The sequence below is a fragment of the Magallana gigas genome, chromosome 2, assembly GCF_963853765.1.
Source record: "Magallana gigas chromosome 2, xbMagGiga1.1, whole genome shotgun sequence".
Taxonomy (NCBI): domain Eukaryota; kingdom Metazoa; phylum Mollusca; class Bivalvia; order Ostreida; family Ostreidae; genus Magallana; species Magallana gigas.
Genome location: NC_088854.1, coordinates 53,985,682 through 54,057,770, shown reverse-complemented (window position 1 = coordinate 54,057,770; position 72,089 = coordinate 53,985,682). Strand labels below are relative to the sequence as shown.

Below are 72,089 nucleotides of genomic sequence, written 5' to 3'. Positions count from 1 at the left end.
GAGATAACCTTAATAACTGGATCAGCGACTTTCTGGGAGAACGAAAACAAGAAGTAGTCTTAGAAGGAAAGCATTCAACGTCATCGACCGTAACATCAGGCGTCCCTCAAGGAACTGTACTGGGACCGCTACTATTTCTTCTGTTCATAAACGACATGCCAGAGAACATATCATCAACAGCCAGACTATTTGCTGACGATTGTCTCTTATACCGAACTATCAACAGTATAGAGGATGCTAAAGAACTCCAAAAAGACCTGGACACTCTTCAAAGATGGGAACAAACCTGGCTTATGGAATTCAACCCAGACAAGTGTGAGGTGATCAACATAACCAACAAGAGATCACATGTGTACCATGACTATAACATCCATGGAAAGATATTAGCTCATGTAACCCATGCTAAATACCTGGGCCTAACCTTCAGCACCAACATGACATGGAACAAACATATCGAATTATAACCAAGAAGGCAAACTCCACCTGTGCCTTCCTGCGACGCAACATCAGCAGCTGTAGCAAGAAAGTAAAAGCCCAGTGTTATACTACCCTTGTCAGACCTAACGTCGAATACGCTGCCACAATATGGGACCCATATACCAAACAAAACATTGACAAATTGGAACAGGTCCAACGCAGAGCGGCACGTTTTGTCAATGGGGACTTCTCAACATACAGCAGCGTATCAAAGATGATAAAAGACCTAAACTGGCCGTTACTGCAACAACGACGCCAAAACATGAAATTGATCATGATGTACAGGATAGTATATAACCTGATTGCAATTCCATCTCAAGTCTACCTGACCCCAGTTATTACCACCACAACCAGAGGACATTCCATGAGATTCATCGTGCCACATGCAGTCCCGGATCAAGACTCACCAGTATTCCTTCTTCCCCTCAGCCATCCGCCTATGGAATACCTTGACAGACACACTAGTAATCTTACCAACGCTGGAGGGGGTCCAGTTGGCGGAATAAGTCGAACACCGTTTTTAACCCTGTTTTAACCTGTAAAAAGAACTCTTTTAAGTGTACAGTCCTTCGCCGCTGCGCGCATGTACAGAGTTCGACAATACTCGGCCAACCGAGGGATGAACTGTATTGAAAGAAGAAGAAATCGAGTAATATGATAGAAAAATAAGAAAACCATTCTATTCTATTTCAATTCGTCAGAGACAAAGGAAAATTGTAAGATTAATTTTAAGATTTTTTTTAAAAGAATATGTTTGAATTTTGTTATAGATCAAATCTATGCATATTTTCTTTCTTCAGAAAAAAAAATATTTTTTCAATCTTTGAAGTTGATAAACGCAAGTTCTATTAACTGCGCTGCATCCGATACTGTTTTCCGGAAACAACATATTTTATCCGATCTAATTCTAATTTTAGGGTTCAGTTGGAATGGTTGATGTTGATGTGAAACCAAAGTCAAGCTACTCAGCAATAAGCTACTCAGCAATAACGAAGTTTGTTTACATTTATCGACTATATAGACGGAATTTTCCGATCCCGATCAAAAAAAAAATTCTAAACAGAGCGCCTAGCGCCCAAACTAGGACTTGTGACACCCTAGTGACACCGGATTCTTGGGGGCACGGGTGTCCCCCCGGGATCCCCGGTCCCAAAACGGGCAATATTAACACCGATTTCTGGCGCCAGGGCGCTGAGTAGACCCTATCATACTGCTAAATAGGGAGTCTAAACTGAGCGCCTAGCGCCCAAACTAGGACTTGTGACACCCTAGTGACACCGGATTCTTTGGGGCACGGGTTTCCCCCCGGGATCCCCGGTCCCAAAACGGGCAATATTAACACCGATTTCTGGCGCCAGGGCGCTGAGTAGACCCTATCATACTGCTAAATAGGGAGTCTAAACTGAGCGCCTAGCGCCCAAACTAGGACTTGTGACACCCTAGTGACACCGGATTCTTTGGGGCACGGGTTTCCCCCCGGGATCCCCGGTCCCAAAACGGGCAATATTAACACCGATTTCTGGCGCCAGGGCGCTGAGTAGACCCTATCATACTGCTAAATAGGGAGTCTAAACTGAGCGCCTAGCGCCCAAACTAGGACTTGTGACACCCTAGTGACACCGGATTCTTGGGGGCACGGGTGTCCCCCCGGGATCCCCGGTCCCAAAACGGGCAATATTAACACCGATTTCTGGCGCCAGGGCGCTGAGTAGACCCTATCATACTGCTAAATAGGGAGTCTAAACTGAGCGCCTAGCGCCCAAACTAGGACTTGTGACACCCTAGTGACACCGGATTCTTTGGGGCACGGGTTTCCCCCCGGGATCCCCGGTCCCAAAACGGGTAATATTAACACCGATTTCTGGCGCCAGGGCGCTGAGTAGACCCTATCATACTGCTAAATAGGGAGTCTAAACTGAGCGCCTAGCGCCCAAACTAGGACTTGTGACACCCTAGTGACACCGGATTCTTTGGGGCACGGGTTTCCCCCCGGGATCCCCGGTCCCAAAACGGGCAATATTAACACCGATTTCTGGCGCCAGGGCGCTGAGTAGACCCTATCATACTGCTAAATAGGGAGTCTAAACTGAGCGCCTAGCGCCCAAACTAGGACTTGTGACACCCTAGTGACACCGGATTCTTTGGGGCACGGGTTTCCCCCCGAGATCCCCGGTCCCAAAACGGGTAATATTAACACCGATTTCTGGCGCCAGGGCGCTGAGTAGACCCTATCATACTGCTAAATAGGGAGTCTAAACTGAGCGCCTAGCGCCCAAACTAGGACTTGTGACACCCTAGTGACACCGGATTCTTTGGGGCACGGGTTTCCCCCCGGGATCCCCGGTCCCAAAACGGGCAATATTAACACCGATTTCTGGCGCCAGGGCGCTGAGTAGACCCTATCATACTGCTAAATAGGGAGTCTAAACTGAGCGCCTAGCGCCCAAACTAGGACTTGTGACACCCTAGTGACACCGGATTCTTTGGGGCACGGGTTTCCCCCCGGGATCCCCGGTCCCAAAACGGGCAATATTAACACCGATTTCTGGCGCCAGGGCGCTGAGTAGACCCTATCATACTGCTAAATAGGGAGTCTAAACTGAGCGCCTAGCGCCCAAACTAGGACTTGTGACACCCTAGTGACACCGGATTCTTTGGGGCACGGGTTTCCCCCCGGGATCCCCGGTCCCAAAACGGGAAATATTAACACCGATTTCTGGCACCAGGGCGCTGAGTAGACCCTATCATACTGCTAAATAGGGAGTCTAAACTGAGCGCCTAGCGCCCAAACTAGGACTTGTGACACCCTAGTGACACCGGATTCTTTGGGGCACGGGTTTCCCCCCGGGATCCCCGGTCCCAAAACGGGCAATATTAACACCGATTTCTGGCGCCAGGGCGCTGAGTAGACCCTATCATACTGCTAAATAGGGAGTCTAAACTGAGCGCCTAGCGCCCAAACTAGGACTTGTGACACCCTAGTGACACCGGATTCTTTGGGGCACGGGTTTCCCCCCGGGATCCCCGGTCCCAAAACGGGAAATATTAACACCGATTTCTGGCACCAGGGCGCTGAGTAGACCCTATCATACTGCTAAATAGGGAGTCTAAACTGAGCGCCTAGCGCCCAAACTAGGACTTGTGACACCCTAGTGACACCGGATTCTTTGGGGCACGGGTTTCCCCCCGGGATCCCCGGTCCCAAAACGGGCAATATTAACACCGATTTCTGGCGCCAGGGCGCTGAGTAGACCCTATCATACTGCTAAATAGGGAGTCTAAACTGAGCGCCTAGCGCCCAAACTAGGACTTGTGACACCCTAGTGACACCGGATTCTTTGGGGCACGGGTTTCCCCCCGAGATCCCCGGTCCCAAAACGGGTAATATTAACACCGATTTCTGGCGCCAGGGCGCTGAGTAGACCCTATCATACTGCTAAATAGGGAGTCTAAACTGAGCGCCTAGCGCCCAAACTAGGACTTGTGACACCCTAGTGACACCGGATTCTTTGGGGCACGGGTTTCCCCCCGGGATCCCCGGTCCCAAAACGGGCAATATTAACACCGATTTCTGGCGCCAGGGCGCTGAGTAGACCCTATCATACTGCTAAATAGGGAGTCTAAACTGAGCGCCTAGCGCCCAAACTAGGACTTGTGACACCCTAGTGACACCGGATTCTTTGGGGCACGGGTTTCCCCCCGGGATCCCCGGTCCCAAAACGGGCAATATTAACACCGATTTCTGGCGCCAGGGCGCTGAGTAGACCCTATCATACTGCTAAATAGGGAGTCTAAACTGAGCGCCTAGCGCCCAAACTAGGACTTGTGACACCCTAGTGACACCGGATTCTTTGGGGCACGGGTTTCCCCCCGGGATCCCCGGTCCCAAAACGGGAAATATTAACACCGATTTCTGGCACCAGGGCGCTGAGTAGACCCTATCATACTGCTAAATAGGGAGTCTAAACTGAGCGCCTAGCGCCCAAACTAGGACTTGTGACACCCTAGTGACACCGGATTCTTTGGGGCACGGGTTTCCCCCCGGGATCCCCGGTCCCAAAACGGGCAATATTAACACCGATTTCTGGCGCCAGGGCGCTGAGTAGACCCTATCATACTGCTAAATAGGGAGTCTAAACTGAGCGCCTAGCGCCCAAACTAGGACTTGTGACACCCTAGTGACACCGGATTCTTTGGGGCACGGGTTTCCCCCCGGGATCCCCGGTCCCAAAACGGGAAATATTAACACCGATTTCTGGCACCAGGGCGCTGAGTAGACCCTATCATACTGCTAAATAGGGAGTCTAAACTGAGCGCCTAGCGCCCAAACTAGGACTTGTGACACCCTAGTGACACCGGATTCTTTGGGGCACGGGTTTCCCCCCGGGATCCCCGGTCCCAAAACGGGCAATATTAACACCGATTTCTGGCGCCAGGGCGCTGAGTAGACCCTATCATACTGCTAAATAGGGAGTCTAAACTGAGCGCCTAGCGCCCAAACTAGGACTTGTGACACCCTAGTGACACCGGATTCTTTGGGGCACGGGTTTCCCCCCGAGATCCCCGGTCCCAAAACGGGTAATATTAACACCGATTTCTGGCGCCAGGGCGCTGAGTAGACCCTATCATACTGCTAAATAGGGAGTCTAAACTGAGCGCCTAGCGCCCAAACTAGGACTTGTGACACCCTAGTGACACCGGATTCTTTGGGGCACGGGTTTCCCCCCGGGATCCCCGGTCCCAAAACGGGCAATATTAACACCGATTTCTGGCGCCAGGGCGCTGAGTAGACCCTATCATACTGCTAAATAGGGAGTCTAAACTGAGCGCCTAGCGCCCAAACTAGGACTTGTGACACCCTAGTGACACCGGATTCTTTGGGGCACGGGTTTCCCCCCGGGATCCCCGGTCCCAAAACGGGCAATATTAACACCGATTTCTGGCGCCAGGGCGCTGAGTAGACCCTATCATACTGCTAAATAGGGAGTCTAAACTGAGCGCCTAGCGCCCAAACTAGGACTTGTGACACCCTAGTGACACCGGATTCTTTGGGGCACGGGTTTCCCCCCGGGATCCCCGGTCCCAAAACGGGAAATATTAACACCGATTTCTGGCGCCAGGGCGCTGAGTAGACCCTATCATACTGCTAAATAGGGAGTCTAAACTGAGCGCCTAGCGCCCAAACTAGGACTTGTGACACCCTAGTGACACCGGATTCTTTGGGGCACGGGTTTCCCCCCGGGATCCCCGGTCCCAAAACGGGCAATATTAACACCGATTTCTGGCGCCAGGGCGCTGAGTAGACCCTATCATACTGCTAAATAGGGAGTCTAAACTGAGCGCCTAGCGCCCAAACTAGGACTTGTGACACCCTAGTGACACCGGATTCTTTGGGGCACGGGTTTCCCCCCGGGATCCCCGGTCCCAAAACGGGAAATATTAACACCGATTTCTGGCACCAGGGCGCTGAGTAGACCCTATCATACTGCTAAATAGGGAGTCTAAACTGAGCGCCTAGCGCCCAAACTAGGACTTGTGACACCCTAGTGACACCGGATTCTTTGGGGCACGGGTTTCCCCCCGGGATCCCCGGTCCCAAAACGGGCAATATTAACACCGATTTCTGGCGCCAGGGCGCTGAGTAGACCCTATCATACTGCTAAATAGGGAGTCTAAACTGAGCGCCTAGCGCCCAAACTAGGACTTGTGACACCCTAGTGACACCGGATTCTTTGGGGCACGGGTTTCCCCCCGGGATCCCCGGTCCCAAAACGGGAAATATTAACACCGATTTCTGGCACCAGGGCGCTGAGTAGACCCTATCATACTGCTAAATAGGGAGTCTAAACTGAGCGCCTAGCGCCCAAACTAGGACTTGTGACACCCTAGTGACACCGGATTCTTTGGGGCACGGGTTTCCCCCCGGGATCCCCGGTCCCAAAACGGGCAATATTAACACCGATTTCTGGCGCCAGGGCGCTGAGTAGACCCTATCATACTGCTAAATAGGGAGTCTAAACTGAGCGCCTAGCGCCCAAACTAGGACTTGTGACACCCTAGTGACACCGGATTCTTTGGGGCACGGGTTTCCCCCCGAGATCCCCGGTCCCAAAACGGGTAATATTAACACCGATTTCTGGCGCCAGGGCGCTGAGTAGACCCTATCATACTGCTAAATAGGGAGTCTAAACTGAGCGCCTAGCGCCCAAACTAGGACTTGTGACACCCTAGTGACACCGGATTCTTTGGGGCACGGGTTTCCCCCCGGGATCCCCGGTCCCAAAACGGGCAATATTAACACCGATTTCTGGCGCCAGGGCGCTGAGTAGACCCTATCATACTGCTAAATAGGGAGTCTAAACTGAGCGCCTAGCGCCCAAACTAGGACTTGTGACACCCTAGTGACACCGGATTCTTTGGGGCACGGGTTTCCCCCCGGGATCCCCGGTCCCAAAACGGGCAATATTAACACCGATTTCTGGCGCCAGGGCGCTGAGTAGACCCTATCATACTGCTAAATAGGGAGTCTAAACTGAGCGCCTAGCGCCCAAACTAGGACTTGTGACACCCTAGTGACACCGGATTCTTTGGGGCACGGGTTTCCCCCCGGGATCCCCGGTCCCAAAACGGGAAATATTAACACCGATTTCTGGCACCAGGGCGCTGAGTAGACCCTATCATACTGCTAAATAGGGAGTCTAAACTGAGCGCCTAGCGCCCAAACTAGGACTTGTGACACCCTAGTGACACCGGATTCTTTGGGGCACGGGTTTCCCCCCGGGATCCCCGGTCCCAAAACGGGCAATATTAACACCGATTTCTGGCGCCAGGGCGCTGAGTAGACCCTATCATACTGCTAAATAGGGAGTCTAAACTGAGCGCCTAGCGCCCAAACTAGGACTTGTGACACCCTAGTGACACCGGATTCTTTGGGGCACGGGTTTCCCCCCGGGATCCCCGGTCCCAAAACGGGAAATATTAACACCGATTTCTGGCACCAGGGCGCTGAGTAGACCCTATCATACTGCTAAATAGGGAGTCTAAACTGAGCGCCTAGCGCCCAAACTAGGACTTGTGACACCCTAGTGACACCGGATTCTTTGGGGCACGGGTTTCCCCCCGGGATCCCCGGTCCCAAAACGGGCAATATTAACACTGATTTCTGGCGCCAGGGCGCTGAGTAGACCCTATCATACTGCTAAATAGGGAGTCTAAACTGAGCGCCTAGCGCCCAAACTAGGACTTGTGACACCCTAGTGACACCGGATTCTTTGGGGCACGGGTTTCCCCCCGGGATCCCCGGTCCCAAAACGGGAAATATTAACACCGATTTCTGGCACCAGGGCGCTGAGTAGACCCTATCATACTGCTAAATAGGGAGTCTAAACTGAGCGCCTAGCGCCCAAACTAGGACTTGTGACACCCTAGTGACACCGGATTCTTTGGGGCACGGGTTTCCCCCCGGGATCCCCGGTCCCAAAACGGGCAATATTAACACCGATTTCTGGCGCCAGGGCGCTGAGTAGACCCTATCATACTGCTAAATAGGGAGTCTAAACTGAGCGCCTAGCGCCCAAACTAGGACTTGTGACACCCTAGTGACACCGGATTCTTTGGGGCACGGGTTTCCCCCCGAGATCCCCGGTCCCAAAACGGGTAATATTAACACCGATTTCTGGCGCCAGGGCGCTGAGTAGACCCTATCATACTGCTAAATAGGGAGTCTAAACTGAGCGCCTAGCGCCCAAACTAGGACTTGTGACACCCTAGTGACACCGGATTCTTTGGGGCACGGGTTTCCCCCCGGGATCCCCGGTCCCAAAACGGGCAATATTAACACCGATTTCTGGCACCAGGGCGCTGAGTAGACCCTATCATACTGCTAAATAGGGAGTCTAAACTGAGCGCCTAGCGCCCAAACTAGGACTTGTGACACCCTAGTGACACCGGATTCTTTGGGGCACGGGTTTCCCCCCGGGATCCCCGGTCCCAAAACGGGCAATATTAACACCGATTTCTGGCGCCAGGGCGCTGAGTAGACCCTATCATACTGCTAAATAGGGAGTCTAAACTGAGCGCCTAGCGCCCAAACTAGGACTTGTGACACCCTAGTGACACCGGATTCTTTGGGGCACGGGTTTCCCCCCGAGATCCCCGGTCCCAAAACGGGTAATATTAACACCGATTTCTGGCGCCAGGGCGCTGAGTAGACCCTATCATACTGCTAAATAGGGAGTCTAAACTGAGCGCCTAGCGCCCAAACTAGGACTTGTGACACCCTAGTGACACCGGATTCTTTGGGGCACGGGTTTCCCCCCGGGATCCCCGGTCCCAAAACGGGCAATATTAACACCGATTTCTGGCGCCAGGGCGCTGAGTAGACCCTATCATACTGCTAAATAGGGAGTCTAAACTGAGCGCCTAGCGCCCAAACTAGGACTTGTGACACCCTAGTGACACCGGATTCTTTGGGGCACGGGTTTCCCCCCGGGATCCCCGGTCCCAAAACGGGCAATATTAACACCGATTTCTGGCGCCAGGGCGCTGAGTAGACCCTATCATACTGCTAAATAGGGAGTCTAAACTGAGCGCCTAGCGCCCAAACTAGGACTTGTGACACCCTAGTGACACCGGATTCTTTGGGGCACGGGTTTCCCCCCGGGATCCCCGGTCCCAAAACGGGAAATATTAACACCGATTTCTGGCACCAGGGCGCTGAGTAGACCCTATCATACTGCTAAATAGGGAGTCTAAACTGAGCGCCTAGCGCCCAAACTAGGACTTGTGACACCCTAGTGACACCGGATTCTTTGGGGCACGGGTTTCCCCCCGGGATCCCCGGTCCCAAAACGGGCAATATTAACACCGATTTCTGGCGCCAGGGCGCTGAGTAGACCCTATCATACTGCTAAATAGGGAGTCTAAACTGAGCGCCTAGCGCCCAAACTAGGACTTGTGACACCCTAGTGACACCGGATTCTTTGGGGCACGGGTTTCCCCCCGGGATCCCCGGTCCCAAAACGGGAAATATTAACACCGATTTCTGGCACCAGGGCGCTGAGTAGACCCTATCATACTGCTAAATAGGGAGTCTAAACTGAGCGCCTAGCGCCCAAACTAGGACTTGTGACACCCTAGTGACACCGGATTCTTTGGGGCACGGGTTTCCCCCCGGGATCCCCGGTCCCAAAACGGGCAATATTAACACCGATTTCTGGCGCCAGGGCGCTGAGTAGACCCTATCATACTGCTAAATAGGGAGTCTAAACTGAGCGCCTAGCGCCCAAACTAGGACTTGTGACACCCTAGTGACACCGGATTCTTTGGGGCACGGGTTTCCCCCCGGGATCCCCGGTCCCAAAACGGGAAATATTAACACCGATTTCTGGCACCAGGGCGCTGAGTAGACCCTATCATACTGCTAAATAGGGAGTCTAAACTGAGCGCCTAGCGCCCAAACTAGGACTTGTGACACCCTAGTGACACCGGATTCTTTGGGGCACGGGTTTCCCCCCGGGATCCCCGGTCCCAAAACGGGCAATATTAACACCGATTTCTGGCGCCAGGGCGCTGAGTAGACCCTATCATACTGCTAAATAGGGAGTCTAAACTGAGCGCCTAGCGCCCAAACTAGGACTTGTGACACCCTAGTGACACCGGATTCTTTGGGGCACGGGTTTCCCCCCGGGATCCCCGGTCCCAAAACGGGAAATATTAACACCGATTTCTGGCACCAGGGCGCTGAGTAGACCCTATCATACTGCTAAATAGGGAGTCTAAACTGAGCGCCTAGCGCCCAAACTAGGACTTGTGACACCCTAGTGACACCGGATTCTTTGGGGCACGGGTTTCCCCCCGGGATCCCCGGTCCCAAAACGGGCAATATTAACACCGATTTCTGGCGCCAGGGCGCTGAGTAGACCCTATCATACTGCTAAATAGGGAGTCTAAACTGAGCGCCTAGCGCCCAAACTAGGACTTGTGACACCCTAGTGACACCGGATTCTTTGGGGCACGGGTTTCCCCCCGGGATCCCCGGTCCCAAAACGGGAAATATTAACACCGATTTCTGGCACCAGGGCGCTGAGTAGACCCTATCATACTGCTAAATAGGGAGTCTAAACTGAGCGCCTAGCGCCCAAACTAGGACTTGTGACACCCTAGTGACACCGGATTCTTTGGGGCACGGGTTCCCCCCGGGATCCCCGGTCCCAAAACGGGCAATATTAACACCGATTTCTGGCGCCAGGGCGCTGAGTAGACCCTATCATACTGCTAAATAGGGAGTCTAAACTGAGCGCCTAGCGCCCAAACTAGGACTTGTGACACCCTAGTGACACCGGATTCTTTGGGGCACGGGTTTCCCCCCGGGATCCCCGGTCCCAAAACGGGAAATATTAACACCGATTTCTGGCACCAGGGCGCTGAGTAGACCCTATCATACTGCTAAATAGGGAGTCTAAACTGAGCGCCTAGCGCCCAAACTAGGACTTGTGACACCCTAGTGACACCGGATTCTTTGGGGCACGGGTTTCCCCCCGGGATCCCCGGTCCCAAAACGGGCAATATTAACACCGATTTCTGGCGCCAGGGCGCTGAGTAGACCCTATCATACTGCTAAATAGGGAGTCTAAACTGAGCGCCTAGCGCCCAAACTAGGACTTGTGACACCCTAGTGACACCGGATTCTTTGGGGCACGGGTTTCCCCCCGGGATCCCCGGTCCCAAAACGGGAAATATTAACACCGATTTCTGGCACCAGGGCGCTGAGTAGACCCTATCATACTGCTAAATAGGGAGTCTAAACTGAGCGCCTAGCGCCCAAACTAGGACTTGTGACACCCTAGTGACACCGGATTCTTTGGGGCACGGGTTTCCCCCCGGGATCCCCGGTCCCAAAACGGGCAATATTAACACCGATTTCTGGCGCCAGGGCGCTGAGTAGACCCTATCATACTGCTAAATAGGGAGTCTAAACTGAGCGCCTAGCGCCCAAACTAGGACTTGTGACACCCTAGTGACACCGGATTCTTTGGGGCACGGGTTTCCCCCCGGGATCCCCGGTCCCAAAACGGGCAATATTAACACCGATTTCTGGCGCCAGGGCGCTGAGTAGACCCTATCATACTGCTAAATAGGGAGTCTAAACTGAGCGCCTAGCGCCCAAACTAGGACTTGTGACACCCTAGTGACACCGGATTCTTTGGGGCACGGGTTTCCCCCCGGGATCCCCGGTCCCAAAACGGGAAATATTAACACCGATTTCTGGCACCAGGGCGCTGAGTAGACCCTATCATACTGCTAAATAGGGAGTCTAAACTGAGCGCCTAGCGCCCAAACTAGGACTTGTGACACCCTAGTGACACCGGATTCTTTGGGGCACGGGTTTCCCCCCGGGATCCCCGGTCCCAAAACGGGCAATATTAACACCGATTTCTGGCGCCAGGGCGCTGAGTAGACCCTATCATACTGCTAAATAGGGAGTCTAAACTGAGCGCCTAGCGCCCAAACTAGGACTTGTGACACCCTAGTGACACCGGATTCTTTGGGGCACGGGTTTCCCCCCGGGATCCCCGGTCCCAAAACGGGAAATATTAACACCGATTTCTGGCACCAGGGCGCTGAGTAGACCCTATCATACTGCTAAATAGGGAGTCTAAACTGAGCGCCTAGCGCCCAAACTAGGACTTGTGACACCCTAGTGACACCGGATTCTTTGGGGCACGGGTTTCCCCCCGGGATCCCCGGTCCCAAAACGGGCAATATTAACACCGATTTCTGGCGCCAGGGCGCTGAGTAGACCCTATCATACTGCTAAATAGGGAGTCTAAACTGAGCGCCTAGCGCCCAAACTAGGACTTGTGACACCCTAGTGACACCGGATTCTTTGGGGCACGGGTTTCCCCCCGGGATCCCCGGTCCCAAAACGGGAAATATTAACACCGATTTCTGGCACCAGGGCGCTGAGTAGACCCTATCATACTGCTAAATAGGGAGTCTAAACTGAGCGCCTAGCGCCCAAACTAGGACTTGTGACACCCTAGTGACACCGGATTCTTTGGGGCACGGGTTTCCCCCCGGGATCCCCGGTCCCAAAACGGGCAATATTAACACCGATTTCTGGCGCCAGGGCGCTGAGTAGACCCTATCATACTGCTAAATAGGGAGTCTAAACTGAGCGCCTAGCGCCCAAACTAGGACTTGTGACACCCTAGTGACACCGGATTCTTTGGGGCACGGGTTTCCCCCCGAGATCCCCGGTCCCAAAACGGGTAATATTAACACCGATTTCTGGCGCCAGGGCGCTGAGTAGACCCTATCATACTGCTAAATAGGGAGTCTAAACTGAGCGCCTAGCGCCCAAACTAGGACTTGTGACACCCTAGTGACACCGGATTCTTTGGGGCACGGGTTTCCCCCCGGGATCCCCGGTCCCAAAACGGGCAATATTAACACCGATTTCTGGCGCCAGGGCGCTGAGTAGACCCTATCATACTGCTAAATAGGGAGTCTAAACTGAGCGCCTAGCGCCCAAACTAGGACTTGTGACACCCTAGTGACACCGGATTCTTTGGGGCACGGGTTTCCCCCCGGGATCCCCGGTCCCAAAACGGGCAATATTAACACCGATTTCTGGCGCCAGGGCGCTGAGTAGACCCTATCATACTGCTAAATAGGGAGTCTAAACTGAGCGCCTAGCGCCCAAACTAGGACTTGTGACACCCTAGTGACACCGGATTCTTTGGGGCACGGGTTTCCCCCCGGGATCCCCGGTCCCAAAACGGGAAATATTAACACCGATTTCTGGCACCAGGGCGCTGAGTAGACCCTATCATACTGCTAAATAGGGAGTCTAAACTGAGCGCCTAGCGCCCAAACTAGGACTTGTGACACCCTAGTGACACCGGATTCTTTGGGGCACGGGTTTCCCCCCGGGATCCCCGGTCCCAAAACGGGCAATATTAACACCGATTTCTGGCGCCAGGGCGCTGAGTAGACCCTATCATACTGCTAAATAGGGAGTCTAAACTGAGCGCCTAGCGCCCAAACTAGGACTTGTGACACCCTAGTGACACCGGATTCTTTGGGGCACGGGTTTCCCCCCGGGATCCCCGGTCCCAAAACGGGAAATATTAACACCGATTTCTGGCACCAGGGCGCTGAGTAGACCCTATCATACTGCTAAATAGGGAGTCTAAACTGAGCGCCTAGCGCCCAAACTAGGACTTGTGACACCCTAGTGACACCGGATTCTTTGGGGCACGGGTTTCCCCCCGGGATCCCCGGTCCCAAAACGGGCAATATTAACACCGATTTCTGGCGCCAGGGCGCTGAGTAGACCCTATCATACTGCTAAATAGGGAGTCTAAACTGAGCGCCTAGCGCCCAAACTAGGACTTGTGACACCCTAGTGACACCGGATTCTTTGGGGCACGGGTTTCCCCCCGGGATCCCCGGTCCCAAAACGGGAAATATTAACACCGATTTCTGGCACCAGGGCGCTGAGTAGACCCTATCATACTGCTAAATAGGGAGTCTAAACTGAGCGCCTAGCGCCCAAACTAGGACTTGTGACACCCTAGTGACACCGGATTCTTTGGGGCACGGGTTTCCCCCCGGGATCCCCGGTCCCAAAACGGGCAATATTAACACCGATTTCTGGCGCCAGGGCGCTGAGTAGACCCTATCATACTGCTAAATAGGGAGTCTAAACTGAGCGCCTAGCGCCCAAACTAGGACTTGTGACACCCTAGTGACACCGGATTCTTTGGGGCACGGGTTTCCCCCCGGGATCCCCGGTCCCAAAACGGGAAATATTAACACCGATTTCTGGCACCAGGGCGCTGAGTAGACCCTATCATACTGCTAAATAGGGAGTCTAAACTGAGCGCCTAGCGCCCAAACTAGGACTTGTGACACCCTAGTGACACCGGATTCTTTGGGGCACGGGTTTCCCCCCGGGATCCCCGGTCCCAAAACGGGCAATATTAACACCGATTTCTGGCGCCAGGGCGCTGAGTAGACCCTATCATACTGCTAAATAGGGAGTCTAAACTGAGCGCCTAGCGCCCAAACTAGGACTTGTGACACCCTAGTGACACCGGATTCTTTGGGGCACGGGTTTCCCCCCGGGATCCCCGGTCCCAAAACGGGAAATATTAACACCGATTTCTGGCACCAGGGCGCTGAGTAGACCCTATCATACTGCTAAATAGGGAGTCTAAACTGAGCGCCTAGCGCCCAAACTAGGACTTGTGACACCCTAGTGACACCGGATTCTTTGGGGCACGGGTTTCCCCCCGGGATCCCCGGTCCCAAAACGGGCAATATTAACACCGATTTCTGGCGCCAGGGCGCTGAGTAGACCCTATCATACTGCTAAATAGGGAGTCTAAACTGAGCGCCTAGCGCCCAAACTAGGACTTGTGACACCCTAGTGACACCGGATTCTTTGGGGCACGGGTTTCCCCCCGGGATCCCCGGTCCCAAAACGGGAAATATTAACACCGATTTCTGGCACCAGGGCGCTGAGTAGACCCTATCATACTGCTAAATAGGGAGTCTAAACTGAGCGCCTAGCGCCCAAACTAGGACTTGTGACACCCTAGTGACACCGGATTCTTTGGGGCACGGGTTTCCCCCCGGGATCCCCGGTCCCAAAACGGGCAATATTAACACCGATTTCTGGCGCCAGGGCGCTGAGTAGACCCTATCATACTGCTAAATAGGGAGTCTAAACTGAGCGCCTAGCGCCCAAACTAGGACTTGTGACACCCTAGTGACACCGGATTCTTTGGGGCACGGGTTTCCCCCCGGGATCCCCGGTCCCAAAACGGGAAATATTAACACCGATTTCTGGCACCAGGGCGCTGAGTAGACCCTATCATACTGCTAAATAGGGAGTCTAAACTGAGCGCCTAGCGCCCAAACTAGGACTTGTGACACCCTAGTGACACCGGATTCTTTGGGGCACGGGTTTCCCCCCGGGATCCCCGGTCCCAAAACGGGCAATATTAACACCGATTTCTGGCGCCAGGGCGCTGAGTAGACCCTATCATACTGCTAAATAGGGAGTCTAAACTGAGCGCCTAGCGCCCAAACTAGGACTTGTGACACCCTAGTGACACCGGATTCTTTGGGGCACGGGTTTCCCCCCGGGATCCCCGGTCCCAAAACGGGCAATATTAACACCGATTTCTGGCGCCAGGGCGCTGAGTAGACCCTATCATACTGCTAAATAGGGAGTCTAAACTGAGCGCCTAGCGCCCAAACTAGGACTTGTGACACCCTAGTGACACCGGATTCTTTGGGGCACGGGTTTCCCCCCGGGATCCCCGGTCCCAAAACGGGAAATATTAACACCGATTTCTGGCACCAGGGCGCTGAGTAGACCCTATCATACTGCTAAATAGGGAGTCTAAACTGAGCGCCTAGCGCCCAAACTAGGACTTGTGACACCCTAGTGACACCGGATTCTTTGGGGCACGGGTTTCCCCCCGGGATCCCCGGTCCCAAAACGGGCAATATTAACACCGATTTCTGGCGCCAGGGCGCTGAGTAGACCCTATCATACTGCTAAATAGGGAGTCTAAACTGAGCGCCTAGCGCCCAAACTAGGACTTGTGACACCCTAGTGACACCGGATTCTTTGGGGCACGGGTTTCCCCCCGGGATCCCCGGTCCCAAAACGGGAAATATTAACACCGATTTCTGGCACCAGGGCGCTGAGTAGACCCTATCATACTGCTAAATAGGGAGTCTAAACTGAGCGCCTAGCGCCCAAACTAGGACTTGTGACACCCTAGTGACACCGGATTCTTTGGGGCACGGGTTTCCCCCCGGGATCCCCGGTCCCAAAACGGGCAATATTAACACCGATTTCTGGCGCCAGGGCGCTGAGTAGACCCTATCATACTGCTAAATAGGGAGTCTAAACTGAGCGCCTAGCGCCCAAACTAGGACTTGTGACACCCTAGTGACACCGGATTCTTTGGGGCACGGGTTTCCCCCCGGGATCCCCGGTCCCAAAACGGGAAATATTAACACCGATTTCTGGCACCAGGGCGCTGAGTAGACCCTATCATACTGCTAAATAGGGAGTCTAAACTGAGCGCCTAGCGCCCAAACTAGGACTTGTGACACCCTAGTGACACCGGATTCTTTGGGGCACGGGTTTCCCCCCGGGATCCCCGGTCCCAAAACGGGCAATATTAACACCGATTTCTGGCGCCAGGGCGCTGAGTAGACCCTATCATACTGCTAAATAGGGAGTCTAAACTGAGCGCCTAGCGCCCAAACTAGGACTTGTGACACCCTAGTGACACCGGATTCTTTGGGGCACGGGTTTCCCCCCGGGATCCCCGGTCCCAAAACGGGAAATATTAACACCGATTTCTGGCACCAGGGCGCTGAGTAGACCCTATCATACTGCTAAATAGGGAGTCTAAACTGAGCGCCTAGCGCCCAAACTAGGACTTGTGACACCCTAGTGACACCGGATTCTTTGGGGCACGGGTTTCCCCCCGGGATCCCCGGTCCCAAAACGGGCAATATTAACACCGATTTCTGGCGCCAGGGCGCTGAGTAGACCCTATCATACTGCTAAATAGGGAGTCTAAACTGAGCGCCTAGCGCCCAAACTAGGACTTGTGACACCCTAGTGACACCGGATTCTTTGGGGCACGGGTTTCCCCCCGGGATCCCCGGTCCCAAAACGGGAAATATTAACACCGATTTCTGGCACCAGGGCGCTGAGTAGACCCTATCATACTGCTAAATAGGGAGTCTAAACTGAGCGCCTAGCGCCCAAACTAGGACTTGTGACACCCTAGTGACACCGGATTCTTTGGGGCACGGGTTTCCCCCCGGGATCCCCGGTCCCAAAACGGGCAATATTAACACCGATTTCTGGCGCCAGGGCGCTGAGTAGACCCTATCATACTGCTAAATAGGGAGTCTAAACTGAGCGCCTAGCGCCCAAACTAGGACTTGTGACACCCTAGTGACACCGGATTCTTTGGGGCACGGGTTTCCCCCCGGGATCCCCGGTCCCAAAACGGGAAATATTAACACCGATTTCTGGCACCAGGGCGCTGAGTAGACCCTATCATACTGCTAAATAGGGAGTCTAAACTGAGCGCCTAGCGCCCAAACTAGGACTTGTGACACCCTAGTGACACCGGATTCTTTGGGGCACGGGTTTCCCCCCGGGATCCCCGGTCCCAAAACGGGCAATATTAACACCGATTTCTGGCGCCAGGGCGCTGAGTAGACCCTATCATACTGCTAAATAGGGAGTCTAAACTGAGCGCCTAGCGCCCAAACTAGGACTTGTGACACCCTAGTGACACCGGATTCTTTGGGGCACGGGTTTCCCCCCGGGATCCCCGGTCCCAAAACGGGAAATATTAACACCGATTTCTGGCACCAGGGCGCTGAGTAGACCCTATCATACTGCTAAATAGGGAGTCTAAACTGAGCGCCTAGCGCCCAAACTAGGACTTGTGACACCCTAGTGACACCGGATTCTTTGGGGCACGGGTTTCCCCCCGGGATCCCCGGTCCCAAAACGGGCAATATTAACACCGATTTCTGGCGCCAGGGCGCTGAGTAGACCCTATCATACTGCTAAATAGGGAGTCTAAACTAGGCGTGAGATTAATATAGTCCTTCTGATTTGTTACGAAAGGTTCATAATTGTTTTGTTTTATATTTAATGAAAGATATTTTGATATATAGAATAAATGATATTTTGTGAATTATGTTAATTGATTGCATAAATTTGTGTTTTTCATTTTAACGGACTATTTTGTTGTCCTACCGATTCTATTTTTAGATCGGGGTTTTCCTGCTTCTGACGGTGATGCATTGAATTTTTTATTGAATGTTTCGTGATCATTTTGGAGACCTTTAATATATATATTGTTATTTTTTAGATGGTTTAATTTTAATGCACTTATTCATTTTCAAGACAAATATTAATGAATCAAAATAACAAATTAATCGAAAGGTTTTAATTTAATTAAATTAATTTTTCCCAAATAAATAAGTAAAATGGTTTAATTCTAATGTTAATACTGTAAATTGATTTAAATGATACGATTTATTTTAGCGTGTAAGTAGTGTAATTTTTTTTAGAATTTACTTGCACAGTGGATATCAAAATTTTTCAATGTTGAATATTGATACCAAAAGGCAAGAATATTATACCCGGGATTTAATTTTTCAAAGGTTTGAACTGTCTTTGAACTGGAACTTGTTTTACGTAATTAAAATAAATAAACATATAATTAAAACTCTCAGACACTTTTTCGTGGTTATGTCAAAGGGATGTCTGACATTCTGAAGCACTTAATATAACAATTTCATTGACGAAATTTTTCAAACTCTGAAAAATCTACAGGAAGGGACTGCACCTAATACCTACCCTTACGCATGTAATCATCTATTTGCTTGAGAAAAACTTATTTAATAAATTAAATTGAAGAAAAATTGCATGATCGTCAAACTGTACTCTTTAACGCATAATTTTTATTTATAGAAAAAACCGGGTATTTTTTCAATCTTGTTCATCATACATGTTTATAGTATATACATGTAACATGTAAACGTTTTATATAGTACTTTAAACTACCAAAAAAATACCGATTTATAAGATGAATATTGATAGTTACATGTACTATACATGTAGCATTGTAAAGGAATGAGTATGCATGGAAGTGTACAAGCAGCATGTTTCAAAACTAATGTATACGAAATCCGTTTATTTTGCTGTAAATTTACTCAGATGAATATCATAATGACAATTTTTAAATATACAGTTTATTGGGTGTAAGAACACAATATCAAATACAACAGTTAATTTTGTATTTACACACATCAGAAAAATGTACAATAATTCTGAGAGTTTCCATTCACTGGGTACGTGTTAATATAAAATAAAAATAAAAATAATGAAGTATTGTAAATTTTGTATTTACACACTTGGTCAATTATAAGATAGGGGATATTCCTTGACAGAATCGTACATTTAGTTCATGTAACCATATAAACCAATAGAAGAATTGTTCTTATTAAGAGGGTTCGATGGTCGTGGCCATTTTTAGACTGTTTTGATCTCCTTTGGAGTTTTGGAGGAAGAACTCTATATGAAATATAGGGAAATACTCAAATTTAAAAGGATGCATGCATGAATTTTTCTAAATTATTAATTATAGCTAGTAGATAAATCATATTTTAGAATCTTAGGAAGATCTGAGGGTTATTTTGTTGACCATGTAAAGATATATGTTTAAAAAAAATTAAAAATCACTAAACATAGCGAAAAAGAAAGCACTCAACCGTAACAATACCTCAGTTTAAGCACGCTTTGTTTAAATACAAGAATCATTAACTCTGTGTTATCTGAAACAAGTGCCATGTAAAAACATAGGTAATCACAGATTACAAAGCTCACCGAGTTGAGACATCACCCTTCTGAGATAACACCTTTATGAGACTTCACCTTTATGAGACCACCTTTATCATATTAAATGAAAATCATACTTTATGATCTTGGATATTCATGGATTCTGTTTTGACACAATATCATATATCATCTGTTAAAAAATTGTATGATAATCAAACGTTCATAAGTTAATCAATACAATAATATAAAATTAAATACTGCATCCTATCATATTTACAATATATATCATATAATACAATAAAATACCGAAATAAACAATGATAAGATATGATATTGTAACGTATGATATGACATTGTATTGTGTTATACATTATTGTATTTGATCACATAATACAATATCATAATATATAATACAATATAGTATTATATTACAATATCATATTACATAATACATAATAACATTGAACCATATGATATTTTATTGTATAATATAGTATGATATTGTATGATAATGTACCATTTTTGATACATAATACAATATTGTATCATATGATGCAATATAATTTGATACACCATTGTATCATATCAAATGATACAATATTATGTGATAAGTAAAATATTATACAATACAATATTATATTATACCTGTTGTATCATATGATACAATAATATATATTACAATATCATATAATACAATTTCATGTGATATGATAATATATCCTATTTATAAACCGATATCATATTAAACAATTTCGTATGATACGATATAATATAATATTACAAAATCATACAATACAATTTCATGTGATATAATTCTTTATTACAGAAACCAATATCATATTATACAATATCGTATGTTACAATATTATAGAATATACAATATTGTATCATAGGATACAATATTATATTTTGTAATATCTTATGTAATAGTATCATGTGATAAAATAACAAATTAATAATACAATATAATATTATACAATATTGCATCATAATATACAATACTAGACATAACAATATCATGATACAATATCATTTAATAAAATATCAAAAAATATTGATACAATATCACATCGTATCATATAACTTTTTATAATATAACATATGATAATTTATTGTATAATATTAAAAATATTGTTTCATATCATACAATACTATATTATAGGAATCATGTTATATCATTTATCAACAAACAAATCTATCTATTTAGCAGGTTTGAGTGAGGTAGGAGATTTCTTTAGCATCTTTGATAATTGAGATCAGGCTTTGCATCTGAAGCAATCTCTGCGTTTCATTTATTATATAGTTAAATCAACTATGCAAGCTATCATCTATAAAACATGTGACCTGTTCAAAAGAACTAAACCTCATCCAGCATCCGAAACCTATGGCTCAGATTCAGCATTCAAGCCTGTCAGGTGCATCAGTATCATAAGACGCATCATCCATGCAAGTTTGGTGATGTTCTGACCAGTTATAATTAAGAGATCATCATCAGAGGGCACTAGCAATTATAACCTTAACCTCCTCCAGCATCCGCAACCTATGGCTCAGATTCAGCATCCATGCCTGTCAGGTGTATCTGTATCATAAGACACACCATCCATCCAAGTTTGGTGAATTTAGGACCTGTAATAACTAAGATATATTTTTTAGCATCCTTGATAATCGAGATCAAGCTCTGCATCTGAAACTACCTCTGCAATTCATTCATATTACAGTTTAATCAACTATGCAAGTTTGAAATAGTACTGTTATCTATTAAACATGTGACCTGTTCCAAAAAAACTTAACCTTATCCAGCATCCGAAACCTATGGCTCAGACTCAGCATTCAAGCCTGTCGGGTGCATCAGTATCATAAGACGCACCATTCATGGAAGTCTGGTGAAGTTAGGACAAGTAATAACTAAGATATAATCATCAGAGGGCACCTGTTTCAAAAACTTTAACCAGCTCTTAAAACCTTACCCTCCTCCAGCATCCGAAACCTATAGCTCAGATTGAGCATTCAAGCCTGTCAGGAGTATCAGTATCATAAGACGAACGATCCACGCCAGTTTGATGAAGTTAGGACCAGGAGTAGCTAAGATATAATCATTAGAGGGCACCTGCTAAAAAAACTTTAACCAGCTCTTAAAACCTTAACCTCCTCCAGCATCCGAAACCTATGGCTCGGATTCAGCATTCAAGCTTGTCAGGTGCATCAGTATCATAAAACGCACCATCCATCCAAGTTTGGTAAAGTTAGGACCAGTAGTAACTAAGATATAATCATCAGAGGGCACTTGCAACAAAAACTTTAACCAGCTCTAAAAACCTACACCTCCTCAAGCATCTGAAACCTATAGCTCAGATTCAGCACTCAAGCCTGCCTGGTGCATCAGTATTATAAGACACACCATCCATGCAAGTTTAGTGAAGTTAGGACCTGTAATAACTTAGATTTTGCTATCAAGGGGCACCTGCAACAAAAACTTTAACCTGCTCCAAAAACCTTAACCTCCTCCAGCATCCGAAACCTATAGCTCAGATTCAGCACTCAAGCCTGTCTGGTGCATCAGTTTTATAAGACACACCATCCTTGCAAGTTTGGTGAAGTACGGACCAGCAGTAACTTAGATATTGCTATCAAAGGGCACCTGCAACAAAAACGTTAACCTGGTCCAACAACCTTAACCTCCTCCAGCATCTGAAATTTAGAACTCAGATTCAGCATCCAAGTCTTTCAAGTCCATAAGTAGGTCCAGATGCATCATCTGTGCAAGTTTGGTGAAGATAGGACAAGTAATAGCTTAGATACAGGACCTGCAACAAAAACTTTAACCAGGTCCGGACGCCGACACCGACGCCGAGGGTATAGCATAAGCTCCCCTTGACTTCGTCTCGGTAAGCTAAAAAATCATGCCCTGCAAAAATTTTGCGTTTGCCTTTCCAGAAAGGGCATCTATAGGAAATGGTACAATTGTGGGAGAAGTGCTGCAAAGTAGATGCAATTAATTCTTTGCAAAGAACGTGTGCATTGGTGACATTTTATGCAAAAAATGCAGTAGGTAGGTTTATATATTAGAGAACAATGTAGATGGGTCAGTTAGACAATTGACAACAATTGCTAGTTCTATAAATGAATAACTGACAATATTCTATCATTCGATCCTGTTCAAGCTGTAGGGCTTTATTTCAGTATCGTCACAATGACATAATTACCTAAATTAAGTTATATGTGTTCCATGATGAGTTGTTCAAGTTTCAGCATTGCCTATAAAAAAAACCCAATAAATCGACAAAACGAAAATCATTATGTACTGATGAATACAGGTATATATGCATCCTGGGGGTGTTATACATTGATTTTAATCTTTACTGAGTTTCCATTAAGTTTTTTTATAAAAATTGAACCAAAAAGTGGAGGCGAAACCCTCCTATGGGGAAAACTACTTTATAGTACCCCCCCCCCCCCCCCCCCAGGAGAAAAGGCTACTACGGTATATAGCAGGTTTTCCATGATATAGCAGGTTTTCCAGGGGGGGGGGGGCTACTATGGGGAGACAACACCGGTTTCAAGAATCAAAATTCCACGCTGCAGGTCAGTTTTCAACGGACTAGGGTCTTTATTCAACACCTTTTGTTTCAATATTTAACGTTGAAAAATAATTATCGGGTCAATTTTGAACTCGTGTCAAAGCTTTTCTTATGCCCCCTTTTAACAAATCCTGGATCGTCCCTGACATATTATGTGTTCTTAGTACAAAGTTGAAAAATGCTGGATAATTTAAAAACAAGAAACAAAGAAGATGGGGGGAACAAGATAGCGCAAATGCCTATTTGGTTTTGTCGTTAAAAAAAATTCAAATTATTTTTTTTTCCAACCAAATATAGTAGATGATGTTATATTACAAGTTTACAAAGGCATAATCTCTAACTATATTCAGTTTTGAATATTTTAACAAACGATAAAAAAAATTCTAAAGTTTTGTTGGTACATGTATCGAACCCACAACCTAAAAACCTTAGCTATATAATGTTACCTAATGTCTGGTGCTCTAACCACTGAGCCATTTCAATCACAACAAACTTCATTGTTAAATGCTAAATGAAATTTCAACCACGAATTTACGGACTTGTGGTATGTCTTTAAAACGTTCAATTGTCGGGATATAAAATGACATTTTTAAAGTAAAGTGGGTCATCTCTCCACGTTTTTGTTGATTGATTGAAATCGGTTTGATTTCCTTTAAACCTTATATCGACTATATGACAAAAATATGTAGCCTAGATCCACTCTATAAAAGAAAAGACATTGAAGTTCTAAAAATGACACTTTTTGGAGGTTTTGACACGCATACGCCAGTTTAAATCAACCTATTCTAAATATTTAACACATTTAAAGGTAATAAATCGATGTTGTGGTAAACACATATTGTTTTCAATAATTTAGAAAAAAATTATGATATTTTATCATATTTTAATTCAAAGTTATATGCGGCGTATTTGGAGTAAAATTTTTGACATGAGTTTTAGTAAAAATATACATCATGCTTCTTATAATTAGACGTTTCACAAACTCTAGGCCCGTAAAACATGTTCTTTCTTTAGTTATTTGTCTCTTAACTTTGCTACACGTCTGGTGAATATTAATGTGATCGGCCATTTGTAACGCCACTGCGCATGAGTGCGGGAAAACCTAGTATTGAAAACACGATGGAAGAACAGTTTGTTTACAAATTAGAATCACGTTTTTCATGTCTTAAATTAGATAATTCTTATATCAGATGATACCCGAAGCGTTATTATTCCGTTATTCATTAATGTAGAACGATATAAATTGCTAATTGTGTGTAATAAAGATGAAACACTATTTTAGCATCAACGACACGGTAAAATGAGTGAATACCCCCTCTCCTGAGGGATGCATGTACTGAGAGTGTTTATTTATTCTTTATTCAAAAATTTCTCTAAACGAAAATCCACTTGTGGACTGGTTCATAACTTATAAAGTAAAGACATGGAACAGATGGAGCACGTACGAACCTGACTAGCAAAACCCCTACAACTTCATGATAAAAACTTATGTTAATTCGGATTTCATTCCTATTCCATCAATCTACATGGTCTCCGATGACAATCTTCCCTTTGTTCATATCCTTGTTAGTCTGTCTCTTTTTTTTTCTTGGCCAAATCTGTCAAACTTAACGGTATTACGGGTATACCTATATTTCTCGTCGTCGCCATTGTTGTTGTGATAGACTGAGCGTGGTATCACGTGGTTTATTCAAATGCTGTATTTACATGTATTGTGGACGCAAAAATAGTAAAAAAAATTCTTTTGTTAATTTCTATATCTTTTTAACCTGATTGATATAAACTGCGTAATTTATTGTGAAGATGTATCTTTATATAACATATTGAAATAAATCAATCAATCAAATATTTCTGAGCATGAAAAAATACGCCACATATACCTTTAAAAGTATCTTATCTATCCCCATATAGGCAGTTTACACGCCTTATATACCCATCTTCTTTGACACAAGCGTCAAAAAATTGCCATAAACCAGTAACACTGTGCCGGATAATGATGCCAGTGCTAAGGTGGCATTTTTGCACCCGCTTAAGCTGCATATATCGAAAAATTCAAATATGCCATATGATAGATCATTGCTTATAGAGTTAACAACCATCTTTGTTATCATTGTATCTCACCTGTCAGGTGAGATATTTACCTTTCAAAAATAAATTCCTATAGGAAAATAATTTTTCCCATAGGAAAAACAATATTCCTATAGGTAATTTGAAATATCCTATCGGAATACAAGAACTTCATATAGGAATTTCAATTCCGATAGGATTTGATAAAATACGATAGGAAAACTTAATATCCTATATAGGAAAACTACATGTCTGAATCAAATTCCTACAGGAAATACCATTCTCCTATAGGAAATATAATTCCTATAGGACTTTTAAAAAATCCTATAGGATTGTCAATATTTCCTGTAGGAGAATCAATTATCCTATGGGAATTATCATTTTCCGATGGGACATTAATTTTTAAAGGTAAATATATCACCTGTCAGGTGAAACACAATAAAAACAGAAGTGGTTTTATACTCTCTAGACAATGGTCTATCATTTGGTATACATGGATTTTCCCGAAACTGCATCTTAAGCGGGTGCAAAAATGCCACCTTGGCACTGGCATAATTATCCGGCACAGTGTTCAGTTATTCCTCTAATGAAAATATATTTGAAATGAAAAAGGTCAAGTTTTTGCATTATATGACAATATTCACTCACAGACTTATTGACAAAGATGTGTACATCGATATCAGCATAAACATATTCGTATATCATCATACGTGCATAAAAGATTATACGCCTTTACAGGTTATAGTTTGAAAAAAGTCAACAAGATAAATTTCAGAATTTTAAAACACTACAGAACACATCGAACACCTTTGTTACAAAAATAACTACATACTAAATACGTTTTGTAAAGCAAAATAATTTCCTTTTTAGTTGAATCCCTTTTTTTGGTAATGATTTAATTGGAAAGTTAAAAAATACCACCACTTTTACTAAAATATGTTTAACTTTTTCTTATTTTTTTAAATATTAGAATTACGTATAATAAATTGTATAGGTAGCTAAACACAGTTTCGTATAAAATCCAGGGGTTTTTTTCTCTGGGGAAAAGCATGATGGGTAGGGATTTTCCTGCTATTCTTATGCGGTATACATGAAAATCAAATTTTTAAACTCTCAGTTGCATAATATAGTGAATTATCTTTCGAATACATGAAAAAAGTATGTAGAAAAATTTTAAAAATTAATTCTGTGAGACTCTAAAATAAAGGGCGGTAACTCCAAAAACATCCGCGGATTTTACACATGCAGAATTTCATGAATTTTTTAGCGGGTGACATAGCTCTTTACAAGCTTATCTTTTAAAAAAGATTGGTGAGCTAGCGCTGTAGCAATCATAAAACACAGAAGCAGATTTCTAAAACATTGGTTTAAATTTCTGAATCGATTAATTAACAATAGGAAGGCACAGTGGTGTACTGGAATTGTGCTGGAGTGGGGTCTCAATTTGAAATTGTGAATTTAGAGTGGGCTTCACATCGGCAATGGCATAGCTCATTGGCTGTGCCTTAATCATTATGTATCTACTGTAATTTCAATTTCAAAGTGAAATTTTTCAGGAACCATTGCAATCGTATCTTCTCGGGCCTTTCCGGCAAGCTCGGAAAACATATCCGAAGTTGTCTTCCGAGCTTGAAGGAATTTAAGATAAAGCTAGCTACATGTTATTTATTATAATATTGAAAATAACTTTGCATTATAAGACCGAAGCTACTGTTACTTTTTTACATTAACGATAAAACACAGAACTTCACTTGAAGATGATAAAACGAAATTCAAATGGTACAGTTTATCTACAGTAGTACAGTATTCCCAGAATCCCCCACTATGGAGTCGAGCATGCGTATTCCAGTGAAAAGGACTAACGTAGTTGCTAGCGCTCGAGAGCGCTAGCAAAAAGGCTGGCGAATGTACCCAGAAAATACTATGAAATGATGACTAAGGACTTGTTCTTGAAAATGTACAGAAATAAAAATGGCTGATTTGGTTGCATTCTGCTTTTAGGGGGAGCCTACAATACATGGGTGTACTGCATTTAGAGGCACACTTTTGTCTACTTTCCGCATGTTTTGAGTGCGAAATAAATTCTAGCATTAAGTTACATGTGCATTATTTTTAGATATTTAAAAAATTCACGATTTTATCTTTCTATTGATATATAGATATATATGTAACATGTTTTAACAATTTATATTTATAAGGGTCAGTTTTGCTTGCCCCTCATCTGAAAACGTCCTGATAACGTTACATTTAAAACTGTGTTTTGCACCCATAATAAAAAGAGTTGCCCCTTCCCCTACCTACACCCAACATTTTCTTGGGAGAATATAAAAACTAACGGAATTCACCTTTAAAAAAGTTAAGGTACAATCTGTCTGTTTGTTTGTTTGTTCGTTTGTTTTTGCTCGTCAAGAAATCAGACGTTACATAGAGAGTTATACAGGGAGTTTTATTTGGTCCCCCATTTACAAACACGAAAGACTGTACGCCTGAGAAGAAAGAATTAGTAGATAATTAATATTTTGTTAATGACGTGCATCTGTTACAAAACTACGTTATGAGCAAAAACTTCCTAAACTTCTTTATAGGGTTTGAGCGACAGGTGCCCTGTCTAGACTCTGTATGGCAAAATAGGGTCAACGCAGCGTCCATTGCGCCAGAAAACGGTGCTTATATTACCAATTAATTTTTGCCAGGGATTCCAATAGGATCCCCTTGCGCACTAAAATCTGATGTAACCAATGTAGCACAAGTCCTAGTTTAAACGCTAGGCATCCTATTTAGACTCAATATATAACGGTATGTAGGGTCAACTCAGCGCCCTGGCGCCAGATATTGGTGCTTATAATGACTCATTTTGTGTCAGAAATCTCCTGGGGACTAAAAGTCCCTGTACATCCGGTGTCATCTGAGTGATATAAGAACTGCTTTGGGTGCTAGGCGCTCTGTTTACAGCCTCTATTTGACAATATGATAAGGTCAACTCAGTTTTGTTTTCTTGTTTCTTTGATTTCTTGTTTCTGGCACGACAAATTGCTGATTATATTGACACTTTTGGGACCGGGGATCCCGGGGGGACACCCATGCCCCCAAGAATCCAGTGTCCTCTGGGTGTCTAAAGTCCTAGTTTGGGCGCTAGGCGCTCTGTTTAGACTCTCTATTTAACAGAATGATAGGGTCTACTCAGCGCCCTGGCGCCAGAAATCGGTGTTAATATCGCCCCTTTTTGGGACGGGAATCCCGGGGGGACACCCGTGCCCCCAAGAACCCGGTGTCCTCTGGGTGTCACAAGTCCTAGTTTGGGCGCTAGGCGCTCTGTTTAGACTCTCTATTAAACAGAATGATAGGGTCTACTCAGCGCCCTGGCGCCAGAAATCGGTGTTAATATCGCCCCTTTTTGGGACGGGAATCCCGGGGGGACACCCGTGCCCCCAAGAACCCGGTGTCCTCTGGGTGTCACAAGTCCTAGTTTGGGCGCTAGGCGCTCTGTTGAGACTTTCTATTAAACAGAATGATAGGGTTACTCAGCGCCCTGGCGCCAGAAATCGGTGCTAATATCGCCCCTTTTTGGGACGGGAATCCCAGGAGACACCCGTGCCCCCAAGAATCCGGTGTCCTCTGGGTGTCACAAGTCCTAGTTTGGGCGCTAGGCGCTCTGTTTAGACTCTCTATTAAACAGAATGATAGGGTCTACTCAGCGCCCTGGCGCCAGAAATCGGTGTTAATATCGCCCCTTTTTGGGACGGGAATCCCGGGAGGAAACCCGTGCCCCCAAGAATCCGGTGTCGTCTGGGTGTCACAAGTCCTAGTTTGGGCGCTAGGCGCTCTGTTTAGACTCTCTATTAAACAGAATGATAGGGTCTACTCAGCGCCCTGGCGCCAGAAATCGGTGCTAATATCGCCCCTTTTTGGGACGGGAATCCCAGGAGACACCCGTGCCCCCAAGAATCCGGTGTCCTCTGGGTGTCACAAGTCCTAGTTTGGGCGCTAGGCGCTCTGTTGAGACTCTCTATTAAACAGAATGATAGGGTTACTCAGCGCCCTGGCGCCAGAAATCGGTGTTAATATCGCCCCTTTTTGGGACGGGAATCCCGGGGGGACACCCGTGCCCCCAAGAATCCGGTGTCCTCTGGGTGTCACAAGTCCTAGTTTGGGCGCTAGGCGCTCTGTTTAGACTCTCTATTAAACAGAATGATAGGGTCTACTCAGCGCCCTGGCGCCAGAAATCGGTGTTAATATCGCCCCTTTTTGGGACGGAAATCCCGGGGGGACCCCCGTGCCCCCAAGAGTCCAGTGTCCTCTGGGTGTCACAAGTCCTAGTTTGGGCGCTAGGCGCTCTGTTGAGACTTTCTATTAAACAGAATGATAGGGTTACTCAGCGCCCTGGCGCCAGAAATCGGTGCTAATATCGCCCCTTTTTGGGACGGGAATCCCAGGAGACACCCGTGCCCCCAAGAATCCGGTGTCCTCTGGGTGTCACAAGTCCTAGTTTGGGCGCTAGGCGCTCTGTTTAGACTCTCTATTAAACAGAATGATAGGGTCTACTCAGCGCCCTGGCGCCAGAAATCGGTGCTAATATCGCCCAATTTTTGGGACGGAAATCCCGGGGGGACACCCGTGCCCCCAAGAATCCGGTGTCACTTGGGTGTCACAAGTCCTAGTTTGGGCGCTAGGCGCCCTGTTTATGATTATTTTTTTCAATCGGGATCGGTAAATTCTGTTTATATAGTCGATAAATGTAAACAAATTTCGTTATTGCTGAGTAGCTTATTGCTGAGTAGCTTGACTTTGGTTGATGTGAAATAGAAATGTTTGTTTACCTTGTCATCACTGCAGCAGCATTTGCCTTATTTGATGTTGCTTACTTCATAAGAATTATAACAACGCTACTGTTATACATATTGACAGGAATTAAGCGAATGCACATCTTAGAGGACAGCGTTATAAATGGTACATGTAATACAGATAATGAATACTAGAAAACTTAAGTCAAAACACGGGGGGCGGAGCCCTTTATATACTGTGTATTTATAGGCATATTTAAAATTTACTAAAATTCATTTCCTAGAGGTTGTCTTGTATACGTTATCCATTGTCATATGTACGGAGAGAGAGAGTGTGTGTGAGAGAGAGAGAGAGTGGTTTACATTTTCTGTTGACCATATATCAGGTAGACCTAACGATACAAAATACACATGCAATCATATTTTCATAGTTATAAACCCCACTCATTTAATTATACCATCTCCTGACCGAATAACAATAAATTTATTTCAGGAATCTGTTGGACTAGTGACTTAGATGCCAACTGGCACATGAACAATTCTCGCTATCTCAGAGAATGTGATTTTGCTAGGATGAAGTTCTTTTTGGAAAAAAACATATGGAAAGGACTAAGAAAGTTGAAAGCATCTATCATCAATGGAGGAAGTACCATAAGATACAGAAAATCTCTACAGTTTTTGGACTTTTTCCAGATAAGATCAAAAGTAATTATAAATGCATCAGTTTGTTCATTTCATTACTGGTTGTTGACTTGCATATTTTTAAAATGCATGTACCTGTCTACTGATACATTAAAACTACTTTAATTGAGGTTTTCCTCATTCGTGTAAAAATAAAAATGTTTTTGAATCCAACGTGAATGAAAGAAAACATTTTTATCTTCTTTTTTGTAGGTACTTTACTGGGACTCCAAGGCATTTTACGTGGAGCATAAGATAATAGAAACAAAGACTAATTTTGTCTCAGCTATAGCTCTGGTCAAGATGGTAGTGAAAGGGGCTAGTCCTGACAGTGTTTTAAGTGCAATGGGCTTAACCATTACATCACCAGTACCACCATTAGAATTAAAGAGGTTTATAGAACTTAATGAAATTTCTAGTGAAAAGCTCAGGAAAACCACATAGTGTTGAATGTTGGATACATGCATTTTGCTTTCAGTATTTCAAGGAATCCAATATTGGGAATTTTGATTGATTATTACAAACTTTTAGTTAATCCTGACTGAAAAAGATTTCACTTGGCAAACTTCTCTCAAAACTTTGCTTTTAGTAACAAAATAAAAAAAGAGATTTTGATAAACTCTTATCAAATAAGTGTACTAGTATATATACAAATATACAGGTAAAACAATATCTTTTAAGTACATGTACCTCCATGTGATGTTGATTTTTATCATAGATCTGAAATTTTTCGTAACAAATAATAGAGAAGTTTTCAAAATAATACACCAAATTACTTAAAATCTATTTCAAGTCCTTGATAAAGATGCACATCTGTCATAAAATAAAATATATGAGCCTGGAACAGAGTATGTCTTCCTCCACTTAGTGTAAAACAGTATTATTAAATTTTGTACATGTAACTATTTTTTTTTTTAATTAAAAATTATAAAAATGTTTCCTCTCAGTTGTTGTTTTTTCAACTTTTATTTTAAAAAGGACAAGTTCCAACATATTTCAAATAGTTTTAGTAAAAATAATAACAAAATATCTATTCTCTTCTTTGAACATAATTTATTCTAACATGAAAGTATGACACTTGAGGTATTAATTTGTCCATAGTGAAACAGATAGGACAATGGACTGCAAAATAAATTAATATATCTATAATAATGTGAATATTCATTAAATCACTGCTTCAACATTATTTCTGTTGACTTGAATCTGTAAAAGAAAAAGAGACACATTGAATGCTGGGTGTCATGTTAAGTCTTTGTAAAATTTTAACAACCTAATGTTTGCATGCACACAGACATGTAACAGATTTGTTGGCAAAAAATGCATGCACACAGACATGTAACAGATTTGTTGGCAAAAAAAAGGTTAATCTTTTGTCTTTAGTCAAAAGAAAAATTCATTGCAAAATCTACCTGGTTCAGGTTAACCTCTTGCTTTATCAATATATTGAATTTAAAAACCGTAGGTGTTACTCTTATAAATCCTTAATTTTTATAGTGAATGTATATTTTTCTATATATTGGTGATCTTTTTGAAGTTTTTCATAAGGCAAAAAGTGTAATGCCAAAAAAATTATGTCCGTCATTATATTTTAACAACTTAAAAAATAAAAAATCACTTAAACAGATTCACACAAATAGAAAAGTTATAAACATTAATAACACTTGAGACTTACAGATTTTTTATTCTGCTGACTTGGTCCTGTGTACTCATGTCCCCGCTTTGGAGGTTCATGGACTCCCCTAGTACTAGCTGTGTGTCCATCTCCGCTGTACCTCGGGCGGGGGTACTGGAGAGTCGGGGGTCGTTAGGATCGATGTTTGTAGAACAGAAAGTGGATTCAGGTGTCTGTTGATGGATGGAGGAACCTGCCACATGACGGATCGGTGAGAACATGACCAGGGTCGACTCGTCGTACAGTGCGGATTGTGATGGAGGGCCCTTCAACTCTGGAGATTTCTTGCTGTATTTATTTGTTGCTGCTATTTGAAATTCCTTATCATCTTTCAACTGGTGTGATCCATTCATAGGAATTTCTTAAATGAAAAGAAATACAGTATGTGTTTTGCATAATGTGTTACTTTTATTAACGTAAATATAAGAATGACAATCTGAATGGTGTTGTTTTTGGAGATACATGTTTGTATTCTTGGCTGAAAGAACATTTTATAAGTCAAAATTGTGTCCAACATAATGTATAATTCATCAACAGTATAAACTCTTTCTAAAAAAATATGTTTGTACGTTTTACCTTTACACATTTCTAGCTGAATAGAATGATATATTGCATTTTGTTGCAGTCAATGTTTGGTAAATCTTCATTAGTGATTGGACACATAATGTTGTTTTTGTGGAATAAAGTACTTGCTTAAAGTAAGATGTATTAAGAATACAAAGTACCTGCTTGGATAGTTGCTGATGTCTGTGATGTTAGGGCCGATTCTCTTTGTCTTGGAGCACTAGCTGCCTGATTGGTCACTGTTCTCTGTGGCACTACCACCGGTTCTCTCTCTCTCGGAGCAGAAGCTGTGGACACTTGCCGATACTCCCTGCCAGGATTTACAGACTGGAGTGCTGGCTGTTCTGTTCTTTGAGAATTTGTCATAACCATCTCAATCTATCAAAGGTATTCCAAGTTAGAACCTGATTAGTACCTACATTCGACAACAGAACATGCATTGGTATTGTCTCATCCACTGTCTGATGGATTAATTGCGAAATTATTGGTATGAGTAAATGGCTATTAAGAAGAACTTAGTACCTTGTTTTCCATCATGGAAACTCTATTCTCCACAAGAATCATTCGAGCATTAAGTGACTCAATGGACCTTGTTAAGCCAGATTCCAATGTCCCAAAACATTTGGTTAGCTGTTCTATTGCCTAAAAACAGGTGATATGTTTTAATTGAATGTACATAATGAGACATACATGTACATGAAGAAACCAGTCCATAGCTGTCATCCAAATTTATGTAGGAGTGGAATAAATCTAATTGTGTCAGTCATTTCACATTGAATTTTCAATGAACATTAATCCATTGTAAAAGTTTCTCTTCTTTTTAAATTATATTAAGATTTCATTTAATAAAGATCAAATGTGAAATTAAAACTTCAGCCTGAAGAACTAACAAAGAAATCATTAAAAATTTAAATGTGGAATTGAATAATACTGTATACAGGGAAATATTCGCCCCCATTTTATTTTCGCCCGTTTCGCCCTTGTTGTCAGCGGGCGAATTTAAGACTGGGCGAATTCCAATATTCCAAGTTATCTCTTTAATACACAAGCGTGTCTGAGCGAATTTAAGACATGGTGAAACCGTTTGCAAGTATTGAAAGGAGAAAATAATATGGGGCGAAAATAACCCTTTATACAGTATACCGTAACTCCCTGCAGTAATTCACCTTAAGAATGTGAGTCTCATTAGTTGACATTTGCTGACCGGTCTGTGCAGACTGAGTGTTTGAAGAAGGGCCAGGTGAGGCTTGAACTGTTGCCATTGTAACCCCATTCTGTGGAGGTTCCATAATGGAATGTGCTGGAGTGGCAGCCATGACAGTCTCTATATCATTATCGCCTTCGTCGTCATCATCCTCCTCCTCATCAAAACAAACCCGAGAACCTGGATAATCTAAAGCAATAAAAGATCGTTGAAACAAGAACCAATAGAAGAACCAAATCAATATTTTTTTAATGCAATGCAAAGTCTACTTACATTCCCCATTTATGTAAAAATTACTGTGAAGAAAATTTTACTTAGCTATAACTGATCTACAAGGTATTTTCTGATCCCCTTGATGTCAATGTATAATGCAATTAAAATCCTTTTAATACAAAACATACCACTTCGATTTGACAAAGTTGATTTTGTTTTAGCAATGCTGGGAGTCACCACTGCCCAGTTAAATCCCCTCACATCTCCAACAGAGGGCAGCACCTCCTTGGTGACCCTGGGAGGAGAGGTCACACTGGCCACATGGACTGGGGGAGACCTCTGATTATAATCCCCCAGGTCATTATCTGAGACTTCGGACGACGACGAGGAGTCAGCTTCTCTGGTCGGCTCACATTCAGCTGACCTGTGGTGTGGGTGGGCCACATGCCTGGGAATATTTCCTACTGGCTGCAGTAACTCATTCACAACCTGTATCATAAAGCCAGTTTGTAACAACCAGGTAAAACAAAATTCACTAATATAACTTAATACTTTGTGCAAATATATACAACTAACATAAAAGATAATAATACATTTATATTTATATAATGTATATGTTATCAATATTCAATACATGTACATATTGAGATTAGGACGTTGATCAATATTTTTGCCTTCAGTGTAATTTTCCCTCACATTCAGATGTTCAGTATGGAGTTAAAAATGTAAACTTGTTTAACCTGTGGTTGGTCATTCTCTGTGAGTGACCGCGGGGACACCACACTCTGAGTGTGCAGTGTGCCCTCTCTCTGCAGACTGTCTGTGGAGGATCTAGGTCTTGACCTCTGATGACCTGGTCTGACTTGAGTCAAATCTGTCACCTTGGGTTTGTTTGCCTGTAATGCATTATAAATATAACTAAGGTTACCTTATTAACATTTGTACCGGTACACTTGTACCAACATTAGACGGGATACTGGAAATACTTTCCTAATTGAATACTGGTACATGTAGAACCATTTTAACAAGAGCTTGAACTTTCAGTACAGCATAACTATCTATTTTTTGCTTCAAAACAAGTTAAAATGATGCGGTTTCAAGCGAAATATGCACCCATTGCATAGTCTTAGCTCAAAAGCCAGACAAATCTTGTTGATTTTAAAGAGCCATGACTGAATGGCCTACAATGAAATAGACAGGCCTACGTCACATTGCTGTTTGACACAACTACCCAAAGTCCAAGCTCTTGTTAATATGGTTCTATCACATGGACCAGGAGGACAGCTGAGATTTTTAGTGGAACAGATGGAATGCTGGTACCTAAGGAGATATTATCTGGATCAGGTGAGAGGCTGAGATACTTGCTGAACCCAAGTAGATACCACCGTGGCCATGTAACTTGTTGAAATGGTATGGGCTTTTCAGAGCAGCTAGAGACACTTACCTTAGTAAATACATTGTATCACCTAGAGCAATCAAGAGTCTTGAGAGACTTACCTTAGTAGATATAACCTGGAACAAATGCCTATTAAAGTGAATATTACCTGAACCAGGTGAGAAGATTATTACCTTAGTTGATATCATTTGAGCCAGGTTACTTGTTGTAGTGGTGGGGGCCTTTCTGGGGGCCTGGAGAGACTTATTCTTCTTTTGTATTAACTTCATTACTTCTGTACACATAATGATTTTCCTCTCAACAAAACCACTATTGAAAAACTGTTCCTTTGTAATAGGAGGTTTGTAATGGAACAAGTCCCTCAAAATCTACAATATCAAAGTACATGGTATTTTGAACTGAAGCATTTGAACAATAAATTTGAATTCTATTCTAGCTACAACATATGTTTATAAACCTTGTAGCATCCTTCCATGAAGCGTAGGTCTGTCTTGGTATATAACTCAGTGTCTGTGCCAGCAATCAGCTCAGCAATGGCACAGCTGTAAGTGGTGAAGGCGTAGTGGTAGATAGGAAGCAAGGCAGAGGCCTTACCCAGGGCCAAGCTAAAACACATAAAGCCAATAACGAAGTCAATTTGAGGCATCATTTTCCTTATATGGGCTAGGTTCATAAAATATGATAATTTCAATATTTAAACATGAATGAATCTTGTACTTATCTGTGTATGATAAATGACCTATGACGTCGACATATATTAGGTCTACGAATTTCTTTTACACATATACCCACTCCAACCCAGGGTTTCCTGAATGAACCTTATAATTTTCTGTCTATGACAAATGACCTTTGACATATTAGGTCCATGATAATGAATGTCTTTAACACATACCCACTCAAGTCCAGGGTTTCCTGGTACTTCATTGACTTCAGTTCTTTCTGAAGTTTTCTAATGTTGTTTGTGAGATCCCCAGTCGCCATGTTCTACAACAAATAAAAAATCTATGCCTTACTGATTCAATAAAAATTAAAGAAATAAGTAGTGCATGTCTGAAATTCTAACGAATCAAGGCAAATATTATACCGGGAGGACACTATTACATCATGTTACAAGGCTATTTAAACCGGTCCATCTGACCATGCTTGTGTGATAATGGTTTTTAAGATATTAATAATATTTAAGTTTTAATGCATTTATTTTCATTATTATCAAAGTATGACATTAATGAAGAATGAGAGATGTAATGCAGTAATAAATAATAAACCATCGAAATACCCACTCGTGTTTATCTGTCAACTCGGACAGTTTTAAACGTGTTTTGGCGCGTCTTGTGGTGAGAAGGTGTCCGGTCAAGTCGTACACAGACCAACTCGTATACAGGTCAACTCGTATACAAAATTGCCTCATAAAAAAACGAAAGTCAACTCGTATACAAAAAAATCCCGTAACAAAACATATTTTGGAGAGGGTTTATATAGGCTTTGCCTGTTGCCTAATCCACTTGATTACTCAATAAAATATGTTTAAATTACATATAAGAATAAAATGGATGTCATCAACCATTACAAAGATTGCTGTATGATTGTGCATTGTGATTAAACTCGGTAACGATGTGAAATTACAACAAAAAAATTAACGATAATTAATTGTGTCAATCCAATCATTATTATTTGGTAATTATTTCTACACATCAAAACAATAATTGTTAAAACAACAAGCACGTCCAAACGGATGACTTCTCAAAGGCAAGGCTAATTAAGATACGTCCTCGTTATTTTTTTTGAAAAAAATATATCCAACTTTCCGCTTTTAAATGTCATTTCCCAAACATTTTTCAACATGGTACGACACCTGTGTGTTTCCTGTCGATTTAGTATACGGGAATTTTTTGTATACGAGTTGACTTTCGTTTTTTTATGCGGAAAATTTTGTATACGAGTTGACCTGTATACGAGTTGGTCTGTGTACGACTTGACTGTAAATCGGTGAGAAAAAAGAGATTCCTAAGCCCGATATGTTTACATGGTCTTGATTTATTAAATAAAAAAAATTACATTTATATCATTTCCCCTATTTTTGGGTGATTAATGTTTGACATATTAAGTAGCCTTTTCCTGATTTTTATAAATGATCTAAGATAGAGGGCAATGAATCTAAAATATTACATCTGGTGATTCGTCACATGGTATGAAATCACATGATCTCAGTTTGACTCACGTGAGACTATACACAAAGGGAAAGTAGGCGGCTTCCGTTGGTATTTGTAAGTAAATTAGTATACAGTTACTTATCTAATTGTTAGTTGTTGCATCAAAGCTGTAAATGTGGCTTTATTGGTGTTTTAAGGCTTGATTTAAAAGCGCGTCATTCGTCATTCAATCATGCAAGATTGATTTTTTTTTTGTGTATCAAATGTTGATTTTGTGATCCATAATTATTCTGTTATTGTACTATATAACTGGAAGCAAATTGAAAGTAATAGAAGTTTATTTCAATTATCTTTCATTTTACTTGAAAATCGTTTAAAAACTTCGTTTTATTCAAGTGATAAGACATACCAGTAATAAATCTGAATTAAATAGAGACAATCAGTATTACCGGTAATTTAAGTCACTAACAAGTTTTCAGCTTCTTGCTTATTTGTTGTTCATGTTTGGTTTTTAGCAGTCATCAAAATGGAGAAAGTGTTACTACTTCTGGCAGGAGTTTCTGTTTTATATGCCCTGGATAATGGGCTGGGCCGCACACCGCCGATGGGCTGGAACTCTTGGGAGCGCTTTAGGTGTAATGTTGATTGTGACAATGACCCAGAAAACTGCATTGGGTAGGTCTTCCTCACTAAACTGTTAAATTAGAATATTCACATAAAAATTATTTATATTTCTTGTTGATATGTTATAGTATTTTATGTAGTTATGTAATATCTGTATAAAAATTAAAGTAATCTTTTTATAAGAGTGAATTTATAAGAGGGAAAGGTACAGATACAAGACTCCCCGATAGGCGGCGATAGCGTAGTAGTTAGTAGCAAATCACAATGGCATATCAATGCGGAGAAAATGAAATGCATGTAAAACTAGATGTTTGTGTGTTTTTAGAGAGAAACTCTACATGCAAATGGCGGATAGGATGGCTGCTGATGGCTACAAAGACGCTGGTTATGAGTATGTGAATGTTGATGACTGCTGGATGGCCAAGGAACGGGGACCTGATGGCAAGCTGCAGGCCGACCCCAAACGCTTCCCTAGTGGCATGAAAGCTTTGGGTGATTATGTGAGTTTAGTGGCAGATTTGCTTACCCTTTTATCTCTGATCCAGCCTGGATTCCTTAAAAACAGAATTAAGTTCTGAATTGAATCCTGAGAAATTACTCAGCTGAGATTTTACTCATTTTGCATTTTTGAATCCATATTTTTTTTTCTTCATTTTTTCATTTTCAAGTGAGTTTAATTTTTTGAAATATCAAAACAACTTTAATATAGACACTTGTACCAAAACAGTTTCTATATGTATGTGTGTGGTGGGGGTGGGGGGGGGGAATGGGGGTAAGAAAACTTGAACTATTTAACTTCCAATGATAACATACACCATGTTACAATTTATTAATGGAATTCAATTTACAGTTTCTGCCATGATCAAATTTTAACTTGGAATATTGATTGGTTTTCTAATGGCATGCCAGCATAGAATCGATTCAGTCTATTTATAGTCTGTTTAAAAAGCAAACAAAGGAAAGAGTAGACAATGCATGGAGCTATGCAAAACTAATGGTTAAAAAGCTGCCTGAATATTTTAACATCAACACACTTGGGAAATTTTTCTTTAATCAATGCACTCAACAAGAGTAATATTTAAATTTTTTTTTTTTAAATCACAGTTTTGAAGAAATTATTATTAAACACTTACAAACTGAACAAAAAGTAAATTCATCAAGCAAAAAATCCTCCTTTTTAACGGGGTTTTCCAACGGAAAAATCCGGTTATTAAAATGGTGAAATTGGCGGGCGGGCGGGTGGAAGTTGTTCTTTTGCAGATCAATTGTACATATATCAGAGGTGTGCATATTGCTAGGATTTAGATTTCCGGTAATTTATGAAAAAAATACCTGCTTTTTAACTTAGTCATTTTTTGGCAAAATATTGCATATAGGGTACCCTCATTGTACGGATAACTCCTCCTACAGTTTTCAAGATAGGAAGTTGTTCTTTTGCAGATCAATTGTACATATATCAGAGGTGTGCATATTGCTAGGATTTTGATTTCTGATTATTTATGAAAAAAATACCTGCTTTTGAACTTGGTCATTTTTTGGCAAAATATTGCATATAGGGTACCCTTTCACCTTATCCATTTCACTGGATACGGGTTGACATGGATTATGGATACAGTTCACATAAAAGAAAACCCGGTTTGCTGTCACATTGACAGCTTTTCACTTGTAATACAAATGTGAAATGTAAATCAAGATCTGATTATGTTGGCTTGTGTGGTTTTTCCCAGGAAATGTAGTTCGATTCAAAAAGGCTCAAATCCTAAAATATGTTTCAGTTTAATTTATCACTAATTATAATAGATTGCTAAATTAAGATGTTTGCACACATAAAAGTTGGATTATAGTACATAAGTCTGTGCTAATCACATAATATCTGGCAAATAGTCATATTCTGTGTAGTGTCCTTGGAGCAATGCAGATTGTTGACAATATAATGCTTTATAGATTCACAGTAAAGGCCTGAAGTTTGGTATCTATGAGGACTTTGGAACACAGACTTGCGGGGGATTTCCAGGCAGCAAATTCTTCATGGAGACTGACGCCCAGACATTTGCTGACTGGGGGGTGGACCTCCTGAAGCTGGACGGTTGCTATAGTAACATAGAGGATATGACATCTGGTAATTCTTGTTTTTATTGTAACAACTAAATACAAAGTAAGCAGATCTGTCTAACTGTCTGTAATGAATTTGGTTTCTCATATTTTACTTCAGAACAAAATCAAACCATTTATTTCGTTAACATGACCACGTTTGTAACATTGAATATTGACAATTTAAGGTTATCCTATCATGGAGTTTTTCCTGAATAAGACCGGCAGACCCATTCTCTATTCCTGCAGTTGGCCAGCTTACTTTGTTGCTTATAAAAAAATAGTAAGTCACATACAAAACATTGTCAGTAACCCAGGTGTGATTCACATTTATGTTTTCCATCACTCAAAACCTTGGTTTGCAGTAATGCATACAAGTTTACAACTGTAGATAATGGTTGGTCTGTACTCATATTTTGCATTCCTTCATTCTTTGTTATTTGTCACAGGGGCCAGACATTCTAATTTCTAAACGTTTAATTATTTATAAATGTAAGAAGCATAAGACTGAATCTGAGTTTGCTTTCAATTAAAAGGAATGGTTGTATCATCGGTTTAAATGGATGATGCACAAGACTGCACATAAATGATTAAATATGACTATTTATAGCATGGAAAATTATCTTCAAATGCCTGGTAAAAAAAAAGTTAAAAAAATCAAGTGCCTGTATTTTGTTACATTGTGTATGTATTTAAAACGCAATGTGTTCCTATTTCATAAACCAGTAATTAGGCAAGTTTGTTAGTAACACAACAAAAAGTAGCGTATATGAAAATAATGTAGTATATGCAGAGGAAAAGAAAGTTTTATTAAATCCCATGATTTCATTTACAGTACGATTAGATATTAAAAAATTGTAGAGACCCTAGTATGCTGTTTCCTTGTTTAAGCACTTAAGCAGATATCTTCTTGATCTAGCCAGTGTATACCTATGTTTGCTACCACTTATTATGATCTTCCGACCACTTGTTTACTTGAACATGCTAAACTTCCCCTCCGTACAAAATGATTTCAATTGTTGACTCTGACAGTGTATAACATTTGTATACATTATCATAGGGGCAGGAAAAGATTTTAAGATTGTAATGAATTTATCATTTTGTCTGTTTGCTCAGATTATTTTTAGTTTCTATTTTACTTCAAGCTGCTTTGACTTTTATGCATGCTTAAGATAGTTCAGCCATGAGGCTCATCAGGACTGAGTTATACCTGGTGGTGCTGACTAGATGAAAGTCATCGACTCTCCGTTGATAGCAAAACACTCTTTAACAAAATAACTTTCAGCATAAGCTGGTGCCCATTTTCAGCTTGATGGACTGATATGAGGCAGATAAAGTGTCTTGGCGGGAAATCAAAACACACACCAGCAATTGGCAGCAGTGGGATTTGAACCAGCTGTTTTCATTCACTGGTCTAGTGCATTTGACCACTGAACCACTTGCTCCACTTAGCTTAGATAGTGGCATCTTTTATGTAATAAAATACTGATAATTGTTGAATTAAGCAGTTGGATCTCTTAGACAGGATCGAGTACAGAATGGAAGACATCAAACATACTGCTTACAAACCCATGTACAATGAAATTACTCTGATTTTCACTTCACTGTTAGCATGCATAGCTCAATTTATACTGCACATTATACTCATTACTAATAGTATAGTGTAGGTTTCAACCTAGCAAACTGGTAGCTGCTAAATTCAAGAACATGTATATGATTGTTTGTAACTTTAGCCTGACTACAAGGCCATCGCCAAGAGCTGTAACATCTGGAGGAATTACGATGACATCCAGGATTCATGGGACAGTGTGACGGAAATCGTCAACTACTACGCCAAGAACGAGGGAAACTTCTTTGAGGTGGCTGGTCCAGGCAGTTTTAATGATCCTGACATGGTATGTACATTTTATAATTCGTTAACAAACAGGGCTGGGACAATACATTATTTTCTGTATAGATATGTGTCACTATATTTGTGTCACAATATGATAGGTATCATGATGATAATATTCTTTCGATGAAAGAGGTTGTTTTCCATTATCTAAAATAAAATACTTTTACTTAAATTGTTGAAACTTGAAGCCTTAAGAGAAAACACTTTATACTGTCATAGACATGGTTGTCATTTTGAATACATTGTGCTCTCAGTATTTTATTTTGGTTTTAAAAAACTGAGTTCCCATTGGATAATATGTCACATTTAAATGAAATTTAAGCATATGGTCTATAATACAGAAATTGAATTTTTCGTATCCATATTTTGTTATATTGTCCCAGCCCAATTAACAAATAACTTATCCTGGAAAACATCTTGCTGGTAATTAGATCCATGATTTTATTTGATAGAGTGAATCAAAGATAATGGTAATCTATATGACTGATATTTGATTCTTTTAAAAGTTCAATTCAAATTTTCAATATGCATGATATATACATAAGGTTTAAACAGTGACAAGTAAGGTCAGTGGTAATTTTTGTTGATATATTATAGCTGATCATTGGAAACTTTGGCTTGAGTCGGGACCAGCAGCGGGCACAAATGGCCATGTGGGCGATCATGGCTGCCCCACTGCTCATGTCGGCTGACCTCAGGAAGATGGACCCTTACTCCAAGTCTATACTGCTCAACAAAGACGTGATTGCTATAAACCAGGACCCAATGGGACAGCCAGGGTCAATCATACTGGATGTGAGTAGTCTTCTTGGCTTATAGGTGACAGATGGCAAAGTTCTGATCCTGAATGAAAATGCCTTGTTCATTGATTAGTAATCAACATGTACATATACTTTCGTGCAGAGACAAAGAGTGGCCTAATTCTTATCCAGCTTTATGAAACAATCTCGCATGAGTCAGATTTGTAAAAGTTTATCCATCTTAAATATATCTGTAATATTCCATATTTACAGAAGCTTTTTAAGCTGTAAAATTAAGGTGTATCATTTGGCCCAATAATTTATTCATTTTGTATATGCACTCACAGTTTGTCCAGCTAGCTGATATTCTTGATAAACCATGATTTTCTGTTAAATTCCATCTTAGAGACTTGATGACCAGTTTAGAACTGTTTTAACAAGAGCTTGGACTTTGGGCAGTACGTGATAAACTCCGATTTGATGAAGGCGGGGTCTATTCATGGTTAACTGTCCAGCTATTGGCTAATATATATGCATACATTAAACCCCATGACACTCGTCCGACTTCATCCAGGGATGTATATTTCGCTGAAACAGCCTCAGTTTCACACAGCAGAGCAACGGTTTTGAAAATCTATGAATATTAATGAGGTTCTCTTAGCGAATTAGAAGAAAGGATGTCAATGTTTGACAGCTTGATTTGATGAGCAAACTAGATAGTAACATCCAACCGAAAGTCCAAGCTTCTGTTAAAACGGTTCATTGGAAGTAAAAAAAAAAAAAAACGAGGAAAAAAACCTCTTTGCTGAAAATTTGCTGGACAGATGCCTGATTATAGCTTCAAACCAATTATGTGATCAAATATTTCTAGTGTTACTTATATCATTCTTTACTGCTGTTTACTGACCAGAAGCACCTGTAAATAACAATGATGAGATGCTTCGGACACCTCTGACTTTGCTGCTCTTTGATATGATCAATACAAATTTAGCAATGTATGGCATTTTAATCAATTGATCAATTGAAACTCGGTTTTCTATTGACAGATGAACCAAATACAGATATGGTTTAGACCTGTGATGCCAAAGGGGAGTGCTGCTTTTGCTGTTCTTTATACTGGGTCCTATGGCACACCGGAAAAGGTAATTTAACACAGGCGGGCACTCTATCATACAGTATGCTCTGTTGATATCTATTGATATACACTGTCATTGGACTTTTTATGACCCTGATGTAATGATTTATCAATAATCTTTCAAGAGGCCAGGGCTAAAGTGTAATTATTTCTTTCAGGTTAATAAATCATCTACATGTAGTTAACAAATATCAAAAGTGACAGTAAAAATAATGTGAATTGCTATAATCGTAACCATAAAAAAAAAAAGATAATGAAGCAATGCTTAGCAAATGTTCATGTGACATAATCAGATTTGAGTTGCTTTTCTTGAGTAAAGTTAGCATATTATTCTCTTCTAATAAAATAACAAAAAATTTTATCTCTGGTTATTGCAAGTTATTTTTCATAGCTGATTTTAATGGTGGTGATAGAAGTACTGACCAGTCAATATTTTTCGTAAAAACTAACTTTTCAATTATCAATAGTGAGAATCTACTTCTGTCTATTATAGAATATTTAAGTTTATGATTTTTTTCATAAGACTGTTGATTTATTTTCAGTTGAGTTTGAAGTGTGAGACCCTTGGAATGGTTGGATCAGGGGGCTACAATGTGACGGAGGTGTTTGATGGACGTTACGTGGGAATGTTTAAATCCGCAGACAATATTAACATCACCGTGAACCCCTCGGGAGTTTTCCTCGGTAAAGCTGTATACCTAGGAAACTAGACCCACGAACAGTTAGTGATACTGAGGCTGTGACCATTGATCTCGCATTTGTTGGACTGTTCATGCAAACTTCATTTTGGTATATCTGAAATTTAAATGCAATCAGATCCATATTTACTGATAATCATTTAACAGCCTTTACATTGGGTATTTCCTGCTAAATTTATGTTTGTGTATTTAATGTTTGTGTAGTTAATTATTTATCTGTTAGTTATTGAATCACTCATATCTTGGCATTTATGTATTCAATAAACTATATATATACAACATGTCCACACACAAACCTTTGTTCCTCTCCATTACTGAATGCATTTTGAAATATTTTTGCTATTGTAATACATTTGACAGATTTAACAGACAGGTTGGATTATTATAAAGCTATGTACAGAATCAGAAATAATATAATCCAAACAAATTTTTATATGCATATTTTTGTGTTGTATTTTTACCAAGTTTCTGCTTTAGTTAATACCTTAGCTTCTCTTTTTGCATAATTGTTCAATATTCACTATGTCGAATTATGTAGATGAATAAGTTTGAATCGTTTAAGGGATATGAATTTTCTCAGGTGTAGATTTCTTATATATAACAGAATCATGTTGAACAATTATTTTGTGAATTAAGTCTGCTTGATCATGTATTGTGTTACAGTACTGTGAAATCTCTACATGTTTGTAGTGAGTAGGTCATGTACTTAGTGTGTGGTTGTACAGAGCGGGATTTAATACTCTTTGAGAAATAAAATATATAAAATGGTGTTTTCTGTTAAATGTGTATTTTCACAGCACCAGGTGTTATAAAACATTAGGTTGCTTTCTGTGATGAAATATTACACAGAAATGTTCAAGTGTTCATTTAAACAATAAAATGCTTTCTTTGGTGATTCATGCATGATATGAAGTTGGCGACATTGCGTTAGCGGGTTATGTATTTATTTTTCTGCAATGATCACTACCTTAATAACCCGCATTCATCAAAGAAAACATTTTATTGTTTATATTTGCATCTTTCTTTTAACAAATTAATGAATTGATTGTAAATAAATGGAGAAAAATTCACAAAATTAATGTTAATTTTCATCAGTTCATTAGTTAAAAGAACCAGTCTCCTTAGGGAATATTAGTCTGACATTATCATGATTATTTCGTGCAGTCCGTGATTTTTCTTAGGTCGCTTTACAAGTTTCGACCAAACGATAAACGGGGCACGTAGATTTCAGTTTGGCTGTTTCTACATAATATAGAGTTAATAAGTTTCCGTCAGAAATAGAGGGAATCATACTCGGTAGATGTACTTAAATGTCAAAAAAGCTTTGGTTGGTAGATGTAATGAAAAGTTAGAGAGGTCAAGGTCAGAACGGTCAATGTTACAATGATTTCATAACTTGAATGACTTGTTTGGACTTTGCTTTTTAAATTTATCTCCTTTCGTTTGCGTTGTAATGTCATCGTCTTAGTTAATTTGAGTTGTTCCATGGGGTTGAAAACCAGTTCATATCTTTATCAAAAAGTAAATTTAAGGTTAATTTTCAAACATCGGAGTCATTTTGATAGAGAGTCATGATCAACGGTCAAGTCAGAAATAAGCACTTGAATTCTGTATGATAAAGTCTCCATTAAATGAGGGGGCTTATTGTTGAATTCAAAGTCGAATGTAGAATATTTAATTTACACGATGATGATAATTATATACAATTAATTAACATTCTTTATCGTGTAGAAATTTTTGTGGAGAACAATAAAAAACGAAAAGAAACTAAACCAAAAAAAAAAACAACAACAAAAACCGGAGTAATTATCATTAATACCTCGACAACATTTTAAAAATTTGGTAAAGTCAAATATAAGATCAAGTTACAGACATTTTAAGATTCATGAGTGCAATTAACGCCGATAGTGCGTTAGGATAATTGAGACTTAGAAGATTTATCAGACTATCAGACCTGGTCTACTGATTAAATATTTGCCGACCTTGATAAAACCTAAAACATGTACATAAATTGTACATTCTAACAAAAGGGTATGAGTGTTACCCACAAATTAGTTCCTCTGTGGCACTTATCTATAAGTCTAGAAACCTATAACACAGAACTTAAAATCAACAGGTTCTCCATTTTACTCATACCTGCTTTACACAGGATTAATCCACACCAAAAATCTATCCGAGGACACCATTTCCCGTTAACATTTTTCCTCCTAATAGATTTCATTATGAAAGAAACCCCCCATTCTTTAACAACTAAAATACAATCCAGATTTGTCACCATCGCCTAGTTTGTAGATTGAATTGTCGATATTTATAAACTCTGGTGAACTTGACTTACATGTAGATCGTTTGCTTAATATTGTTATTCGACTGTTTTTGAAATATCCTTAAGGTGGGTCCCTACTCAACATTTTTGGGTGATGCTTTTTATTTGTCTTGAAACTATTAATGAGCACCTTTGTAATTAAAAAGCTAAAAAAAATTTGTGTACATACTTTTCTTGCCAGAATCTTCACAATATCCATTACACGTTTCCAGCCAATTTCCATTTTTTTGGCAGTTTTAAATACATATCTTTAAATCAATAATATGTAAAAACACTTTATAGTTCCCATTTTAATTGATAATCTGGTTTTAAAAGAAAGAAACTTTGTTGGGAAAGAATAGAAAATAAAAAAACCCTAATTACTACAAAATTTGAAGATAATATCTTGACATAATCTTGTAATTTAATGGTTACTAGTAACTAGCTTATTTTTCTTTTTGAAAATTTAGATCTTTATCTGTTGCATTTTGAAAGCTACACAAATACGTGTATTGTGATTAACACGCTTATTTTCTTTTCTAGAACTATAAACACACACACACACACACACACACAGGCACACACGCACAGAATTTTTCATTTTTTTCTAACCTTTTTTGAACGATTTAATTGATATACATTTTATTAATATTTAACACAATCACTTGATATTTTTGGCCAGTTTTTGTGCCAGTTTATGTGCCATTTTGAAATTAACTCTATGCAAGCCATTTCATCGTACAAATGAACATTTGGCAAAAAGATAATTTATAGATTTCGTTCGATAGTTTTTTGGGGGATGGTGGGTACGGAACTTTTATTAGAAGGAAACTTCGAACCCTTAATCTCGTGTTGGACATTTGCTTAATACTGACCAATTGATCACCCTCAGAGATCTCCGTGATAGGTCAGTTTTCCAACAGACACACCGATGACAAGAAATCGTGTGGTTTTAAACACCTGCAAGTGAAGCAATAACCATCAGTCCTGTCTAGTTACACTGAATGACTCAAGGCCCAAAGTCATAGACATGTTCCCTGGGTGTAGGTGGTTCAACTTCGTTCTCCTGGCTTTGGTTGGATCAGTCTCTCTTCCCGTGAAAGGTAGTTGTCCGCCAGTATGCAGATGTTCTAATGTGTCAGCTATATGTCGGTCCGGACTCACCGTATTCCCCTCTGGTCTACCACCAGGGTTAACAGCCATCTCGGTAAGCGGTACATATTCAAGCAGAAACAACATACCCTCAATAGCCTTTTCCTTTTTTACCTCCGTTTCACGGTTAGAGAGGCTTCACATGGCATTCTGCAGAATTGAAACCATCACAGACGGCGCCTTACCGTCAACTTTGGTCACCCTAAATATCTCTTACAATAGAATTTGGATAATTTCAAGATCAACGTTAAACAATCTTATTCATTTGAGACAGTTACATTTAACAGGAAATATTGGAACGGATATTTCTCACACTGCATTTAACAATTTGAGAAGGTTAAAAGAACTGTATATGGCAGATATGGGAATAAAAGTGTTTGACAAAAGACTACTGGAACATTTGCCAATGTTGAAGGTATTGGATCTTCATGGAAACAAACTGAAACATCTCGACTGGACGTTTACGGAGACATTAACCTCCTTATCTTACATTGATATTTCAGGGAATCTTTTTTCCGAGCTATCAAATTCTAGCATTATGAATTTGCGTCATATTAAATCGATAAATTTAAGTAATAACAATTGGAAATGTAATTGTGCCTTAGAATGGGTGAAGGTGTTGCCTTCTCCTATTCCAGAATCTGTTGACTGTAGCGGACCTTCATCTGTACGATATCTATCAATCGTCAATGTTCCTTCATCACAACTTACATGTGTACCGGCATCAGTGAGGTGTTCCACGGTTTCTTTTACGGGAAAGTACCACACCCAGTTGAATATTTCCTGTAGCTTTGGCGGGGACCCCTTCCCTGACGTTTCTTGGATAAGACCTGATGGCGTCAAACTACAATATTACAACTATGACCATCCAAATTATGTCGTTTCAGAAACTGGTATGCTGACTATCAAATCTTTAGATATTTTAGATGATGGGCGGTGGACATTACATGTAAATAATGTCAAAAAGCAAAACTCTGTGTCATTGTCTGTCACTGTCACCGGCATTTTAACCACAACAACAACAGCAACAACCACCACCAAAGGTATCAGTACTTTCTCTCTGACAGCGCCATCTACTTCCTCTATGACGACTATCACTGCAACCTTTGGAAACACCTTAGCGATGGATTCCAAAAGCAGAGGAGGTAGCGCGACTGTCGTCTGCTTGACGGTTCTTGGCAGCCTCGTTTTGGTGATCAGTATAGCCGTTTTCTTTCTCTGTTTATTCAATGTTTGCGGTCTACGTTTTTTGAGGCGACGTTCGGTTCATGATTGGTCTGAAACCACACAACAAACTTTACACAAGTAGGCGTTTGTATTTCAAGATGTTATGCATGTACATAGTTTACAGGGAAAGTGTATCAGTATAGATGTTTTTATCGATATATTAAGAGCTGTACTGTGAAATATGTCGATAAATACATATGTACTTAAAAAAAACCTCCATAGTAATATTTAACCATTTTCCCGTTTCTTTGAATTAAATTTCCGATTTTAGTTTGCTACAGAGTATTTATTTTGAATGTTCAATTTCGGCAATTTTAAACGTACAAAAGTGCAAAAGCTTCATAAAGGTGTTATTGGTCATTTGTTATTAATAGCAAAAATATAGCCTATGAGTTTTGAGAAGAAGTATTTTAAAAGAAGCTAAGAACATATTAGACTTTCAACTTGTTTGCAATGCTCTTCCCAACTTGTTTGATCATACAAATAACCAATGTTGTAAAATTTAAGATGTAACATTTGTCGTGTTTTAAATCTGAAATATTCCAGCCGTCACTAAATTGTGTGCACAAGTGGTCTTCATAGATTTTGCAATTGCTCATGTTTAACAAAAAAAACCAAAAAACAAATTCAAGTTCACTTCATTTTCATGTTGAATGGGAATAAAGACAACTTTTTAAGGAAAGTAAGTAAATTTATTGATGGTGGCATGCGTATACAATTTCATATGGTATAACAACAATGATAAGTAAAAGTTTAATACCCGGTCTGTCTGGCCTATATGCCTTTTTAAATACATGATATATGAAAAAGTAGAATAACACAGCGGCAAGAGACAGTACAATGTAACGGTTGTTACTTTTTGTCTCACCATTTCAGTCCCTCAGTCAATGCATTAAACAATTTTATAGCATTCTTCTGTCAAGTAAATGAAGATTTTGTACTTTTTTACCATTTTGTTTTTCAAATTTCGTGATACACATAAAAGAAAGAACAACCACACTCTTATCACAGATAATATTCGGAAATTGAATTTGCCTATCAATTATTTCGTTAATCCTTGCTTTGCTGTGGACCTGCAGTATCTTTAGAATACTTACCGTTTTCTAAGCTATAGATCAGTATCCCCCCAAACTCAGTATCCAATAAACGGGTTACTGAGCAGATAAGGATGCATATATTGAATACAACTATCCTGAGTAGAGTCTCATTACACCAGCAAGCTCCTCTACAAAGTGATCATGATTGCTGCTAGTTAGATGATTTAATGAAATTAGAAGATCACTAATTAGCTTGCTTCTATACCTACATGTATAGAGGAAATTATTTTCTCAATTTGTTTCGGAATAAGAAATAATGGTCTACATGTAAATTGGTAGGGCTTTTATGATATAGCTATATATTTGTACAGTATGCATAGTGTCCATTCTGTCAGTACAATGCATTTTTTTTTAAAAATTCTCTTTGAATCGAAAACCGTCCTTTATCAGGGTCCCTTTCTTGAGCTGAAGAAAAACAAAACTTTATATAACAGCTTTAGTTGATTGCTGCTTTTTTAATTATACAAATAAACGAAGTCTTCTTTTTTAGGTTTCATTTTTTTCTGGACATATGGTCATTGAGAAGATTTTCATAATCAATATTATTTTTGCCCTTTTATCCAATTAATGGGGCATCTCTATTAAGAATAAGGGCGTGGTCCTTTATTTGAAGATTTTTGTTGACTTGGTTGAATAGTTCTCAAAATGATGTTGAAAACGGGTAAACAACAACGCCGAGAATGATAACAACGACCTTTGTAAGCCCAAGCCATCGATCAAACCAAAAGTATATTTCAAGTGTTACTTTTGAAAATTCTTAAGATTTTTATATGTAAAACAATGAATGACGTGATCATGATCATGCTAATAACGTCAGGCGCACGAAGCACGAAAGCGCAATATCAATAGATCAAGATTTTAAGATGCTGAAAGTGAATACATTTGATCATGTGATAAAAAATATGCCCTTTCTATGTGAAGCATTAAAACATGTGATTATATCTTAATTTTTTATTCCATGTGCATTATTTAAAAACATTTTAATAACAAGTATAAATTTTGATCAAAGTTCAATGTCCGATGCTACTTTGACGGTTCAGTTTACTAATGATCTCTTAACCACTCGTACTTAAAGATTCAAAACAACACTCAGTAGTGCTTCTGATTAAAGTGGTCATGAGTGCAGAGGATCCTCGTGACATTATAAAACACTGCACAGCTATCTGATACTAACATTTTAAAGGAGGAAGTCGAAGTAACAACTGCAGCAGTTATATAATGTAAGTATACTTTACTCCGATCTAACTCCGTCTAACAGATCAAGGCATTAATTCTATCTTGACTTAATTAGTCAACTGGTTAATTAAAAAAATCGACTTCTATAAAAATCAAAGTACTGAAGTACTGAAAGCCGGGCTCTTTTGGTGTGTCTTTATGCATATTGTGTAGTAAAGACTGAAAATAAATCTCTCTCTCTCTCTCTCTTTTAATGTCGGCAAAGCATGAGAGCGACCAAATTTTGTAAGCGGTTATAAACAAAAAAATATGTCTGTCTAGTAGAAGTTAAAAAAGTTCAACAGTTGCTGCCTTGAATTTTGCAACAAGCATTATATATTCAATCCCCGTCTCTTCATCGTGCAGCAAAGTAGTTCATGGAAATTCATGCGCATTGTATGTGTCCAAAATGCATAGCAATGTTTTAAAAACAGGTTATTAATAAGAAAACTAAAAAAGATAGACAATTCATTCGAAATTTAAAAAAAAGAAACAAAATGCCAACACTTTTGACAAAACGTGGCTCTTGTGTAACTATTTGGTATAGCGGAAGCGTTACCTCGACGCTGTTTGGTTTTTTGTTTATTTGTGCTATTTATAGTAACATTTGCGATTTGCCTGCCTAGGACTCTGCTTTCAGCAGAGCCCGGCTAACAACACAAATGCCATCGTCGGAGCCTATGATTAGCAACAAAAAGGGGGTGGGGGATCCGTGGGATTCCGACAATGTAAGAAGTACTGGGTACATTTTACTTCTAATGTTTTGTGTGTGCTGTTGACTATTTGTAACATAGCCAAAGACTAGTTTGTATATATGTTAACTGAATCATTTTATTTCTAGTCTCAAGATGAAAACATCCACCATAGTGGTACTGTTAGCGGTGCTGCTCATGTCTGAGCAAGCAGTGGGTCAAAGCTGGTGGGATAGGTTCCGGAATCGAGTCCAGAGCGGATTTGACACCGCGTCTGGCCACGTCCAACAAGCCGCAGAGGAAGCGGAGGCTCTTGCCAGACAGGCGGCTGAACGAGCCCGAGATGCCGCCGCGAGGGCCCGAGAACTCGCCAGGCAGGCGGCCGATGGGACTAGGGACTTTGTGAGACGAAGAATTGATGATTTAGACTAAAGTCATAATAACATTTTTATACGAGAATCAGCGATCGTGTCAAGTGAGCACTTGAAAGTCTTGATTAAAGAACGGACTACTTACTACGTACTTGTTTTAAGTCGATTTAAATGAAGTCTTATTTTACGTTTATACATATATAGGTCTCTGGCGATGTAAATTGAGTGACTGAAACTATAAAATAAATTCTGCTCCAATTGAAGCTGGTGAGAGAGAGAGAGAGAGAGAGAGAGAGAGAGAGTTAATTAACGATTTCACTTTAGTTAATACTACATGAGGAACTTAATCTATATCAAACTTCTTATGTGCCAAATATGACGCTAAATGTCTACATCTAAGTGTCTACTTTTTGTTCATCATTTTAATTTCTAGTGCAGTATGATGTATATTTTGTCAATAACAACGATTGCCGATTAGAATCAGACCTTTTGGTTACGGTCAAACGTTTTTTTCTCATCCAAACTCTCTAAGAATATAACGTTAGTTTGTTTCTTAAAGGTTTTAAGTTTGGATGAACAAATCTCAGAGGTTTATGTACCGTCATATCAGTTTGGTGTTCCAAAATGCAAACCTAATTCGATTCGAAACATAATTTACTATGGTGTTTCTACTAAAACAAGTACCTGGTCGGAGAAGGTATTCGTGATTTTATTTTAGAAATATGGAAAAAGATAATAATGAACGTGCTGAAATAAATGTTAAGCACACTCCACAAATTATGGAGATTGTAGTTGTTCGGCTCCCAATTTATGTTTTCAATAAATTGCAGTTTTTTAAAGGAATTTTCTCGCAGAGGTTATGTTCTGAAACCAATTTAAGACTGTTTCCAAAAACGAAAGAATAAGTAAAATAAAAACTATAAAGTTATGCAGTTTCAATACTAAATACAGATACCAGTGAGTAGGTAAATTTTGGATTCCAAAAAGGATTTATATTCTTTACTAGTGTTATTAAAATTAGGAAGATTTAGGGACGATAAGTGGTCAACATATTAACCATCAGTTCTACTTTAAAATTCAAACATGGTATTTTAGGCCATAAAAGAAAAGATCATACTAATGAAGTGTTAAGGTTAGAATTTTTTTTAAAAAACTTTAGAGCTCTATGTTTAATGAAGATAACAAGTAATAATGTTTAAACAAAAGGCCAAAAACATCCAACCACAGGCACGTAGCATCGTTTTTGAAAGTGTGGGGGGGGGGGGGGGCAGACTCATCCAAAAAATCTTGCCAAGCAAAAAAAAAAAAAAAGAAAAATAAGAAAAAGACTTCTCCAAAATCTTCAAAATCCTAATCCGTGGGGGGGGGGGCTTTAATTTCAATCCTAATTTCATTTTTTACATCCTCCCAAAAAATGGGAAGGGGGGGGGGGCAAACTCAACCATGTTCATTCAATTTTTTATATGTAAATTTAAAAAAAAGTAGTTGCTGCGAGAAAAAGTGGGGAGGGGCAGCCCCCCCCCCCCCGATGCTTCGTGCCTGAACCATCTTAAGTAGGTTTTTTCTATCCATCTCTATGATGAACATTTAACGCTATATAGAGTCCAATACTTAACTCGTAGGATAGTTGTTTGGTTTTACAAACTGGAAATACAGTTCATCGTCTCCTCTGTAGTATATTGTTTACTGTATCTTCAGATTTGATTAAGTATAGCTCCAATCTTAAAAGGTTATGGAATGAGAATACCATGTTAACATCAGAGGAAAGTTATAGAACGTTGTAATTAGAATTCATGGGTAGGCGTTATACGTGATTGGCTGAATTCAGGTATGTTAGTTTTTAAAATATATGATGAAATGGGGGAATATTTTAAAGAATATAAAAACACTGGAGAATTTTCTAGGGGTGTGGGTTGATTTTTTATGTAGAGTGGCATTTATTGACGACCGCTGTAAGTTGTAAACAACTGCAAATTTGGCCTATAAACCCCACGGAACCCTATATATTTTGTCATTTTCTAAAAGGTCTTGAAATGAAGTTTTAAATCATACCAAATATTTGACTGAAACTGTTATAGAAAAGTACTGAGCGGGCATAAAGTTTGTATGGATTTCGATGGGAAAATAATCGGTAGTCTTTCTCCTATAATGTTATCCTATATATGAATAGGATGTTATAATAGACACCGACATAATATACATGTATATAAGAAATATGGATTTATTGTTTTGCATTCATTAACCAGTTCGATTATTTTCCTTAAAGAACCAACATTCAGCTAATATCATTTTAAAAATACCATCTTATGCCAATGGTATTGGAATATGTAAGTGAAAAACTGGTAAAGTTATGGTTGTACATACTACATTAAAACATGTATGTTTAATTGAATCTTTTTTGCTGAAAAGTTCGTGTGTTTATCAGTTTTGGGTTTACCGTGATGCAGTGGCAAGCGAAATATTGTGTTTAACGGATGCATCTTTTAATAAACGTTTAAATCCTCTGATATTTTCATAGTAAGCCTTAACAGTGCTGCGTACGAACAAATGACGAGACTCCTAATTTGTCTGCACGCCCTCCCCTATTTTGCAAAATCGTATCTTGAAAACGTCAGTTTTACTATGACACATCAAAGCCTAATTTTGGCACCAACACAGTTCGTAACGCCATACGCTTCTATACTTGGAGGACCACAGTTTGTAAAACAAAATATCTTTACTAGGAGTCAGGTAGGGAATCTGGTTGGTGTTCAAGGTTCATAGACCTCTATTGAAATCTTCCTGAATTTAAAAAGGATAAAGATCTTTTTAGGATCAAGAAATCAAATTTTTGTACAGGAATATGTTTTCATTTGTTTTCAATATGAGTATAGAAAAGATCTACATTAAAAAAAATTACATTTGTTTCCTTTTTGAAAACTGTTTTACTGCAATATATTGTGGACAACAACATACGGAATTCTGACAATATTTGGAACCGAACAAACCCCACGCCAATGAGTTATGAAGCGTGTCTATATATTGTATCAATTCAATTTCTTTATTGCAAAAGACATACGTCTTATAGCACTTATAAGGTTAACAATACAAAATTATAGGCAAAAATGGACGGTCAGTCCTTACAAATCTTGCAGTTTGCGTACACTCCTATGTTTACAGAATAATTTGTATTTGGAGAATGACATGCAGGTTACTGAAAAATATACACACAAAAATAACACATATATATTATATATATTGATAGTAATGATAATTGAAATCAGCAAATGGCACAATATAGTTCAAACCATTCTGAGTGTGAGGGCTTTGTAAATGAATTTTCCTAAATTACACAATTCTTTGATATTGTTAACACTTAGTAACTGTATTAATTTGTACATGGATGGTTTACACCACTAATACTTTTTTATAAGCTTTAATAAGCATATTTTATAAGCAGTATAAAATGATATTCGTCTTCAATGTCTGTAATACAAATTTTACAAAATCTTTTGTCTCTTGGTATATTTTTATGTCGTCCTGTTTCAATAAGCAGATTATGTAAGGACAACCTTATTTTGGAAATACTTTTTTTTTTACAACTTTGGTATTGATTTTTCTAAATAATATTGTAAGCAAAAATTATCAACTAAGTGCTTGTAAATAAAACATTTTGTTTCTATTTGTATCTTGTCATGCAACGTTTGAATAAAGTTGTCTTTAAGTCTTTTCTGAATAATTGGTAGACAAATACGACTGTTTAAATGACTCTGACCATTCCACATGTAGCCAAGTCCCAGATTATATATAATTGGTCCTTATTAAATTTGCCCAGCTTTGATAATTTTGCTTTGCGTTTACAAAGATACAATATGACCAGCCATAAGCAGCTCTTAATATACAATTTTCTGTCTGCAATAATTTAAACAATCGATATATACGAATAAGATATAAGGATAGACGCCCAGTCTCGAAATATAACATAGTTGTATTTCTTTTTTTACGAACACCAAGCACAAAGCGTAAAAACTCAAGGTGGACCTTTTCAATATCTTGTCCCTTGTGGGAACCCCAAACGTCACATCCATAATTTAAAATGCTACACACATAGGTATCAAAAACAGAAAACACAGTACAATGGATTAATTGTTGATTTAAGAGCTAACATGGCTTTGCGACCTTGTGCCGCTAATTGTTTTGAGTGGTAAAAAATTTACCGTTATAATTGAACATAACGCCTAGATAAACAATTTCTAAATTTTCATCGTTATAAAGCCATTTCTCGTTGGTGCGGTAATTCCCACCATTTCTAAAAATAACCACTTTAGTTTTAGATACATTTACATCAAGGTTCTTTTCATTTGTATAGAACTTTAAAATCGACATGTTCTGTAGCTCACTGTAGCTCATCAAATGATTCAGAAAACAATACCATGTCACCAGCATACATAAGAACTTAACAATTGCAGGTCAGTAGGGGCAGTATTATATAAATAGTGCCTGTTTGGGAGGGTAACAGTTGAAATTGACACCCCGAGAAAACCATTGTCAACCGACGCGAAGCGGAGGTTGACAATGGTTTTCGAGGGGTGTCAATTTCAACTGTTATCCTCCCAAACAGGCACTATTTATTTTGTTATACTGAATGTCTTTTTTAAAATTTTTAAGAAAATTTTACTGCTTTTATATAGGAATAACGTGAATTCTACAGCGAACCGTACGCGCATAATTTTCGCGCGTGTAACATTTTTTAATGTTACCCGTTGCCAAGTGCGTTGCTAACGCTGAGGGTAATAGTAAATATCATTAACTGCGTCTTAACCAATCAGATTTCAGTATTTAACATGAAAGTATAACAACAAAACATATCATTATGATCATGTACGTTCCCGTAGAGTTGTAGTATTGTAGTAGAAACTAGATACGATCTCGTTACGAGTAACGAGTAGGTGCTCCGTTCAATTTTTAAACGATACCATTAAAATATCAATGAAATTTCAGAATGTCCACTCAACCCCTCCCTTTTAGATAATGTATACGATTGTCAATATCTTTTTAAAAGATTAACAAAACGTTTTGCTTTTTCACATACAACACATTAAAGATTTAAGATTTTAGTCCCCTAAAATCTGTAATTACGTCATCAATGGATATGGCATGAGTATTACAAACTGATATTGTTACGATCAACAACTTTACTTCTTTAATACATTACAAAATCTTAATCGTTTTCAAGGTATGTGTACGAGATTTTACGAGTCTCTTAGCCCCTAATCACAGGGGATGTCTTTTTTAAAATTTTTAAGAAAATTTTACTGCTTTTATATAGGAATAACGTGAATTCTACAGCGAACCGTACGCGCATAATTTTCGCGCGTGTAACATTTTTTAATGTTACCCGTTGCCAAGTGCGTTGCTAACGCTGAGGGTAATAGTAAATATCATTAACTGCGTCTTAACCAATCAGATTTCAGTATTTAACATGAAAGTATAACAACAAAACATATCATTATGATCATGTACGTTCCCGTAGAGTTGTAGTATTGTAGTAGAAACTAGATACGATCTCGTTACGAGTAACGAGTAGGTGCTCCGTTCAATTTTTAAACGATACCATTAAAATATCAATGAAATTTCAGAATGTCCACTCAACCCCTCCCTTTTAGATAATGTATACGATTGTCAATATCTTTTTAAAAGATTAACAAAACGTTTTGCTTTTTCACATACAACACATTAAAGATTTAAGATTTTAGTCCCCTAAAATCTGTAATTACGTCATCAATGGATATGGCATGAGTATTACAAACTGATATTGTTACGATCAACAACTTTACTTCTTTAATACATTACAAAATCTTAATCGTTTTCAAGGTATGTGTACGAGATTTTACGAGTCTCTTAGCCCCTAATCACAGGGGCCAGCCCCTTTTTATTGAGTTTATTCAAAAGGTCCCACGATTACTAACATTTGTTGTTCTTACAACCATCTAAAATTGTTGTATATTTTTTAGATACAAATGATTGAATATTTTAGGTGCCAGCCCTCTAGATCCTTAATGGGGACAGACATTGGTGTTTTGATTAATGAAATCGATTAGAATCATCAATGCAAACATTTTCTCTTCTACAATGCTTAACAAAATATGTCTCCTTTTCTAGATATATTGCGTCATAGTTTAAGTACTTTGGCCCCTCATAATCCCTAATTGCGTAATAAATAGGCGTGGCAATGACTTTTTCTGATAGATATTGTTACGATCAACAACTTTGGTTCTATAACGCATGACAAAATCTTTATGGTTTTTAAGTCATTTGTAATATAGTTTACGAGTGTCTTGGCCCTTAAAAAAAGGGGCCAGCCCCTTTTTCTTGATTTCTTTAAAAAGGTCTTAAGAATACCAACATTTTTTGTTCTTACACTTATCTAAAATTGTTGATCATTTCTGAGATACAAATGATTGTATATTTTAGGGGCCAACCCTCTCGATCCTTAATGGGGACAGACATTGGTGTTTTGATCAATGAAACCGATTAGAATCATCAATGCAAACATTTTCTCTTCTACAATGCTTAACAAAATATGTCTCCTTTTCTAGATATATTGCGTCATAGTTTAAGTACTTTGGCCACTCAAAATCCCTAATTACGTAATAAATGGGCGTGGCAATGATTTCACCTGATCGATATTGTTATGATCAACAACTTTGCTTCTATAATGCATTACAAAATCTTTATCGTATTTAAGTTATTTGTAATATAGTTTACGAGTGTCTTGGCCCCTAATTTAAGGGGCCAGCCCCTATTTTTTGGTTTTGTTGGAAAGAACTTTTAATTTTCTACCACTTTTATTATATATGTTTTAAGAAAATATCAACTCATAAAAAGATACAGATCAAAATGAATGACAATTTTGATTCAAAATTCGTATCCAATTTTCAAGCCTAGGCGAGCTCCTAAACTTTGCGCCACTGGCGTAAAAAAAACTGCATTGTGCACAACTTCAAACTATGGTCTACCTATCCTGAAAATTTTATATTCACATCTCTGATAGTTTCTGAGTTTATATCTGCACAAAATTGGTCGTAAAAATTTACAAAATCGGCCGTAAATCGGAAGTGACGATTTCAAAATTTCAAAGAACTTCTAAAATTATGACCACTGGCAATCATCTGTGAAAAATTGGTCGAAATCAGCCGAACAGTTTTCGAGATCTCGCGTGCACAAAATTTGTGGAAAGCAATAAGAAGAAGAAGAAACAGTACGAAAACTATAAGGTATTCCGTTGGAAAGGGAAGACCTTAATTAATATTTCGTCTCTAATCGTGTTTGCTCTCTGGAACTCTGCGTGGTTGCTTTCAAATGTAACTATCTCATTGTCAGTGGATACTTTGGAACATCTCACTAATATACATTTAACATTGAAACAAAAAATATGAGACTTCTAGTTGCTGTTGTTGTACCCAGACTCTTGAAATCTTTAACTAAGATTTTTTGCACGGAGAATTGAAAAAATTGACGTACATGCACATTAATACATAAACTATAAGACATATTGTTGCTGTTGTACTCAGACTCTTGAAATCTTTTTCTAAGAAACACGCGTTGTATATTTCGTTTTGTAAGAAATATACGTTTAACTGCTATAAAAAAATGTATTTTTGTAATTCGTTGATATTGACAAAAATACTGTACATAATACACTTGGAATTAAAAATATCGACACCCTTCGGATAGGAATACACAAATCTCTCTCTCTCTCTCTCTCTCTCTCTCTCTCTCTCTCTCTCTCTCTCTCTCTCTCAGCTTGATTTTGAGCAAACTTTTTTTTTTATTTTTTCAAAGTTTACTTTTACATATACAAACTTAAAGGAAGTCATTATATCAATTGACTTTCAATTTCTCACATGACAGGATAGCCGATTCTCGTGTACATGAATGATGTTATTGTAGTTTTACAAAGAGTCAGAGCACAGTGTCAGAAATTCATTGTCCCAAGCGGCGACTTGTATGGCCTTTGCGATTGCATCCCTGGCTCGTTGTCTGGCGAACGCTTGCTCCTCCTCTAAGGCTTGTTGGGCATAGTCTGGCACGGTTCGAATCCATGACATGACATAAGCGATTAGATGTACAATGGCGAATGTCTTCATCTTGAGACTTGAATTCAATGAAATAATTCAGTTAACATACAATATCTTCTTGACCATCCATCATTAAAATGTTTCAGGATAGCAACAGCACACAGCAAAAGACATTTGTACTAAACGAAATGCAATTAGTTCCTGGTAATTCGTCGGAATCCTACGGTGGACCCCCCCCCCCCCCCGCCCACCACCACCCCCAGTTACCAATCATGAGTCTGTCGTACAGGCACGCAATCGCAACTTCTCGGGCCTTTCCGTCAGAGCTCGGAAAAACAGCTCGAATGAATTAACATTACCAGATGTAAGAATTTTATACAAAATGGAGTCGCTTCCCATTAAATAAGTATCGGCTAAACAGCCTTATAAGTCGCTTCTTTGTTATATTTTAGGGTATAACATTTACTTTAATGAAGTCTAGCTTACATCTCAACAGATCTTAAGATGTGTTGTATTATATCAAGTTTTATAAAAAGGGGGGTTGTCATGGACGCCTAGGTAATACATTCGAGGCGTTTTTCTGAGCCTGTCGGAAAGGCCCGAGAAGTTGCGATTGACAGGCACGTTCCATCGTTTTATAAGGGGAGGCAGACTCTATGACACAAAACCCCCACAAAAATCTAAAACCTCCGAAATACCCATTAACCCTTATACAACATTTACCAATCTTCAAACTTCTAGTTCTTTCACCCGACCATTGGCTGAAATGTGACCTACAAATGTAGACGTAAAAGATATATATATTTTTTAATAAAGAAATCCAATTATTGTACGGGGACATCTTTTTAGGTGTTTTTTTTTATTGTAAGAACTACATTTAAAACAAATATTTTTTTTCTTCAAAATATGTTTTCTTATATATTGGAATCAGTTTTAAACCTTGCTGAAGAACTTACCATTGAATGAAAAATCTTTTTAAAAAACTGCAATATATTTGTAACAAAACTTAAATTGGACTTCATGACAATATTTGGAACCGAAAAACCCCAATCCCCATGGTTTGTGAAGCTTGTCTCAACGCTGATGACAAACGCTCTCATTATGATAAATTGACTATGTTCTTCTAGTACTTGTAGATAAAGATCTCTAATCGTATTTGCTCTCTGTCTGGAACTCTGTGGTTGCTTTCAAATTTAACTCTCGTTGTCAGTGGGATACTTTGGAAAATCGCACTAGTATACATTTAAAATTAAAACAAAAACTATCAGACTTCTTGTTGTTGTTGTTGTACCAAAACTCTTAAAATCTTCAACTAAGAAACACGCATTGAATTCTTTGTGTTTGCATGGAATATACGTTTAACTGTCAACAAAGGGTGAAATTTTAATTGACAATTGTTGAATTGACAAATTACTAGTTTTCACTAGGGATGGAAATGATTGACGAAAAATCAAACATGTAGGATGTTTAGCATCACATACACAAATATATATCTCTGTCTCTTCCTCTCTCTATCTTTTTTTTTTTTGCAAAGGTAGACCTAACCATTAGGCACATAGCATCAGGGAGGGGCCAGCCCCCACTTTTTCTCGCAGCAAACATAGTTGTTCCTAATTTTACATTAAAAAGATTAAAATATTAATATTGATATTGAAAATTGGAGTCACAGGTATACTAGCCCCCCCCCCCTTTCACGGAATAGGAATATCATGATTTGGGAAAGAAATCTTTTTGGAAGGTACTCTCACACACACTCCTCCACAGATAAGGTTTTTCATGATTTTGGGAAATGTGGTTTTTTTTCTTTTAAAATTTCCGATGATAAGTCTAGCCCCCCCCCCCCCATCACCACTTTCAATTTGCTTACGACGCCACTTCTCTCTAATGACTCATCTTCATTTTATTTTTAATTTCAAATTTGACATATGTATGTACAAACATAAACGAAGTCAACATTTCAATCCATTTGTAGCAATTGTAAGTAGTTAATAAGAGGTTCTTTTTTCATTTTAGACTTTTAATTTCTCAGTTGACACTATTGCTGATTCTCATGTACAATGTTATCAGGTTTATGCAGGAGACACACCATTAAGTCTTTGACCTATCTCGCTAAGGTCAAACTGCCCTCCTCCTATCGGCCCCCAGCCATGCTTGGCGTCTGTCACTATCGAATGCGTTCCTGACTCGTTCTGCTCCCTGTCTGGCGGGAACTTCTGCCTCCTCTGGGGCATGCTGGGCATTTCCCTGTCTCAGTGTCAGTAAAGCATTGTTAATTTTGACCATCAGGAGTGCATTCCTGACTATTTCAACAATCTCCTCTGAGGTTGATTGGGCGTGGCCTGGCGTGAGCAGCACCGCGAGTAGTACCACAATGGTAAATTTGTTCATCTTGAAACTTGAAATAAATGAAAGAATACTGTAAATATACAATATCATTTCGACCGGACCATCATTAATATAATTATTGCAGGAGGCAAACAAAACACAGGAAAAGACATTTTGTACTTATCAAAGGTAATTAGTCCTTGAAACCTACGGTGGACCCCCCCCCCCCCCCTCAACCCCCACCCCACCCCCTCGTTACTAATCATGAGTTTGACGATGTCATGCAGGCACGTTCCATCGTTTTAAAAAGGGGAGGCAGACTTCTACGAAATCTTGACAGAAAAAAGAAAAACAAAAAACAAATTCAAAACCACCTAACTACCTTTCACCCTTTTTTTCACTATTGACCAATCTTCAAAATCCTTATTGGAGAGGGGAGTGGGGGTCGAATTACCTATTTATTTTAAAATAAGTGTCCCCATTTAAAATATTTATATGCAAATAAATAAAAAAGGCTGTTACGAGAAAAAGTGTCCCCTGATATTACGTGGCTGTCATGTGTTTTGTTTTATAAAAATTTGATTGTTTAAATACTGACCCTACTAGGTTGGCTAATATCAATAATTGCTTGGAATATGCGTACCGAATTGAATAAGGAATAAGGAATCATTCTTTGAGTATTATGATGTGATAATTTCGGTCGGGCGTGATCAAATCCAATAAAGCCCGAAGGGCTTTATGATAGATTTGATAACACCCGACCGAAATTATCATCTCATAATATTCAAAGAATGATTCCCTATTACTAATATTTATATAATTTTAAGCCATCGTACGATTATATATTTAAATATTAATAAGCAAACCCCGCTGGCGCCTCGATTTGTTGTCATTTGTATTATGAGTTATATAGTACAAAATCGATGCGTAGTGTTATCACAGGCAAATACACTGGAAGATGTAAAAATATAAGAATGAAGTACTAGTATACTTACATCATATGACCTGCTGCAATTGTTTCTTCGACTTTCTCCTTTGTATTGTTAGTATCAGACAGCTGGGTATGGTTTTATAGTATCACGAATACCCTCTGTATTTATGAGAAGAACCACTGTGTGCTGTTTTGAATCTCTAAGTTTGAGTAGTTAAAATCATTTTAATAAACCTTGGACTTTTGGTAGGATGTAATAATTTTCAAAACAAGTAAAAATGACGCTTGTTTCAAGTGAAATAAACACAGATTCCGTCATCTTACCTCAAAAGCCAGACAGATTTTGTTGATTTCAAAGAGCCATGCATAAGTGCCCAGCAATGAAATAGGCTGGCCTACGTCACATTGCTGTTTGAAACAACTAACCAAAGTCCAAGCTCTTGTAAAAATGGTTCTAAGTGATCATTAGCACACTAAATTGAAATCAAATGCCATCACGCTGAAAGAAGCCTATATGAATAAAATTGATCACCAGATAGAGTCCAATACTAACACTTAGGAGAGACGTTTTGTTGTACAAACTGTAACTACTGTTCATTGCCTCTTTTGTGATATTGTAAGCTGTATCTTCGGATTTGATTAAGTTAAGCTCTAATCCCAAAAGGTGATCCTATATATGAGTCGGACTTTATTATAGATAATAGTAATGTTGTTATGGTTTTGCACGAAAAGAATCAAATGTCATTTAATTAATATTAACATCTTAAGGTACTAGTATTGGAATATGAATGTAACAAAAACCTGGTAAAGTTATTTGCTGAAAAGAAATCCAATTAGTCGGACTATCAGAAAAAGTGTATTTTCTATCAATGTTTACTGTGGTGCAGTGACAAGCGAATTATTATATTCAATTTTATACTACGAATGCTTGACGAGACTCCCAACTTGTCTGCATGCTCTCTCTTAGTTAGATCATACATATAACTGAAAATCTTATTTTAAAAACGTTAGTTTCTCTATGACACCTCAAAGCCCAATCTTTGCACCAGCACAGTTCGTAACGTCATACGCGTCTATACCTGATGGATTCCAGCTTGTAAAACAAAATATCTCTACTAGGAGTGAGGTAGGGGACTCTGGCTGGCTGGCTGGCGTTGAAGGTTTAAATCATCCTAAACTTGAAGAATACTACTTATTGATATAGATCATTTTGGGATCAAAAAATCAAATTAATCAAATTATTGTACAGAAATATGTTTTCAGTTGTATTTAATTTCAGCATAGAAAAGATATCCCTCTAAAATATTTTCAATTCTTTTTTTCGAAAAAGTTTTAAATCTGGCTGCAAAACTTTAAGTAACCTCTGCGAGAGAAGTAGTTTCAAAAACGGCAATATATTGTGAACAACAGCGTACGGAATTCTAGACCTTTAAGACAATATTTGGAGCCATACAACCCCATGATTCCCATGATTTGCGAAGCGTATCAAAACCTCTTATTATGATCATCTTCCCGTAGTATTGTAGTAGAAATAGATATTTCATCTCCAACCGTGTTTGCTCTCTGGAACTCTGTGGTTGCTTTCAAATGTAACTTTCTCATTTCCAGTGGGACACTTTGGAACATCGCACTAGTATACATGTACATTAATACAAAAACTTTGAGACATCTTGTTGCTGTTGTACCCAGCCTCTTGAAATCGTTAAAGGTATACTTGGCGTGTTTTAGTGAATAACAATAACAAGATCTGATTAGTTGCTTCATTTCTTTACTAAAAGATGGACTTTCACACAAATTATGCTTTATAAGTCAATCGCAAAACAAAGACACAAGAAATAAAAAAAAAAATTGATTTTTACCGTGCCTGGCACGGTGACGAAGCCATGACATGACATGAGTAGCACCGCGAGTAGTACCACAATGGTGAATGTCTTCATTTTTGGAAATAAATGAAATAATACAACAAGTTTAGCTTTTTTAAATAAGCTTGCCGTCTTTAGAACAAATCCTAAACAGCAATTAGTTATCAAAGACAGTTTAATTCTTTTTATATAAATGTCACCTTCCTCTATATAGCATGGCGAGTGGAACATTTTATGTCATGTGTCGTTTAAGCCTGCGTGTCTAAAATTGAGAACTGCGTACCCGAGCCTGTATGTTGATATTGACTATAGGGTAAAAGAGATCTTAGGTAGGGTCGTAGACTTGTATTATTTTTATAAAATCAAAGTTATAACACTGCATTTATCTATCTAGGGTGCAAAAAACTTAACCGATATTAGGCATACCGCATCATTTTTTTTAATTTTGTATAAAAATTTGAATAAACAATGCTAAAAGAAAAACAAATAATTTCGATAGATATTATAGAATGTTACTTTCAACTAGTTGGACCTGAAAACCAAAGGCTGAATTTCATTCATAGCAATTTATATTGCTTTTTCGTTTTCTCACTTTTTAAGATTTAAAATCTACGAAATTTGTTAAGTCGTACATGAAAGAGATCATCAGAAAATTATTTCCTTTGCGCCAAACAGTATTTCAACCAAGAATTAAATGTAAATTTTCACATCATGTATTTTCTACCAATCACAAAGGAAAGGAAGTGCACAAACCGGAGACTGTAAATTATTTCAACTCTTTATACCGTCTTCCACGGAAGACGGTAATAACTATCAAAATACAATATTTTTTTTGACCATTGCAATAACTCTCAAATTAACATATACATTCCCATAGTGAATGATATAGATATATATAAAGCACAGGGAATTTCATTTTTGTTGGAGCTCCACCTCCGCCCCCGACCTAGGCTTGAACTCACGACCTCTGCAACCCATTCTCCTAGCAGTGAGCGGACACCGCGTTCCCCACTCGGCCATCTAGGCAAGACAAAAATCTTGCTTTCGATGACGAACGGAACCTAGCGCTGGCCGCGGTCGGGGCGGAGGTGGAGCTGCAACAAAAGTGAATGTCCCTGTGCTTAATATATATCTTTATCATTCACTATGGGCAGTGTGTGTGTTTATATATATATATATATATATATATATATATATATATATATATATATATATATATATATATATATATATATATATATATATATATATATATATGCTTTGAAGTTTGGTGATGTTTGGTATTGTCAGAACAACACAAACAAAAGTCTGTTATTATGATTAATTGGAGCCATTTTTACAAGAGCCTGGACTTTGGTGAGTTGTGTCAAATATCAATGTGACACAGTTGACTGTAATTCACGTAGGCCTGTCTGTTTCATTGCTGGGCACTTATTCATGGCTCTTTGAAATCATCAAGATTTGTCTGTCCTTTGAGGTAAGATGACGCAATCTGTCCATATTTCACTTGATATCAGCGTCATTCTTACTTGATTTTATGCAAAAAAGATTATTTCATCCTAATGATAGTCCAAGGTCTTGTTAAAGTGGTTTTCTCTAATCAAACTAAGCGATTCAAAACAACACTCAGTGGTGCTTTTCATAAATAGAGAGGGTCCTCGTAACATTAAAAACCATACACAGCTGGCTGATACTAACATTACAAAGAAGAACGTCGAAGTAACAACTTCAGCAGGTCATATAATGTAAGTATATTAGTATTTTATTTTTATTCTTATTCAATTCGGTACACTTATTCCAGACAATAATACGTTTTCCTTTTATTAGACAACCTATTAGGGTCAGTATTTAAACAATCGTATTTTATATCAAACAAAACACATAACAGGCGTATATCATCAGGGGGCACCTTTTCTTTTCTGGTAACAGATATAACATATAGACATGTAAAAAGGGAAAATTAGTTCATAAATAAAGTTTTCGGTAATTTGACCCACACTACCTCTCTAATTAGGATTTTGAAGAACGGTGAATAGGGGTGAAGGGTGGTTAGCTGGTTTTGGATTTTATTTTTTTTGGGGGGGGGGGGGGGGGGGGTTGTGTCAAGATTTCGGATAAGTCATGATTGGTAACGGGGGAGGGGGGTTCTACCGTAGGATTTCGACAATTTATCAAGAACTAATTACCTTTGTTTAGTACAAATGTCTTATTTTGTGTGTTACTTGCCTTCTGCCAAATTTTATTGATGGGCAGGTCGATATGATATTGTATTTTAACAGTATTTCTTCATTTATTTCAAGTCTCAATATGAAGACATTCACCATAGTGATACTACTTGCGGGACTGCTCATGGCAGGTCACGCCCAACAAGCCTCAGAGTTGGAAGACGCTCCCGTCAGACCGACGGTTGTACGAGACAGAAACGCAGTCGAGAGTGCCAGTCCTGAAGCTATAGCTAAAATGATTGCCGATTTTAGGAGGGCTGTAGCTAGAATGGGCCTGACTATTGATGATCTGATCGCTGATTTAAACCTATGAACATTTGAAATGAGAATCAGCAATGGTGTCAAGTGAGAAATGTAAAGTCTAAATTGAAGAAAGAACCCCATATTAACTACTTACAATTTTTACAAATATATTGAAATAATGACTTCGTTGACGTTTGTACATCTATATGTCAAATTTGAAATTCAAAATAAAATACTGCTTTTACTGAAGCTGAGTCATATGAGAGAGAGAGAGAGAGAGAGAGAGAGAGAGAGAGAGAGAGAGAGAGATTTGTGTATGTGATGCTAACCATTCTAGGTGTTTGATTTTTCGTCAATCTTTTCAGTTACGAGTGAAAACTAATTTTTTTGTCAATTCTGCGAATGCCAATTAGAAAATCGCTCTTTGGTAACAGTTAAACGTATATTCCATGCAAATAAAAAGGTTTTAACGCATGTTTCTTAGTTAAAGATATCAAGAGTCTGGGTACAACAACTGCAACTAGAAGTCTCATATTTTTATTTCAATGTGAAATGTATATTAGTGCGATGTTACAAAGTATCCCACTGACAATGAGAAAGTTACATTTGAAAGCAACCACAGAGTTTCAGACAGAGAGAGCAAGCACGGTTGGAGATGAAATATCTATATCTACTATAAGTACTAGAAGAGCATGGGCATGATATCATAATAAGAGGATTTGTCATTAACGTATAGACACGCTTCACAAATCATATGGATTAGGTTTTTGGTTCCAAATAAGAAGACTGACATCATGAAGTCTAAATTACGGTAAATTTTTGTTTACAACATATCGCAATATTTTAAAACGATTTTTTAATCGGAGGTTAGTGAAAGTTCTGCAACAAGGTTTAAAACTGAATCTAAAAAGAACGCATATTTTTAAAAAAAAATTTTGTTATAAAAGTAGATCTTTCTTAAACAAAAATAAAAAACCGACCAAAAAGATGTTCCCGTGCAATAATTTGATTTCTTGATCCAAAAAAGATCTATATCTATTATGCCTAGGGAACATTTAAGCCAATGGTTGTGCGATTGAAGTTACCTCGTATCGTCGTCTGACGAAACAAGATTGCTGGGCCGACAGCATAGATAATAATCTGTTTGCCGATGGTCGTGCGATGATTAAGGATTGCTTGACGGACTATTCTACGACGACTGGGGACCTAAAAATCGACTATCGACGCAGGAAAAAATGTAACTTGGGTCGATGGACACAAAATTGGTTGGCTGACGAATAGATAGGTCAATATCACCCAAGACAACAGCTGATGATCTGCCGACTGTCGCCCGATTAATACCATTATTGTCTTAAAAACCGTCGGTCGTTGGTTTTGGAAATGTCTTAAGTATTTTAAAATAATATTTTCAGAATTCTGTTTTCGTTAAAACTATGTACGCGTTGTTTTTATTTTAATTTTAACGTTTGATTTATAAATGATCTAATGATTTATAAATTATCAATGGCTAATAACTGTGACTGATTCGCGGCGAGAAATATTTGCGACTTCGAGGATATTGCAAAATTCCTCACATGCGAAAGTTGTTTAACATTGTTATGACATATTTACATCAATGGATTAAATTCTTTATTTCTTAAGAAAACCGATTGTGATTCATTAGGTTGAAATCTACACCACCCAGTTCTTACCAGCTTATCGATAAGTCGAAATTCAGATAGATAAATTCTACAACACACACTAAAATGACAGCAACGGCACATTATACATAAGAACAAGCACTTCCACAAGCCACAGACTGAACGAAAAAATCATGATGTCAGACTGAAATTCGCATACAAGAATGATCGTAAATTTTTTTACGTAACGTGCTGATATTTATGAACAATAATTGAGTGTATTTTTTCTGCAATTATAATTTGGAATCCCGAGGTCCGGACCCCGTCCCCTCCCCCTGGAAAATTAAAATGTAATAATGCACATAGTAATTTTACAGAAAAAGGCATCGGAACCCTCTTCCCTTGGAAAAAGTATTCATCGTACACCCCCCCCCCCCGCCACACACACACACACACACGCGCGCTCCTTGTATTTTCACGTCGGATTAATGCTAATGACTTTGTTATACTAATTAATTTATTTTATATTTGCGCAATTAGTGAAAACGTAACGAAGTTCTCAATTTAAAAAAGAACTAATTTATATCTTCGGTCGGTTTATCTTTTAGTAAATTTCATACTTTTTATTTGAATTCAAAATTATACTATTGGTTTGTGAAACTAAAATACCCCCTACCTTAAAAATACAGTAAGCAAACACACAAAGATACCACCATGTTAGTTAATCATTGAATGTGTTCATGATCATTAACATCTTTGACAGGGCTTTGGTCTGCATTCGTTTTTATAGAAAAATTAGAGAATTCTGACTTAGATAATTTATTATTTGTTTGACAAGGCATATACTTTTTATTTTCAAAATATAATTTAAAGTTATTTCGCTTTTTCCCATTTTATTATAGTAATATACAACAAAAGGCGCCACTTCTTATAAGCAAGCAATTACTACAGTAAGTTATTGATAGCCATGTCGTTGAGTATTTATATATTTACAGATCTCTGACAGATCTACCACTGATTATTTGTATATAACCTATATAATCCGACGAAGGGAAAGGCAGTGGTGTCTGGGCATCCCGGTACTCATTAAGGTTGTTTACAAACAAATCCCACACAGACTGACCATCTAACAGCAAAACCAACCATGCAGTATAGCGCAGGCACAAAGTTAATTATAACCCTTTCTGATGACAATCATTTCCTATTTAACAACTTGCAGTCCTATTTAACGCTAGACCTTAATACCCAGGTCAGTTTTTGTGTCACACTGATGCCTCCCCTCTACTTTACTATACTCTGTCCCGAGTTTTTGTTTCCAACACTTTTTGCTTAATATTTCAATAATAGTAAATACCTTAATATGAAAAATGTCCAAATTATCTGTTTTGAAACGCC

At 39.6% G+C, this 72,089-nt stretch overlaps 3 protein-coding genes and 3 long non-coding RNA genes across 8 annotated transcripts in view; 4 read left to right on the top strand and 2 right to left on the bottom strand.

Moving 5' to 3' along the window:
- LOC105331660 (RNA-directed DNA polymerase from mobile element jockey) overlaps positions 1 to 1,426 on the top strand; it is a 2,307-nt gene extending 881 nt beyond the window's left edge. Inside the window, 2 exon segments of the mRNA XM_066072139.1 lie at positions 1 to 455; positions 458 to 1,426. The exon segment at positions 1 to 455 is cut by the window's left edge and continues 37 nt beyond it. Coding sequence (XP_065928211.1) covers positions 1 to 455; positions 458 to 1,012 — 1,010 coding nt within the window. The 3' untranslated portion in view covers positions 1,013 to 1,426.
- Positions 1,427 to 32,025: 30,599 nt separating this feature from the next.
- On the bottom strand, positions 32,026 to 38,781 carry LOC105331659 (uncharacterized). Of its 3 annotated transcripts, none has more exons than XM_066077248.1 (11): positions 38,641 to 38,781; positions 36,934 to 37,025; positions 36,499 to 36,646; positions 36,215 to 36,409; positions 35,386 to 35,541; positions 34,834 to 35,134; positions 34,395 to 34,621; positions 33,751 to 33,870; positions 33,390 to 33,606; positions 32,665 to 33,025; positions 32,026 to 32,195 (listed from the first exon to the last, which is right to left on the bottom strand). In XM_066077248.1, exons 2-11 carry the CDS (start codon positions 37,020 to 37,022, stop codon positions 32,162 to 32,164), a joined length of 1,848 nt encoding a protein of 615 aa, XP_065933320.1. In that variant the 5' UTR covers positions 37,023 to 37,025; positions 38,641 to 38,781; the 3' UTR covers positions 32,026 to 32,161. The 3 variants fall into 3 exon arrangements, with proteins under 3 accessions (XP_065933320.1, XP_034301454.2, XP_019924229.3); XM_034445563.2 differs by lacking the exon at positions 38,641 to 38,781 and adding an exon at positions 37,322 to 37,987; XM_020068670.3 differs by lacking the exon at positions 38,641 to 38,781 and adding an exon at positions 37,126 to 37,177.
- LOC105331657 (alpha-N-acetylgalactosaminidase) lies at positions 38,718 to 46,142 on the top strand. Its single transcript, XM_011433935.4, has 8 exons — positions 38,718 to 38,866; positions 39,141 to 39,315; positions 40,760 to 40,934; positions 41,095 to 41,189; positions 42,640 to 42,801; positions 43,398 to 43,595; positions 44,587 to 44,682; positions 45,218 to 46,142. The coding sequence occupies exons 1-8, from the start codon at positions 38,718 to 38,720 to the stop codon at positions 45,383 to 45,385; spliced, it is 1,218 nt and encodes a 405-aa protein (XP_011432237.3). The 3' UTR covers positions 45,386 to 46,142.
- Positions 46,143 to 50,179: 4,037 nt separating this feature from the next.
- Positions 50,180 to 53,692, top strand: LOC105331656 (uncharacterized). Its single transcript, XR_900657.4, has 2 exons — positions 50,180 to 52,371; positions 53,208 to 53,692. It is a non-coding gene; the product is annotated as an uncharacterized lncRNA (long non-coding RNA).
- A 9,679-nt stretch (positions 53,693 to 63,371) lies between these two features.
- Positions 63,372 to 65,204, bottom strand: LOC117681379 (uncharacterized). The gene is made up of 2 exons (XR_004596029.2): positions 64,810 to 65,204; positions 63,372 to 63,884 (listed from the first exon to the last, which is right to left on the bottom strand). It is a non-coding gene; the product is annotated as an uncharacterized lncRNA (long non-coding RNA).
- Positions 65,205 to 68,083: 2,879 nt separating this feature from the next.
- On the top strand, positions 68,084 to 69,324 carry LOC109619170 (hypothetical protein). The gene is made up of 2 exons (XR_004596022.2): positions 68,084 to 68,352; positions 68,908 to 69,324. It is a non-coding gene; the product is annotated as a hypothetical protein (long non-coding RNA).
- The last annotated feature ends 2,765 nt before the right edge of the window (positions 69,325 to 72,089 follow it).

What these genes read in the sequence shown, in the direction of transcription:
- LOC105331659 (XM_066077248.1), bottom strand. Translation starts at nt 37,022, where the DNA reads ATGGCGACTGGGGATCTCACAAACAACATTAGAAAACTTCAGAAAGAA. An exon ending in TCATGGAAGGATGCTACAAG is followed by an intron (nt 36,410 to 36,498) that starts GTTTATAAACAT and finishes TTGATATTGTAG; the next exon opens with ATTTTGAGGGACTTGTTCCA. An exon ending in CTCAAATGATATCAACTAAG is followed by an intron (nt 35,542 to 36,214) that starts GTAATAATCTTC and finishes AATGCATTACAG; the next exon opens with GCAAACAAACCCAAGGTGAC.
- LOC105331657 (XM_011433935.4), top strand. Translation starts at nt 38,718, where the DNA reads ATGGAGAAAGTGTTACTACTTCTGGCAGGAGTTTCTGTTTTATATGCC. An exon ending in TGAAAGCTTTGGGTGATTAT is followed by an intron (nt 39,316 to 40,759) that starts GTGAGTTTAGTG and finishes AATGCTTTATAG; the next exon opens with ATTCACAGTAAAGGCCTGAA. An exon ending in TTGTTGCTTATAAAAAAATA is followed by an intron (nt 41,190 to 42,639) that starts GTAAGTCACATA and finishes TTGTAACTTTAG; the next exon opens with CCTGACTACAAGGCCATCGC.